This window comes from Dermacentor andersoni, chromosome 10, assembly GCF_023375885.2.
Source record: "Dermacentor andersoni chromosome 10, qqDerAnde1_hic_scaffold, whole genome shotgun sequence".
NCBI lineage: Eukaryota > Metazoa > Arthropoda > Arachnida > Ixodida > Ixodidae > Dermacentor > Dermacentor andersoni.
Genome location: NC_092823.1, coordinates 137,475,723 through 137,547,811, shown reverse-complemented (window position 1 = coordinate 137,547,811; position 72,089 = coordinate 137,475,723). Strand labels below are relative to the sequence as shown.

General features: G+C 47.0%; 1 protein-coding gene and 1 long non-coding RNA gene across 2 annotated transcripts; both read left to right on the top strand.

The window, feature by feature from the left end:
• Window positions 1-13,750: 13,750 nt before the first annotated feature.
• On the top strand, window positions 13,751-15,667 carry LOC126545187 (endochitinase-like). The gene has a single exon (XM_050192943.3). It carries the CDS (start codon window positions 14,024-14,026, stop codon window positions 15,470-15,472), a length of 1,449 nt encoding a protein of 482 aa, XP_050048900.2. The 5' UTR covers window positions 13,751-14,023; the 3' UTR covers window positions 15,473-15,667.
• A 4,090-nt stretch (window positions 15,668-19,757) lies between these two features.
• LOC129388133 (uncharacterized) lies at window positions 19,758-49,502 on the top strand. The gene is made up of 3 exons (XR_008615164.2): window positions 19,758-19,867; window positions 21,915-22,091; window positions 49,085-49,502. It is a non-coding gene; the product is annotated as an uncharacterized lncRNA (long non-coding RNA).
• The last annotated feature ends 22,587 nt before the right edge of the window (window positions 49,503-72,089 follow it).

The following is a 72,089-nucleotide window of genomic DNA, read 5'->3' as shown; positions in this document are numbered from 1 at the left end:
TTGTAACCGCGCAAACGACAACGGACGAAGAAGGAACGCGCGCCTGTCCAGTGTGTTTCCCTCTTCGTCCGTTGTCGTTTGCGCGGTTACAATATGCCACTGATGTATGAGGGCTCGCGCAACACAGACAGATAAGCAGCCAGTGATTTTATAAGGATAATCGCTTCTCGGCCTTTTGGCTAAGATCAAAGTGTTTATATGGATGATGAAGGGTTATATGGGTCTCATCACGGTTGGTAGTGCTTCGACTCAGGTGGATAAGGTGCTGAAGAGTGATGAGGGCTTGTTATGGTCGAATCAATTCTGATAATGTTAATAAGCACTCATAACGATTGATAAGGGTTGGATCGATTGCGTTAAGTTTGATACCGTCCAATAAGGGTTAATAAGGGTCGTATCTAGCCGACAGAGAGAGAGAGATAGAAGAAAGGGGAAAGGCAGGGAGGTTAACCAGAGGGGAAGATCCGGTTTGCTACCCTACGCTGGGGAAAGAGGGGAGGGGGAGGTAGAATGATAACAAAGTAGAGATAAAGAAAGAAAGGAGCACAGACATACAATCACAGTTGGTCACTGTCACCGCACACTGTCACCGTACAGTAGCACTTGCAGCACTATGAACATCTGTTCATGCTACAACCGCTTGTCCAATTCTGTAGCCCTTAAAAACTGCAACAGACAAGGTTGATAACAACTGATAAGGGCTGATAAGCATTATACCGGTCGGATAAGATTTCATAACATTTATTTATTATTTCAAATATCTACAACGCTCGAAGGCACTATTGCAGGGGGGAGTACACAGTATTACATATCCTCGGCTAAATTACATAACTGATCAAACAAAACTAACACAACAATAGAAAGGTTAACGCCGCTATAAATTCAACAGCAATGCTCTAAATGATGCTTCAGTGCGACAATCAGCAATTTCCTGCGGTAGCTGATTCCACTGTGATATTGTGTGAGGGAGAAACGAGTGCTGGAAGTCGTATGTTCTACAAATAATTACTCTTATTCTTAAAGAGTAGTCACTTCTGTGAGATAAGAAATGAGGAGGTAGAAGGTAAGTTTCTTTATCTATTTTAACCATACCGAAATAAAATTTAAAAAGCATTTCTAATCTCACGTTTTGTCTGCGTGCGCTTAATAATTTCCAGCCAAGGATATTCTTAAGAGCAGAAATATTAGAAGTAAAGTCATAATTACTACAGACAAAACAGGCTGCGCGGTTTTGTACATGCTCGAGCATACTAGACAGAGTTTTGGTTTGCGGGTCCCAGGCCATGCAGGCATACTCTAATATGGGTCTAACGTTCGAAAAGTAAAGTAGTTCTTTAATTTCGGGAGGAGGTGACCGGAAGTTGCGTTTAACAAAATTTAGCATTTTACAGGTTTTGGCTGTAATATATTCAACGTGCTTAGTCCAAATTATATTCGATGAGGAATAAACATCAAGATACATATACTCAGCTACTCGCGATAGCTGGACATTGTCTAATGTATAATGAAGCAGGTATGGATCGTAAAGGCGACGTATTGGCACTTACTGCAGTTCAACGACATTTGCCACTTAACACACCCGTGCGTTATACATTCCAAATTCCATTGGAAGTACTCGTGGTGAGTGCAAAACCTAACGCTGTGATAAATCACACAATCATTCGCATACAGATGCACTTTGCCTGACACAACCAGAGCAATATCATTGACGTATACCGGAAACAGCAATGGCCCCAAAACAGATCCCTGGGAAACTCCCGAAATAACAGCAACATAATTAGATTATGAGCCATTAATTACAGCACGTTGCATGCGTTCTTGTAGATAACACTTAATACAAACAAGCAATGAAGGAGACATACTGAGGGATGGTAGCTTATGTAACAGCAAAACATGGGAAACAGAATCAAAGGCCTTTTTTGGTATGTAGATATATAGTCAGTCTGCACACCGAGATAGAATAAATGAAAAAGATCGTGATGAATTCTAGGAGATGTGTCGAACAAGAAGGACCAGACCTAAAACCATGCTGATATTCGCTAAAAAATGTTTTTTAGGTGTTTTATTACACGCCTGTACAGTATGTGCTCCAGTGTTTTACTACACACACTCGTCAGAGAAATTGGCCTGTAGTTGGAGACAATATCTTTGGGGCCACTTTTATGTATTGGTACCACGCTTGCAACATTCCACTCCTTAGGTAAACAAGAAGTACTTAACGATTTCTCAAACATTATAACCAGGTAGTGGGTGATTATTTCCGAACAAGCCTTTAAACATAAGAAGGCATAACATCAGGACCACTTGCAGAAGAAGCATTTGTATTGTCAAGTAACTTAAGTATACCACCATGTGTCACGACCAGTTCCGGCATAGGTTCGAACACATTGTCAGGAATACGCGGTAATTCATTATGACAGGGAGTTGTGAAAGAAGACCGGAAATAAAGATTGAAGCACGACGCTTTATCGAAGTCATCAGTGAGAAGTACACAGCCGTTTTTTAAGCTCGGGATGCCAATTGATGCTTTTCGAATTGTTTTAAAACACTTCCACATTTTTCGGGTCATTTTGTAACATTGGGCCCAATGCTAAAAATAATTTTTCCTTAGCAACCTTGTTTTTTTACTTTTATATTTTTTCCGAGGGACTTTAGCATTGCAAATTCACAAGGGTTACGCTGCTTTCTAAAAGCATTCAGAAGATGGTGCCTCTTATTAATTAGTCGCTTGACCTCCCGAGCAACCCAAGACTGATCACTACGTTTTTTTTTTTTTTGCAGACAAATGTTTACATGGAATATGTGTGTCATAATGACACTGGCCACATGGAAATGAGCAAGTGGCACAATGCTTACGCATACTTAGAAAACTCCCAATGGAGTTTGTGCGTGAATTTTCGAATAGTGAATCTGTGTGCCTGAAACAATACCAAATTGCTCTACGGTACCTACAGTTTGTTCAATGCTTGGTTTATCTTTGCAGAAAAAAGCAATATGGTCTGCATATACTAGATCTTGTACTTCCAGTTCTACCATGCTGTAGCCATAAATGCTGTGAGATTGAAGAATGTTCAAGCATAGCGGCTCTAAGTAAATAGAAAACAGGAGAGGCGGCACAAGACAACCTTGCTCGACAGAGGATTGGACAGATCTAGCCTCCTGAGATAGCAATTACGAATCAAGCGGGTAGAACAATGTTTGTAACAACGTTGCTCTCCTTTTAAGAAAGTAGAAGCGACATTAGCTTGTTGTCGATGAGAAAACAGAAATGCACGGGGAACACGATAAAATGCTTTTGCTAGGTCAGCTTCAAGTAATGTGAGTTGCTCATAAGGCTTTCAGCCATAATCAGGAATAGTAGAAGCGATATGGATGTTCTTTGTACAGAGCGGCCCCTTAGTCCACACGCTTGCTGAGGTTCAATTAAGATTCACATTACAAATTGCAATATATCAGATCAAATTTTGGCAAAAACTTTATAGTCAACATTCCATAACGTTATGGGCCTGTAGCTCACAGCATGGCGCAATTTTGTCGGTCGGTACTTTTTGGAATCAGAATCGTGTCACTTCTTGTAAAGTACTGTGGAAGGTCTCGGTTTCGGAGCTCTCTGTGAAAATTCTCCTTAGAATGGGGCAAGGACGATTCTTCAGTGCTTTATGCGCCAGACGGAAAGTTGACTATTACGCAGGTTGTGGATCGGCTGTTGTTGCCCTGTCACTATAGTATTATGGCTATAGTGACGGACCCCCTCACTATAGTCACACGTAGCGACTGCAGATAGAAAGGAAGATAAATAGACTGACCAAGAGGGAATGGGCGCCATTGATAAATGATAATTTGTCCATATGTGAACATTATACGAGTTCTATTGTCATGTGAATGCATGCGGTTTTCTGTCCTGGTTTGGAAAAACCAACATTTCAAAGAGAAGCAAGAGCGTTGCAGCGTGGGACTTTCTAGAGGCATACTTTCAGGAAGAGGACGTACAAAGACGCTCCACAATTTTATCAGTGACACTTTCAGAACACCGTACGCAAGTGAGACCAGCTCATGGGACCCCATACTGCAATATTAGATTGATGCCTTCTCCCTTCAGTGGCTTGTAATTGCTAAATACACATCCTCTCTTCCTCTCTCGTCCGTGCGAGAATGTCTCCATGGTGGGAATGTTTGTTTGTCAAGGACAAACCTCACTTATTGCAGAATTCCTTATGATAGCAGCAGGAATGTCATCAGCAATTTCTAGAGCCTTCCGCATTCCCACATGAAATCACGAACACTTAAGGTTATCTCCCTTGCGCATACACAAGATATAAATCGTAGAGCTGATTGCGAGTGGTCTAGGTAGTAGCATTGCCATCGCCACTGCATGAAGGCGATGATGTCTGTCATGGCGTACCCTGCTCTCGCCTTGGTTAAAGGGACTGTGCTTCTATCAGTTACAGCAGGTTAACCTGCGGCATACATACCATTGTTACGTCTCAACACCACAAAGGCGTTAATACCACTCTTCCATCAGCGCCTATCCAGAGGTCAACGCAGCATGGACACCGACTCTTGACAGGTCCACAAAAGGCCAGCAACCCTACCATTGCCTGACAGCCTCAGCTAAAGATGAAGGCCGGGGGTGCGCAATACAATGCTACCGAACAATGAAGGCGACCTGGGATCCGCAGTTAATTGTCCTGCCGCGTATTCCAAACCATCGGGCTTCGGAGGCGGGGTTACTGCGCAGTGTTGAGAGCGTGGGCGTGGTATCGCAACGGATCCGACGATTGTGATTTGCTACTGGGCCGTCTTGAGATTCCCTAGTCGACTCACCTAGGGAAGACGACGGTAGTAAAACTCCGAGACTATTCGACCAGTGGGACGGAGGTTCCTGATGGGAACTCGGACGTTTAACTTGCTCCTGCATTAAGTGGGCTTCCGTAACTGGAGCCGTGTAACTAAGCTAATAAAGGCTTTTCATTCATTCCTACAACCTGACGTAGCAGTCGATGGGTTTGGTGGATTCCTTGCCCAAACGCCACCCTAAGCCACAACACCATGTTTCAATTTTTCTTTACACAGGGTTGGAGTGGCCTCTCGTGTTGCAGTTTGTGAGGAGAATAGTGTCATTTCTTTAATTATGGGGATTTACGTGCCAAATTATGAAGTACGCCGTAGTGGAGGACTCCGGAAATTTCGACCACCTGTGGTTCTTTAACGTGCACCTAAATCTAAGTACACGAAATGCGAAATGCGGCCGCCGTGGCCGGGATTCGATCCTGCGACCTTGTGCTCAGCAGCCTAACACCATAGCCACTGAGCAACCAAGGCGGGTGAGAATAGTGTCACAGACAGTTTTTTTAATCATCATGCAAACGTTATTCTTGTTTACAGAAAAGAACTCTCGAGAAGCCGCTTCGGCAATGTGGACTCCAATTAACCATTCCCCTTTTTTGGTATTTTTGGGCGCCTCGACTCATGGGTACCATGACAGGACAGTTTGCTTCAAATTAAATGCGGCGTCGTACTTATATTGTCAACGTATATCGTTTCCTTGCAATTAAATTATTTTTGAGGCTTAGCATACTTCATTTAAATCGTCTATTTCATTATTGTTTACTTTCCATATGTATTCAGTTTAATTATATTCAACCATTACTCAAATTTCGTTTCAATTCTTGCAAATTTCATTCTTCCATATATCTATTCACCGAATGCTTGGCCAATTAGCCCAATTGGGGCGCTTGTCATTGATACAGTGGCATTACAACGGCTACGATAGATATTGCTGCTAGTACTACTACTGTTCCTCATATTTCCAACTATTAAACTAGGTTTAGCACTCACACCTTCAAAAATTTTGAATTCTTGTGCCTCTCAATTAGGCACAAGCTAGGGTTCGATTATTAGTGCCATGCACAAGTTCATTGAAGCATCAGTAAGGTTACGCTGCTAGCGTATTTGATTTTATTGCATTGGGACACAATTTTTTTTCTGTAGTATCTCAGTTTGTTTTATTTTTATTTATTTAGTTAATGTATAGGCGCTCTAAAAATTTGTGTTAGCAGTTAATTGTCAAGTGATTCGTTTTAAATGTGTTCCTGTAACCTTTTCGGTATGTTGTTGGGTGTACGTTTCAATCTATCCAGTGGGGCCAATCGCCCTCGAGGGTATGAGCCATGTTTTGTGGCAACAACAGCAGCAACAACTACTACTACTGCCATAGAGTTTCTCATTATATTACCTAGAGGGAAATCTGGCGCTGCTGCTCTGTGGTATGCATGGGAATGCCGGTATATTGTGACTCCGGATTGGCATCGTTCTCGGAGAGCCAGGCAAGCACCGTTCCGTCTGTCACAATGACTCATTTTCTAATAAAACTGCACATAAAAAGCTGCTTTAGCTTTGTTATTACACAAAAACATGTTTTGTTCAACTATGAGAACTTGTTATTGCATGTACAATTATATGATACCTAAAAAGTATCAGCGGTCGGCTAAAGTTGGAGGACAGACGACTAGATTCGCGCTGGCTTTGAAACAGTTTGTCGTCTATTCATGCTTTTCTTCGCTTTGGCATGCATTGTAGGTGAGTAAAAATACAATTTGCGCGAATGGAAACATTTTATGAAGATTTTACTTTAAGGACCCATTATTTGTGTAGCCATATCCACGTTTTGGACGAAGCCTCTTACAACACCAGCCAACGCAAACATCGCAGACACATATACCGTCATTCCCATGACGGCACCGCGCCCCTTAAGAAACTCCCATAGACGGTGGCGCCAGATTTCCCTCTAAGTGTTATAGTGAGAAACTCTACGACTACTGCTGAGTACAATGACAACAAGGTGAAAGCAGGAGGCAACGTTTCGACAAGTGGACTTGTCTTCTTCAAGGCGACATATGCTTTCCTTGCAACAGTGTATATATGTGGGGTTCTTCTAAAGGGGAGAGGGCGTAAGGAGGGTGGGTGCGGCAAGGGGCGAAGGTATGTTAGCGGCGATGGTGCCGAATTGAGAATGAAGGAGTGCTGTGCACAAGGCCAGGGACACGGCCGTCTGTCAGCCGGCGTGTCAACGACGTGCACAGCAGCCCTCCATTACCTGTTTCGCTGGTGGTCGTGGGCTATCGTGTCTCTGACAGAGATAATAGAAGGAGCGGTAAAAACAGGTGCTCTTGAAAAAAAAAATACTGAAATGGAATAAATAAATAAATAAAATAAATAAAACGAAAAAAACGCTAAGAAACCAAATTAAGTGTTGTTGTCTGTAGCTTGGAGTTGAGCATAGCGAATAGATTCTAAAGCTCCCTTTGAAACATTTATGCCTATTGGTTGCAATGTCTTGAACTTATGGATAAGGTATAATTCTCTGTATTTTTTTTCTCGTTCAAAACGGAAATTCGACTGTAACATGTAGAGCTTAAGTTCGCCAAAGTTATGACCTGGTTCGTTGAAATACTCGGCGACTGCTTTGGGAAACCTTTTAGCTTTGTCCGCGCGATGTCCGTTTAATCTGACGTTCATTGATTGTCCCGTTTCACCGATATATTGTTTCTTACAGAAGGAACATTCAAGCATATAAATCACATCCGAACTTGTACATGTGAAGCTAGATTTGACTTCGTGTGTATAACTATTTGCGGTGTTTTTAATTTTAGTGCCACTTTGAAGGTGCCTGCAGGTTTTGCACCTGCGGCGACAACATGCTCTTATTACGGGTAGTACTACTGCTGCTACTTATACTATTACTACCACTTCTACTACGACTACCTCTTCTACTACTACTATCACGCATGAATGGGTGTTTTTTTAATTCGTGCATCTTTTTAGAATATTATTTTCTTTCGGGGACTTTTCATTGGGCTTGAGGCACAGGTCATTTTAGAATACCCCTGTGAAGTAAGTGGCATACCACACTAATTTCCTAAAAAATAATGGGGTTTTACGTGCCAAAAGTACTTTCTGATTATGAGGCACGCCGTAGTGGAGGACTCTCGAAATTTCGACCATCTGAGGTTATTTAATGTGCACCTAAATCTAAGTACACTGATGTTTTCGCATTTCGCCCCCATCGAAATGCGGCAGCCGTGGCCGGGATTCAATCCCGCGACCTCGTGCTCAGCAGCCCAAGACCATAGCCACTGTGCAACCAAAGCGGGTGCTAATTTTCTAAAATAATATTGGATCCTTTATGAAATTACTGATCGTATTTGAAATTACTTTAATATGACCAAATTTGTTCTCATTTTTGTGAACCAGACGTTTTCCCTAATAATTGAAGTCTCTAAAGCTAGCTCATTTTAGTTTTCTTCGTACAATGTCCACGTTTTGTCTGTTTTTACTTTCTCACTTACATTTATTTTCTCCTCCTTTCTCTAACCGCCGGCTGCGTAACCAATTACCATTGAAGGGTAAGCGCCCTGGTTTAAGGAGCACTCAAGCAGGCGCGCAAGCAACGGGGTTCGCCCTTCAGGGAAAGCGAAGAAGAAGAAGACAGCGTTTCTCGCTTGCGAAGCTGAGCGTTTTTTGAATTCACACGAGAACCAGGTTAGTCTATACGAATCCTTCGCTGCTCTTTTAGCAGAAATCTAAAGAGTTGTTAACGGTAGAGCTGACTATTTAGTGAGGTAACTATAGCTTGAGGGCACAATTCTGCCAGGACAGCTACGAGCACACAACTGAGCCAGTCTCGATTAACAAGGGCAGAAGGCGGCCACTTTTCGTTAACGCCATTATGAAACTTTTCTCCAGGATGCAGGCAGCACTGCAAGGGCTGGCTCTTCTTTATTTAAAGGAACTAGTACACAACTACGCAGTGGTTTCTCTTGTGCTTGTTCTCCCTATCTATATACAAGATTGTGCTTCATTCACAGATATCAGTCGAGTGCTGATCCCTAGCTCTCCAGGTATGTTTATAAATATGTGCTAGCGTTCTTTAACCCCTCATCCCGCTTTCGTTGTCGGCCCTTGTCCGCCGATGCAAAGGGCAACGGAGTTGGCGGGCGCGGACGTGCCGCCGCTATGGTTGTGATCGAGTAGCATCGGCCGACATGACACTCCCCGGGGTAAGTCTTGCACACATACACGAGTACCCAAGAATGTGGACGTGGAAAGAGCCACCACAGTCGCACAATTTGTAGTGCGTAGACGCACGCGTAATGTGGAGGTTGTGGGTTCGGCTCCCACCGGCGACAAGTCGTTAATAACAGCCCCTATGCGTTCCTTGGCTTCATTATCTGTTCGCTTCAAAGTTTTACTATCAGACTAAGTATGCCTGATGTATTTCAAACGTTTTCTTCGATATAGCATTACATTTTTAACGTAATTATATCGCGAAAACAAGGCCGTGCTTCAATGATACAGCAGGACAGCTCAATAATGATGTCAGCAAAAGTTATGGTAGCCACTTGACTGAGTACTGCATAAGAAGAAAACTAACAAAAAATTGTCTAATTCACTTTTAATAACGGTTGGTGATGAGTACGTTAGGTTCCCGTCTTTGGCATTACATGATGAAGTGATCACTTATATTGCAAAGTACTGGCAGAAGAACGTATACGCTCGAATTTTGCGATCATGTGCGCGCTTGATGGGCGGTGTGCATTCAATAGCGGGTCGTTCGAAAGGAACACTTTTTAGAAGCTCAGCGCCAGCCCTGGCATCTGTCCCTTTCTCGACTTTTGCGCTGCTGCAACGCTGTCTGCAAGACGAATCGAACTCGCCGAGATCGCGGCACTTAACCAGCATAGGACGCTTGCTCTCCAACTCAGTGCGTCAGCGAGGGATGCAAGTCGGCCGTGCAGCCAGGCCTCGCGCCACTCGTCGCACCAAGGGTGCCGCCGCCGCGGCTCTTCGCGAGGAGCAGCCGTCTCTGCGCACGAGGCTGGTGTACACGCTGGCGTTCCTGGTGAACTCGGTCGTTCTAGCCGTGCTGCTGTGGACGCTGGCCACGCGCCAGCAGCCGCCCGCCCATGAGGAACCCACGGAGAAGGTTAGAGGTGCCTTCGATTAGGAAGACGATCTGAGAAGCGTAGTCCAGGTAACAAAGCTCGCTGTAGGGCGATTTGGTGCTTCTGTGCCGTGGTAGAGCCGGGCACAGAATGCGGAAGCAAACAAATGCACAGGCACGGACATAGACATCAGGCCCCACGATTGCGCGACCAGTCTAATCGGCACACATGAGCGCTCGGAGCGCAAACGCACTGAGCTTCATATCGCGCGCTTACGATGATGAACGAAGCGAGCGGGAGAAGGCGAAGCAGCTGTGGGCAGAGCTCGTCATTGGCAGAAGTTAATTTAACCGTTCACGAGATGTCTTTTATCATTTGAGTACTTTTCTGCACGCACTCAACAGACAATTTCCATATATTGTGTGTAAAGCCTAGACAGCCTGATGACTAACGTCGCGTGTTACCACATGTCGACAGGATATCGATGTATAATGTGGGGAAGAGAGACTAATTTTCGATCGAACAATGCCCACTAGAATGCCGGTGGTCTATCTGCGGAAACAAACAGAACAGAGAGTAATACGGATGAGAATTAGACTATAAAATGTCTGTATAGATTGTACTACTAATAAGCGTATTCTATAGCACGCGAGAACTTGTCACCTGTCCATCTGACACCAGACGGGTCTTCAATGTCAACATACCTATAGCGGTAGTGAGGGAAAAGCTCTGCGCTCCACTGGCAAGAATGCGTTTGAAATGGCGTGTTTCCGCATTCACGCCCACGCTCCTTCCTCGCGGTCCAAGGCACTGGACAGCTCGGGCCGCTCGGGACCATCGGGCGACGACGACGGTCGCAGCAGGCGCGCCGCCGCTCATCCGCCGGCCACGGAGCCCTTTGTGGACGAGGAGGGAGAGCCGCCTCTGGGGTCAGTAGTCGTACTTGGGTTCAGTACCGGCACGCGCGCGCGCGCACGAGGCCACAAAGCTATGAAGGGATCTTTTCTGTTGATGTCTTTCGTGTTGTTTGTGATGTCATATGTAGTACTTGACGTATAGAGGTGTTTCCAGCAGGCCAAGACATGAAATTTACAGATGTTTCGCACAACCTACATTCATGAGTAAAGACAACAAGGCATAGAATAGTACTACCGATCATCAAAATTTGGTATAGTATGACGCAGGCAATGTGTTGAAAATTTGGAGGAAACAAAAAGCCACTAGTCTTCATTTGCACTTCAATAGTAATTTATCAGGCCTTCTGCTTCCGCCTCGGCACAGGTATATGTTTTGTTTAAAGCAGTACGTAGTACCACTACGATGGTTAGTATCTCCTCGAGTGAGTCCTGTGGCAATCGGTTCACTGGTATAGAGGGCGCAGAATTTCAAAGCTTCGTTGGCTTGCTTAAACCAGAATGTATAGTTCCCAGCTTTGTACTGATTCGTCCACAGAATGTAGCTAAACCCATTTAAGAGGGGATGTTCATATAGGCACACACGATACATCACCAATTTTGGGATATCCTCAACTTCTTCTAACCTTTTCTTGCTTAATTCACAGGCGCTTAGTAATTCCTTTCCAAATGATCCATATGAAGGTTCATTTAAAGACATCGAGAATTACTATAATTGATAGTTTTGTCAGTAGGCAAGAGGAGCATCCTCCAGAATGCTTGGTTAATTTTTTTACTTCCTCCTCGTTCTTCCTTTTGCAATCCCGTGCCTTCCTGTGCCTTTCATATTTCAAGCTTTTGTATCTACTTGCCTTTTTAGTTCGGTACAGAAACATGAAAAGGATAACTAATGCTATTAGAGCAATGAAATTTCTGCTAACTATTGTTCGCAATCTGCGCTTCTAATTGAACTAAAATAGTAGCATTTACAATGCAGTTTACTTCAAAATAAAATATTCAACACTAGCTTCCCATTATGAGTGCAATTTCCCTTTAACTTTTTTTTTTTATTTTAGAGAAAGTTGTATAAGTAACAGCTAATGCATTAAGCACGCTACAGTACATCAGCAAAAAGTTTTAGTCAACAGCTTGTTAGTTACAGAGACAATGTTGCTTTAGTGAGTAAGAATTTTACTTAAATTGTTTTAGGTTTTCACTCTTGAATCGTTGAGTCTAAAATACGCCACCTAATCATTTATAGCATCACGTGTCCGGCACTGCTTCGCTACAGTCTTCCTTGCAGTTAATGTAGCTTTTTTTTTTTTATCGCTTTTGATTACCTGAGTGCTACACCAGCGTTCATCATAGGGCTCGCCTTTGCGAGCGGGGGCTGACCACGTTGACCACCTGCTTGTACAAAATGCGAGCTTTTTCTTCTGTTTGGATGTAAGCCAGGTATCCCTGTCTTCTCAGTGTACTACGTGAAAATAACTGAGTTAATCTTCAAAAATGTTACGAACCTGACTTACCATAAACAATGTCAAACGCTGGTTTACAATCCAGCACTCTACCACGAAGGGTCAGCAGTGTCATCGGTGATGAATATTCGAAACTCTGAAAAGCTAAATATCATTTAAGAAGTCACATCTTTTGAATTGTAAAAACAAACATAAACAACCTTTCGCGAGTTTCTAGCACTGTTGAAAGAGGAGTTGTGTGAAATTGTTCTCAAGCCATGGCCATATTTAAAAGCGGCAGGTAATTTAGGCGCCAGTTTGAGCCACTTCTGCTTCTCGTATTGGCGTGCCATTTCGAGAGTATATTTGCAATGAAATGAAGTATTTTTGGTATCGCCAATCTTTCTTGCTTAGCTGGAGGCCCTGAGCTATATAACGCGCGTTTCTAAACACCGAACACGTTGTCCCGACTAGTCTGTTCGTGTCATACCTTCGCGTGCACACATATCATAACAAGGCCCGCACACATTCCCTGCAGAGCGAGGTTGTGTTCTTGTTACAAGCAGTGTTTGATTGTTGATTGTCTACAGTTATTAAAAATTTGAGACATTGGGCATAGACTTATTATGAACTCCGTAGCGTCTGTAGCAGTCATGTATATGAGAAATAGTCGTAATTTATAATAATTAATTAATTTGACTCATTATATCTTGTTAACGTCGTTGGATTCGGTGATGGTGTGTTTAACATCGCCTACAGAATGGTCTGCTTAAAGATGGACAAGTACAACGCTAAGGTCAGCTGCTCACGGGTGTAAAACATTCAAATACTAAACGAAGTTCGGGGTAAACAATCAATAAGGCGAAGTTCGCCCGTGAAGCAAGAAAAAGAAAACCAGCGATATTAAACGTCTGCAAGTGTTGTTTTGCTGTAAGTTTGTCAATGTGATCCTTCAGTTCATCAAATATTGGCCCATTTCCAACAATTTTACTTAAGAAGTCACCCGATAGTCACTATATATGAAACATTTATTTCAATCCAACTTATTATGCCGCCATCCGGTAAAGTAGTCACCCATTAAGACGACTGCTGCTATCACGCTCATTTTAATGGCCATGCAACATTTGACGCCGAGTCAAGGTTTCCTCTAACCGTTGAAATTATTCTTTTCTAAATTTCACTTTTACCCCATCATCGAATTTGATCGTTGCTATATGTCATTGCAATTGACCCTCAAGCGGCGATGGCGGGCATTTGCGTCCGTCATGTTTTTTTCGCTAAATACAACGCAGACACACAATAGGTGAACATGCAGCATGCAAAATCAGATTGGTTTATCATATGAAGAGTCTAACGTGTTTATTGGTTGGCAGAGGGCAGTAAAAGATAATGTGACATTAACGAACAGAGTGTTTGCGAAAAGTTCACTATATTCCCTCCGCTCTTTTGGCCGATACATTATGTGTACACGCGCCTTGCTCAGAACCAATTAATTTTTTTTTACTCAGTGCTTTATTTTTTTGGGTTCTATGCGTTTGTGTTGGATAAGTCGCATAAAAAACGACTAAAATCATATGGATTCCTTCATCACCATGTTCAGCAGAGTACGCGTATATTCGTGGCAACTACATGAAACTAAGAGCTGTGTCGGTGGTTTTGTTTCAGTCAAGATCCCAAGGTCACCGAGCACCCAATTCACAGAGCCAGAACTCCTCACAGATATAGAAACATGTCCTACACTCGCGAAGAAGATGCAAACCAGATGACAACTGCTTCCTTAGAAACCTCGACAGAGCAGACACCAGATGACCCGACTTTAGATTCAACGCTTCCAATAGCCAAGGAGACAGCAGGGCACACAAGCACGAATTATATTTCCGAGGACGCAACCACTAGTAATACAAGTAGCGCAGTTCAAGTTACGACGAGCGCTGCAATGACAAATTTGAGCATGGAGGCCACCGACCAAACAACGTCATACACGGGAACTACTACGGAAGAGACATTCAGCTTTGATGTTGACAGCAGTCCGTCATACAACGTCGTCTGCTACTTCAACCACACAAGTTACAAGCGAGACGAACCTATGTCGTTTCGTACAGGGCACATTCCCGTACCTTATTGCAGCCACATAATCTACGCCTCGGTCGGAGTCGGCGAAGATTTCAAGCTCGTGGCGAAAGATCCCGTATTTGACGTCGAGCGAGGTGGCTTTACTAAGTTTGCGAGGCAGAAGAGCCGCTACCGACACGTGACCGTGATGGTGGCGATCGGCGAAGACATTGGCGACTCGAATGCCTTTCGCCACATGTCGAAGCACAAGCCGGACGTCGTTACGTTTGCGCGGCACGTCGCGTCATGGCTCCGCCAGCATGACTATGACGGCGTCGTCCTCCAGTGGAAGATGCCCGTGGAGCGCCAAGACGAGACGAGCAGCAGTGCGTCGTGGTTCAGGAAGAAGCTGCTTGTCGTCGCTGCAGCCCTTCGTGACTCCTTGGGCGCCAAGGCGGAGCTGTTCGTCGCCGTTCCCAACAACGAAGAGCTTCGCCAGGCGTACTTCAACGTCGCCGAACTGGCCCGTCATGTCGACCGGTTCCTCGCCGTCAGCAACTGGGTCTTGCGCGACGTAGACGGCACAAAATACCGAAGTGACGCCGACAGAATAGCGAAGGTGACGTCATTTCCCGACCCGCTCACTGACGTCCTGCAGACGCGCCACTCTCTGGTCGGAGCGGGCAACGTGCAGTTGTTCCGCAAGTTCTGCTTCGTCCTTTCGGTCGGCGCCAGGAGCTACACGCTGCTCAGGTCGGGCAACCACGTCATCCACGCTGCCGTGTCGGGGCCCGGGAAACCCGGACCGTACACTCGCCAGCCCGGTGTGTTGGCCTACTACGAGTTCTGCAACCAGACGTGGCTCACCACGGAGAAAGGCACGTTCGCCTCGTACGTGGCTCGCGACGACCAGTGGGTGGGCTACCTGGACGTGAGCAACGTTCAGCGCCTGCTGCGCATGGCGCTCTACAAGCACCGAGCAGCCTGTCTTGGCATCTGGGACGTGTCGCTGGACGACTTTCGCGGAGTCTGTGGCGATGCGTTTCCCTACGTCAAGGCCATCTCGGGGTGGCACGACCGAGAGTGGAAGCGTCGTCGTCGAGAATTTGGCTCCCGCCCTAACTAATGATGCCCAGGTACATGCGTCTCACGTTTATTGCCGAGCAAGGGTACAAGAAAGATAAAGTGCTCGAAAATTGCAGCTTGAGAGAAACATTAAGCTCGCTGGCACCTGATAAATACACGGTAATGGGGAAATCGTTGTCTCAGAAAGGCACTACACCGAATCTGATAGTGTTTGTCGCAATAAAAAAAGTCACACTTCTGGCAGTGCATCAAGCGTGTTTCTGATTTATTCGGTCCGCCTTTCTTTCTTTCAGAAATCGTTGCATATTGAAAAATTCAAACAAAACAAACTCGTATATCAAGCTTACAAGTACGTGAATCAGCAATAAAAGACAATATCACAATTATGTAAACTACACCTAATAACTTGTCTAAATTGGGAAGGAGGAATGAACGTTTATTGTAGGAAGCAGCGAGAAAGTGCTCTTTCTTCGCGCTAGTTGGGCGGCTCTCTTAGTCCAGAAAGCCGTTGGCTAATGCCACAGCCCGGGCCCCGTCCACCAGACTTTGCTGATCTTCCAGGCTCTGTGCCTTTAACATTGCCTCCCACGTTTCTTCGATCACTTGTAGCGGTTCTGAGGCATCATCTTGACTGTTTTTCTCGCGGTGTGGGCACACCAACACAATGTGTTGGAGTGTGTCTGGTACATCACAATATCGGCGTAGGTATGAGAAGTTGGTGGGGTGCATTCGGTGCATGATAATTCCATGTACATACGTATTCGTTTGTAGTCTGCGGAGGACGGTGGCTTCTTCCTTGTTTAATTTTGGATGTGGTAGATGATATTGTCTTCTTTCCAGTCAGTAATGTTGCAATATTACGGCGTAGTTGATGGGAATGTCCACCACCCTCGTCACTTTCCGGAGACCATGCTGCAGGAAATCCCGACTGGTATGCTCTCGGGCAACAGCATGTGCTGCTTCGTTTCCTGCCAGGTGTTCGTGACCTGGGGTCCATGCGACGTAGGCTTGGGGTAGTTCTTGGCGTCTTGTTATTGCTTTCAGAATCTTCACTGCTGCGGCAGAAATTTAGCCTTTTCGTAGGTTTCTACATGCCGTTTGCGAGTCGCTCAAGATGATTGCTGTGTCTTTGCATATGGCGATGCCGAGGACGATGGCCACTTCCTCCGCCGTTTCTGGATTTATGGCCGGTATGGTGGCAGCGATTAGCTTCTTCCCTCGGTTGTTGATCACGGTAATTGCGTATGCTCTTCTACCTGGGTATTTTGCCGCATCTGTATATCTCGTGTTGGGGTTCTTTGAGTATTTCTTGCTAAGCGCTTTAACTCTCGCTTGTCTTCTGTCGTTGTGGTATGTTGCGTGCATGTAGCGAGGTATTGGAACAACTGAGATAGAGTCACGAAGAAGTGGTGGCAATCGGGCTTTCGCGTTTAAGTCTGCTGTAAAGTTTTCGCTGTATGCGAGTTTGCGAAGTACTGCTCTGCCTGTTTGAGTCAGCTTAAGGTGTTCCAGTTGGCTGGCTCTGTGCGCTTCGCTTATTTCTTCCCAGGTGTTATGGACGCCAAGTTTGAGGAGTGTCGTGGTTGAGGTCGTACTGGCGAGCCCTAGTGCGCTCTTGATTGCTTTTCTGATGATGACGTTGAGTTTTTCAATTTCAGCTTTCTAGAGGAGTATATAGGGGGTGCCATGTGTGATCCTGCTTATAAGGAGTGCTTGGATTAATTGGACGGTTTCCTGCTCTTTAAGTCCTCCTCTTTGGGTGGTTATACGACGAATGAGATGGGTTACTTGTGTTAAGGTCTTCTGAAGCTTCGGAAGTGTAGCTGCGCCAGAACCATTTTTATGTATTGTGAGGCCAAAGACGCGGAGAGAGCCAGCTTGAGGGATATGGATTCCATTGAGTCTGACGTTGGCCTCTGGAGCGACGTAGGCTGGTGATTTTCCCCGGGTCCTTGCCTTGAGTATAAGTAGCTATGATTTTTTCGGGGGCACACTGGAGACCGCATTTTTAGAATTACTGTTCTATCTGATCGATTGCCTCTTGAAGGGTAGTTTGCTGTTGGCCGGTTGTGGATGCCTTTGTCCATAACGTTATATCGTCGGCGTATATTGCATGGCTTAAATCTTCGATGCCATCGAGTTGTTGTGGGAGCTTAATCATGGCGAGATCGAACAGCAAAGGTGGAATGACTGACCCTTGTGGAGTTCCTTTGCTGGGCATATCGAACTTATCGCTTCGGATGTTGCCGATACCCACCGTAGCTATGCTATCTTTGAGAAAGTCGTGTACGTATTGGTAGGTCGGGATTCCGCAGTTTGTGTCTTGGAGATTTTGGAGGATCGATTCATGCTTTACATTATCGAAGGCTCCTTTTACATCTATTGTTAAAATAGACAACTTTTTGTGGCGTTCTAAGTAGTCCAAGAGGTCTTCCTTGAGCTATAGTAGTATATATTGTGCTGAGAGCAGCTGTCAGAAGCCAAATATTGTGGAGAGCGCGAGTCCTGAGTCTTCGAGGTATGTGGTGAGGCGATCGTGAACCATGTGTTCGAAAAGCTTTCCAGCGCAGGAAGTGGGGGAGATGGGCCGTAGGTTGCTTATTTGTAGTGGCTTGTGTTTTGGGATCATAATGACTTCTGCGTGCTTCCATTCTGCAGTGAGCACGCCTTATTCCCATAAGTTATACAAGTAGTCGAGGAGTCCATTTAGGACCTTGTTTGGGAGGTTTCGTAGGATCTTGTTGGTCACCTTGTCATTTCCTGGCGATGTGTTACGGGTCAATTTGGCAAGGGCTGCATGGAGTTCAGGAAGCGTGAAAGGGCGGTCGAGGGTGAGATTTGGTTCGCCTTTGTACGGTCGCGGAACGGTAACCTTGGGGGCATTGTATCCGACAAGCTTACGCTTGATTTCTTGCAGAATTTGTTTCTTAGTTCCTGGATGGGAGTTAATGATTTTCTTGAGGTCGTGTCTTTGCTGGGTCTTAGTTCTGGTGGTAGCTAGAAGCGCTCGCAGCTATGGCACAGCTTATGCCAGTTCTGCCTGCTGAGCTCATCTCCAGTTCTGCTCCAGTTATGCCAGTTCTGCTTGCTTTATTATGTGAGCGATCCGTCTCTGCAGTTTGCGGTTAAGTTTCATCTTTTTCCACCGCCTCAGTAGTCCTCTTCTGGCATACGAAAGATGTAGGAGGTGAGAGTCTACGGCCGGCGTGTCCATCGTGAGCTGGATGACTTTAGTGTGCTTCTCCGCCGTCTTGTCCACTTCAGTAAGCCGCTCTTCAATATTTTCGATGTTTTCTTCTATGTGATGTTCTCGTAAGGCCTTCCAATCCGTCAGCCTTGCCGTTCCGGTTCTGCTGGGCTTCTTATGGTGCAGGATTTCAAGCTGGAGGATGTGGTGGTCGCTGCCGAGATTTTCTTCCAGTCAGGTCCATTCCGCCTTGGATATTCCTATTGTAAAGGTGAGGTCGGGATTTGTATCCCTGGACACACTATTGCCTATTCGAGTCGTTAGTTTAGGACCATTCCAGAGGGTGATGTGATTCTGTTGCGCCGAATCGTGCACTCGCGCTCCTTTCTTGGTCGTGTGCTGGTAACCCCATGCTGTGGGGGGGGGGGGGGGAGGGGGGCATTAAAATCGCCCATTATTACGAGTTTATGGCCATTAGATAGTCCTCTGGCTTGCGTGATGAAGTTTACAAAGTCGGATAACGGATCCCTGGGTGGACCATATAAGCATAGTACGTATAATCTTCGGTGTGTCTTATTTTCAGGTAGCACTTCCACTAGGGTGTGTTCTACGGTTGTTCCGTTGTGGGCAGTCGCGTTCGTATACGTTCTCGAGTAGAGAACTGCATAAGTCATTACACTGTGACCATATTTACTGATGTTTTTGTGACAGTTCTACAATAATTTTGAATGCGCCATTCTCAAATACAATCTCACAGATTACCCATTGCAACGGTTGCAAATGGCGAAAAAATGCCACAAAGATGCCGCGACAGAAATGCCCCAACAAGATTTTCTTGCTACAGCAAATTAGTTTGCAGCTTAGTCGGGAGAATACTGAGAATTGCGCTATAGGGTAACTGCAGTGTAATTTTAAGACAGTGGTTGCAAATGAAATCTTTTCAGGCGTCTTCTAGGATGCTTGTTTCGTGTGCCACTCGTGGACTCTGACAGCAGCGGCGACGGCAGTGAGGACGGCTACTAATCAGCTATGCTGCGAGTTCGCAGTGTGCGGTGCTTGCTGGCTTCCACTGACGTGGACAACTCCGAGCGCGCCATCTACCCGTGCCTGTTGCAAGCTTATTCCTGCGGTTGCTGCTATCGCCTATATCTCGAGGGGTGGTACCTTCTGTTTCGCTGTCTTTTTTTCTTTCTAGCAGCAGCGGCGACGGTGGCGGGACAACTAATCAGCTCTTCTGCAATTTTGGAGGTTAGTTTGAATATCTCATTTACGTAAGAGTGCGCACTAGCTGGGGTCGTTGCTGTTGCTGCCGAGATGGCTGTTTTGCAGTGTTGCAAGTGCCCTGTACTGTTGGGTTGTTACTCGTGGTTTGGACTCTGCAGGCAAAATCATTTCAAATTAAAATTATGGGCTTTTACGTGCCAAAACCAGGATCTGATTATGAGCTACACCGAAGTGGGGGACACCGGAATAATTTTAACCACCTGGCGTTCTTTATTGTGCACCTAAATCTATGTACACGGGTGTTTTTGCATCTCGTCCCTATCGAAATGTGGGCGCCGTGGTGGGGATTTCATTCGCGACCTGGTGCTTAGCAGCGCAACACCAAAGCAGTCACTAAGCAACCACGGCGGGTAAATTTTGTTTGTTGCGTTTTTTCTTCGGGCTACTCGAGTAGCTTGAGCAATGTTTCAAGGGTCCTTGCAGAAAAGCAGCCCACCAGCATCGATCAAATGTGTAGCAGAAGTTTTGAATGAATTAATATCGGGGCTTGGTACATTCGGGACTGATCTTAGGAGTGACATCACTAAGTTTGGTACTGCGGGAACCGGAATACACAACGAACTCGCAGGCATCCGAAATTCAATTGGTTTCATGAATGAAGGAGTAAGAACTTTCAGAAAAGTTGTCGAGGTATTCCGTCAAGCATTAACATGTATGAAATCTGAAAATTAGTGACGTCGCAAAGAGAATGAACAGCTATGGAGAGAACTGAAAGTCTAAGAGAGAAATTGTGAAACTCAAACAATAATCCACAAACATGAACATCGAATTAAAGGGGTTGCCCAAGTTCGAAATGAAGGCCTAAAGAAAAGAGCAGAGGACAATGCTTGGGTACTGAAGTCAACGCTCATGGCATCGACATCGTACATCGCGGGCCATCGGAAGTCAAAAACAAGCCCAATATCGTAGCGAAACTTCTCACGCGAAATACCCGAGACAAGTTCCTGGCAGCAGTAATCAAAGTTGAGCACAAATGAAGTAGGTGTTAGAATAGATGAGCCAGTGGACAGTCGGCCGCAAAAGTTTGCGGACCACGTGAGCGCATGCCAAACTGCTTGCCGCGTCACATTGTGCGCCGCCTATAGCTGTGAGCATCCTGCCGTTGACCGCAGCGCAAGGCCGGAAATGGGTCTTCTTATTTGCTGGCACGTCATTTTTCAACTGGCGCGCAGCGCGGTGTTAGTTCGTTGTTTTCACGCAAAGCACTCGGCTGCTGTAAGGCCGTCACTCTTCTAGTTTGATAGCAGCAATCACAGCAATACGGCGTGCCGCGAGCGGTGCGCCGGTGGGTAGTTCTCAGGTTGTGCGACGATACTTATTTGTTACACAACGTTTACTACTACTGCGTGTTTTGTCGGCCTCTTGGCTTCAAAGAGCGTTGGCCCTCTGCCCACGGAAAGAGAAAAGCTAAAGCTACGTTTTACCGTTATCAAAAAGAAAAAAAAATAAGGATGGATGCAGGCACAAAATTTCCCTTACGCAAGGTAGAAGCATCACCGTACAAGTAGCGTGACGTGTCGCAGAGTGGCATGAGGCCACACAATATTGGCCCACGTATTGATGCGAATAGACCTGCTAGTCGCATGGATTAGTAAGAAGGGAATATGGCACCTCGAGTTTCCTTAGACGAACGAATACAGATTTGTCTTTATTGATAAAAGGCGTACCTCAGTGGCAAACTTGCCGCCGAACCAATGGGAGTCGAACTGCTGTGGACCGGATAATCTAAGCATTCCGAGAAGACGGTAGCTTCACAGATGCGGAGTGCAGTGGGCGTCCAAGGGCCACGACTGGGGACGAGGACCGCCCGATTACAGCCGCAGCCGTGGTTGATCTCTTTCAAAGCGCGAAGGGTATCCGTGAAGTGCTCTCGCTGACGGTATCGTCCGACACAATAAGAAGGCGGACTGCACTTGGGCTACACTATTTCATAGCTGCTCAGAAGCCCAGACTTTGAAACAGGCAACTGCTAGGAAGGCGTATGTTCGCTACTGCTGTTATTTATTTACAGATACTGCAGACTCTTTCCACGCCCAAGCAAGAGTGGGTACATCAGTGAGTTTGAAAACAGCACAAAGCATAAAAATCGGACAGCAGAAGAATGCGGCGGCGGCGTCTCCAAGGACAAATCGATTTTTTCCACTCGCTGAGACTAGCAACAGCGTGTTTGGCGTCCAAGGAACTGCGGGTAAGTTGATAATTTATGAATAATTTATGCATACGTATAATTGCGGAACACCCGAAAGGCTAGCATCGCAAATAAATTTCTCCTGAATCTGCCTTCTGTAGTTTACTGGGTTTTTCTGTAGTTGTAGCAATTTTACAACATTCCTATAACTGTTCTGTCATAGTTCTGATTTTGCGAAGCTGCCATTGTGACTTTCTACGGCGATATAATGATGTGCGCACTGATTTCATTGCACGTTCTGTTGTAGCTGTAGCCATATGCAGTTCGTACACAAGACGAATCCCTAACTTATTGGACACGTTACTCTAATATAATTTTATGCCTTTTCCTGCTGATTTATGGCTGAATACACGCACAGTGTTCCCTCCAGTGGACCATGTTTCTGAAGCGAGTTAAGATGGCGTTGGTCCCCTTATGCGTCTGGAAGGGCCCTTTTAAGGCGTCGCGGTACTGCGAAGTCATCATCAGACACTTGATTCCATACGAACCACAGTTGCTCCCTTTTCCATCATGACTGCAGCCCGGTACATGAAGCACGTGTTGTCAGCGCATTGCTCCAAGAACTCGCTGCGCGCCAGCTTGAGTGGCCTCTGTGTGACCCCGACTAGAACCCTATAGAAAATGTGTAGGGCACGCTGAAACAACACCTATCGACAGTAGTCAACAACGGCCGCACTGCGGATGCGTTGGCAGGCGATCGCACAAGATTGGGAGACCCTGCGTCCTCGACAGGATATTATGAACTCTCTCTGCGATTCGATGCCAACACGCATTAATCAGTTGGTCGAAGACGGTGGACATCTCACATCATACTTGAATTTTCTACATGCCCCGTGGCATATTTGTATAGGTGCTATGAATAAATTTTTACAGAGAGTCATTGCACCCGATTATTCCTCTCTCTCTCTCTTTTAAACGGCAACCACTGTGGTAGAGCGGTGACTTGGGCCTTTCGCTGCTAAACCCGTGGACATGCCATCAAATCACAGCCGCCGCTATCGCATTGCGATAGGGACGATATGCAGAAATACCCGCGTGGTGTCAATTTCTCCGGAATCCCCCACGACGGCGTGCTACATAGTAACGTGGTTTTGGGCCTAGAATTTATTTTTCGCTAACAGTGCCGCAGCACTGATGCTAGCGCTGTATGCAAAACACCAAAATGCGATCAAAACAAATGGTCAAAGCAGTAAACAACTGCCAATAAAAGAATAGCCATCGTCGCAACCCGTAAATCAAACTGATGCCTGCCGAAAGGCACGCAGTTGATAGCAGGTATATCAACTGTTATCACGCAGGTATATTGATATACTGATCACGAGACAGAAGCTCGTAGCCATGGCTGCCGAAGAGCACGTGGCGTTGAAAAGAGAAATAAAACATTTGTGCCGAGTGCGAAAATAGAGAGGCCATCGGGTAAGGGGGGAATTGGGTGTAGCGCTTCTGTCGATTGCAGCTGACGGCCACGCGATCGCGTGATCAGTAAGCTTTTGCGGTCGACTGTATGTAAAAGAACACCTTTGCCTTGAAAATAAAGTTATCCTGTGCAAAACCCGACAGGCAAGGCGAGAGAAATATGTGGGAATTCGTGTAGGTGTCGTAGGGTAAAATACTAATGGGATAAACAAAAAAAGATATCCGGTCCTGCACGTCATTGGTGTTGCTGGCTAGCAGGAAGTTATTTAGGCACATAAAGGCGTCGCAATAGAATTTCCTTTTTTGACACTATGTTTGACTTCTTCAAATATAAGAACAAAAAAGCATACCCATAAATTTTATTGACAATACACGTCCGAAGGAACACATGCTTAACATAAATGCTACGTGTATTGTGATTTGTGCGTTTCTCCTGATCTTACCGATTGTTCTTTTTCTTTTTACGTTTTCTTGCGTCTATTTACTGTTATCTTTTATGGTTCGAATGTGCTGTTATAAACCCTGTCCGTGTTTAGGTTGCTGTGTTCAAAGGTTGCATGATATTTTGCTTGTTTGTGCATACTGTGCTATCTCATTTATAAGCGCTGTGTGCCGAAGTCGGAGTGGTGTTAAACAGTTACTCTGTACACCGCGTGCTTTCTATATGCATGTAGGCTTTAATATTGTTTGCTTTTACTGGTCAATGCTAACGAACTTTTGCTGAAACAAGTTTGTTTCGCACTTTTCGTAAGCTACCTCTATTAATGTCAACATGAATGCGATGTATGTAAGCCAGACAACAGTAAATTCACTTTCAGTAGACCACTGCAATCAACCTTTAATATTTCTACACATAAACATGCAATCAGCCTGCCTGACTGCATAAAGGACCTGCTTGGTCTCATTGAAAAATTAATTTCAGGTTTTCAGTTATTATGGTAACGGAAACTTGCTGGTGTACTAATGCAGATCTTATACACATTGAGGAATATAATTTAATTAGTGTTAACAGGGAGAAAAGAGAAGGTAGTGTCTGCCTATACGTTAAGAATGGGATTAGTTACGAGTGTCTTGCCGATGGGTCACTCTGTTCAATGGACATCGAAATACTTTCCTTAAGGTGCACGAAGTCTGTGTTTGGTGTAGTGCAGAGGCCACCCGACGGAAATATCGATACTTTCTTGAGATTTCTAGAAAACTACTTCGCATTTATTAGCCATCTAGAGTGCGCATTAGTCAAGGGTGCTCACATAAATGTCGATATATTAGAGAACACAAGCAAGCCCTCCAAGTTCTATGCATTTTTCTTTTTGCTCCAAAATTTCATGTCTAATGCAATTTCAACTCCGATCAGAATTACGTCAAATGCAACGCTCATAGACTTTTTTTGAAGAAATCTGACAAGATACACTCTGGTGATCACTGGCACGGCAATCAGTGATCACCTACCCATACACCTTCTTTTGGCTAGGCATCTCAAAGAAAAGGACAAAGCTTCGCCGCAGAACAAATTTCAACAAACTAATTCCCATTCACTTTTATCTTTCCGAGAGCAAAGTTTCTCAATAAACTGGGAGGATGTATTGTCCTTATTCTCGCCTGATCTAGCATAAAACCGTTTTGTAGAGATCGGGTGCTTAGCACATCAGGAAGAGTTTCCTTATAAGAACTTTTAATAAAACCTAATCATGCCCGTAAGCTACGGATGAATGCTTTCATACTCAAACTGATAAAAGAAAAAAAAGGCTTTATAATGTCTTTCTTATAGGACGCGCCTCAGTTGCCTTCAGGACGTTCAAGAAGTATCGAAATAATTTGAACAAAACTCATAGGCAAGCGAAACATATTTATTATTTCGGAATGTTTGATGGTGTGATAAACGTGAAAGAAATCTGGAACAAGCCTAGTGCTCTATATCTGCCAAGCAACCAGAAAACAATATTGATGACCTCGTAATAGGCAATCAAGTGTGCAAAAATGAAGAATTGGCTAACAAACTCAATAAGCCTTTTACTGCACTAGTTGAGAGCACAAGTGATGACGAGACTCTCGACTACCTGCCATGCAGAATTCACTATTTGCTGTGCCAACAAATGAACACGAGATAATAAACATGCTTAGACTATTTAAGGTAAGCAAGAGTAAGGACATAGGTGGTTTAAAACTACAGCCCATTATTTTTGCTATCGACATGCTCATTTTGTACCAAACACATATATTTCCTTAAGTGTATGGAGACTTTACTTCCAAAGCCTATGAAGACTACCAAGATAACCGTAATATACGAGGGAGGTGAGAAATATTATTTGAGTAACTATAGGCCAATTTCAATACTGTCGATATTCTCAAAAGGACTGCAGCAGATTTGATTCACTAAAAACACTCTGTTATAACGCCATCGCAGTAGTGGTGTGGACCTGGTCTTTCAACACAATGCGCGTTACTTTATTAAAAAGAGCAAATCCTCATTCAATCGACGCCAGCTACAATGAACCGGACACCACGGACTATGCCTGCCGTTTACGCACGTTCATTACGTCACGTGCTGGCTATATAAGTGACGACGATTTCATGTCCAATTCAGTGAACAAGGAACCCGTACGCGGTTCCGAAACGTCAGATTATCCATCAGACTTGGTCAGTGACCGTAATCCCTTCATTTCCATGCCTGACCAGACGTCGTCAAACTCTTAATTATGTGTGTGTGTGTGTGTGCGTGTGCGTGTGCGTGTGCGTGTGCGCGTCCGCGCGCGCGTGTGTGTGTGTGTGTGTGTGTGTGTGTGTGTGTGTGTGTGTGTGTGTGTGTGTGTGTGTGTGTGTGTGTGTGTGTGTGTGTGTGTGTGTGTGTGTGTGTGTGTGTGTGTGTGTGTGTGTGTGTGTGTGTGTGTGTGTGTGTGTGGTGTGTGGTGTGTGTGTGTGTGTGTGTGGCGAAGCTGTCACAGGGAGTTCTGGAATGAACTTTCTGTGCGGCAGCGTGCTAGGTGTCAAGCGTCAGCCGCCGAACAAGGAGGCAACAAAATCTGCTTAGGAACCACAAAGCGGTCATTTGAGAGGCTTCGCTTACATATGCAAATAGGACCAATAAAAGCACTAACATCGAATATGGCAAATTAATTGCGCAGTCGACAGTGAAGCATTTACAAAGGCACGGATATATTTCGCGCAGTGACAAGAAATCTCGGGAAGTTCTGTACGGGAGGAAAACTGCCTCGTATACAGCTTCGCTGTGTTTGATGTACCATGCAGTCTCTCAATTTGGCGTACATCTGCAAAAGTGTTTTTAGCGTGTGGTCGAAGTTGTTTTTATAATTACCACTTTAGTTTTACCAAAATGCTTTATCACACCAGAAAAAAGAAGAAAATTATATTTGTTTAATTTTTGATACCTCAAATACCCCAAATTAGGGGTTTTGTCGGGTGGTAAAAAGAGAGCACGCACGAAGGAATCCAGCATCGATGTCTCACAACTTGACGGACTTAGCCTTTTTATATTTGCGGTATACTTTCAATACCATATTTCCTCGTGTAAGCACTCCCCCCCCCCCCCCTCCACTTTGGAGTGTGTGTTGTTTAGCGGCGTAAAGGCCAGGTATGGCCAAAGAGCGGCCACTTTGGAGTGTGAGAATTTGGAAGACGTTTCACTAATCATCACGCAGATACCCGCGGCATGGTTAGCTTCGGCAAGCCGCTACTAGAGGACATTATTCCTCACACCGCAAATTTCGTGGCAGACTCTAACGAAGCGGCGCTGGTAAGGCCTTGCTGGAGTGTGAGGGGCGGCAAGTCGATGGAGGAAGTTCACCCTTGAAATATATTGGTATGCCAGTGCACTACGTCGATGATTGAACGTGAGATCACGTGCACGGACTTTTTGGCGTCCACATCTGTGCTGCGGAGTGCGGGTCCGCGCGGTGTTCAGTCGACAACGGCCGCAAACGCCGAGCAAGTTCGTGTGTGTGCGCACATATACCGCGGACGGACCAGCGTAAGCCCACGTGTGGGAATGAAGCCCGCAAAGCTCCCCGCTGATTTGGCGCGTGTCAGGGCATAAACTGACTACGCGCCCTGGCCGCAATATACGGCGGACCGTGGATCACGTTCGGCTCCGCGATGGGTGAACGCGAGACGCACCTGCAGCCATCACAAAATTTTAAGCAGTTTTTAATAATGAAGCGCGACACTGAGCAACATTATGTAAACGATTTTTCCGCTGTGCTAGCGCCCTGAAAACAAATAAATCAATCTTACCATCAAAATTTGATTTTTCGGACTGGTCACATATTTGCACATTTTTACGGCATTCTCTGTATCCACAAAATTGTTCGGTGACTGCAAATGAGTTCTTAGTAGACTGCCAGTGGTTGCGTTACGTTGCGCAGCAGTTTGAGCGCACTCTGCGGTTTCAGTGAGCAGCCATTATTCCTGCGTCCTGTAAGGTCCGCATCGAGCGAGTCATTCGAAAAAAAAAAATGTGTGTGTCTTACAAGAGTAAAAACGGTACACGGAACATCAGATATGAGTGTATACTAATTGCAAACTTGCGGTGATAATGCGACACGTTTTATAATTTTGCACTTATGTCAGCTAATTTTCACACGTACTTCGGGCACGTTTGATGCAAATTCCTGCAATGCAGAGTAATTTAGATCTCCTTGCTCGTGTATCATTTTCGCCTCAGGCTTCGTCTTGCCGCGCATCTCTGTGTCTGCGCCATTGAATGCAGCGCTAATAGCTGCCGACGATCAGCTCGCGTAGTACTTCCGTTTTCCTCGGATGTGGTTTGACACAGTGGTGGTTGCTAATATTGGCAGCAATCATCGGCTTTTCCAGGCTGTCGTATGCTGCCTCGCGGCGATTTCCAGTGCCAACGTTATCTGTTGGCTGCGCGGCGGCTTTATCTTTGCGAGACATCTCTACATATAGGCCTTCCTTTTTCTCTCTTCTTGTCTTTTTGTTAGCCGACGCTTCTTTTATTATTCTTTTCAAGTCGGTCTACTTGCGCTAGTGGCTCCCCCTGCATGCCGGCCTGCTGGCGAGATAGCTGCAACCCTTGGTGGAGTAAATTTCTCTCTGATGTGGGCCTGGCTGGAACTCGTTTGAATTCATGTAAGGAAGGCAATAATCATTGGAGCTACATAATTTGCTGCACGATGAGAGCTGCGTTGTTTTCCTTCAAGCGCGTTGATACGTATATAGGTATAGCTGTGTCTGATGGTTCTTCTTGCTTTACGTGTGAAACTCTGGCACTTTATACAACCATAGTATTTGTACTCAATCGCAACGCGTATAGTATCAAGCATCTATCTTTCAACCAGGAAGTCACCGTTTACTATAAGGGCTCAGGAGTAGAAGTTCGTGACGTAGTATAGCAGCCTTAACGCGTGGTGGTAAGAGTGGAAAAAACTTTCAAGATAAAGCCCTTCGACAGACCCTTTCGACTACACAGTAAAGGTCACAGTATTCCCACAAAAACAGAGTATATGACACTGCCACGTTAAAATCACTCGTAAATACGCGCAAATGAGCGGACAAAAATATGTAGGCGGGAAGCAGTGCTTGAGAAAACCAAAGGAAGCTGGGAATGTTCTATTGAAGCTGGCAGTGGGTGAGGCTGTGAGTATAGACCTATAAGCCTGGCCATAAAAGCGAATGGCACCGAGATAGCTCGGGCTCCTTTTAGTCCCTAGTCCGGCGTGTAACGTGTGAAGGACGTGCACCGGACACAGAGGAAGTGGGAGCGGGTCACGCCCACCACACGAGAATATGGCCGGAATAGGCGCTACCTTGTTTGCGGCAGCTGCAGAGTTGAGACTGTAAGAAGCAAAATGCAATGTTCATCTCCCATAAACCCTGGGAGGGTAGCGCTTTCTTCGAGATATCGGTCTACAAACGTGCCATAAAGCACATTGGCATTCATATAATTTCAAATTAAGTTATTTCAATATTACAATCTCAAGAATGTAGCTATTGATGGCCGCGCACTAAATGTTCTAACTCTCCCAAAAGCATCAGCCTACATTTCGGGACGATATTAACATGCCACGAATATTTTAGCAGATTTTGCATATATCTTGTAGCAGAATCGAGGACATACACCTCTGAAATAATGCTATATTTGGATGGTTGGTCGTTCCTTAGCGAAACGGCCCAATCCACTCTGCAGTATCGGCCACGAATCGGTTTGTAGTAGAAATAAAATGATAAATATTTTGTCAAAATTAAATTTTGTTGCAATATAAAAAAAATGACATTGTTCCGAATGTTCCAGGCCTAACACAAACGAGCGACGTTGATCGGTGATGGGTTTCTATTCAACGCGATATTTCTGAACTTTGTCTTGTAGCCCCCCATCTTTCAACCTCCGCAAATGGTTTGAGACCCGTCATTCGAAGCACACTTTCTAAGCCTCTGCAGCGCTTTCCAGAGAAGTCATTTGACCTAGGTGGGCCAATATTGTAAAGGGCTATAGGCTTATCTATTTGATTTTCTGGGAAGGCCAACTTGCGCATGTGCATTCGCGTGAATCGGCGTCGGCACGTGCATGCGGACTGACGTGCTCGCCGAACCAGCGCTTTCGAGAGGAGTGAGTGTACCTGGCTGCACCGGCCGCATGCACTCGCATCGCAGGTGGCCGTTGTCGGCGTCTACAAGAAGAAGACGAGGTACAGCGACGCTCGAGAGAGAAGAAGAAGGCCTTCCTGATCTCCCGTTCAGAACGCGGCAGTGCTTTTTATTTACCCCCAGGGCGCAAGTTCGCCCACAATAAATAGTTGTATCTGGATTCCCTTAACTGTCCGTTACAATTCTGGTGGAGGCACTGGGTAATGATTTCCAGCCCAATTCGAGTTGGAGAAAGCAGCCCGGAACCACGCCATCTCAGACCCAACGAGCTTACGCCTGTCCACCAGCGCACGAGCCGTCGCCTACGTGGTGAGCCGCCCGAGTTTCGTCTTTTGCCGGAGCAGACTATAATAGCAGCAGCAGACAATACTGAAATGACATCTCAGACAGCCTCAACCCGTATCGTTGTTAATCAGCCGCGAACGCCCGAGCCTTTTCACGGCGACACCTTCGAAGACGCCGAGGACTGGTTGGAAGGCTTCGAGCCCGTCGCTGACTACAATGGATGGGACGAAAACCGGAAGCTCCGCAACGTTTACTTCGCGTTGCAAGACTGTGCGCGAACGTGGTTTGAAAACCACGAAGCCGTCCTACGGTCGTGGGATGACTTCCGACGGGAGCTGTTGGCCACGTATCCGAGCACAGACCGCCGGGAAAGAGCTGAAGCCGCTTTGCAAGCAAAAAGCCAGCGAAACAACGAAACCGTGGCAATGTATCTCGAAGATATGTCCCGCTTATTCCGCCGGGCCGACCCGAGCATGAGCGAGGACAAGAAGCTTCGGCACCTAATGCGCGGTGTGAAGCAGGAGCTTTTTGCTGGTTTGGTTCGCAGCCCTCCACGCACCGGCGCCGAATTCCGCTCCGAGGGGACAACTGTGGAGAGGACTCTTCAACAGCGTGCGAGACTCTACAACCGCGATATGAACGTCGCCTCTATGGATAAGATGTCGGCAATGTTCGGGAGCAGCGTCGAGATCTTACGAGAACTAATAAGATCTGTGGTTCGAGAAGAGCTCCAGAGGCAACAGCTGAAGAACGGCCCCACAGTGGTCTCTTCGTTAGCAGAAGTGGTTCGCGAAGAAGTGAGACAAGCAGTCCGCGAACAGCACCCGCCAGCACAGCCGCAAGCGTCGTCACCGCTACGGCCGACGGTATCCTACGCCGAGGTACTCAGAGGATCTCCAGGACGTACTTTTGTCGCGGCAACTGCGCATGTACCCGAACCTCTGTTCTTGCCGTCTCCGCCGGAGACGAGATTCCGCAAGGCTGACATATGGCGCACTCCTGATAAACTCCCGCTGTGCTACCACTGCGGCGAAGCTTGTCATCTCTACAGGATGTGCGAAAACCACAGTGCGGGACTTCGGGGGTTTTCCGTAAACGCTCCTTGCCTAAGAAATGGTAAATGCCCTTTCGAGATCCAGGAGTATTTTTCAACGCGCCAAAGCCCGCAGACTTCACAGCAACACCAACCTCGGTCAACAGTGCCGCTGAGGTATCGATCACCGAGCCCGCGTCCATCCTCAAGCTCCCCAAGGCGACGCCCCCAAACCCCACGTCGGGAAAACTAATACCGGCGACCTGTGGAGGTGAGGCCACTGTCGAGGCAAGAACGGAGCCTCCAGCGCTGATTCTGAAATATAACGATGGACGCGAGAGCAGTTGCGAAAAGAGTGACGTAGCTTCCGATTTATGTGTGTTTATAGACGGCTGCGAAATTACACCTTTAGTAGACACAGGCGCAGACCATTCCTTTATGAGCAAAGTACTTGCCATAAGACTGAAAGAAGTGCTGACTCCTTGGAGAGGAGCGCAAATTCGAACCGCCGGTGGACACCTTATCAACCCGGTGGGCAGGTGCACTTCTAGAATCGGAATACGCGGCTTTACGTACGTCGCCAGTTTCATTGTCCTGTCAGAATGCTCAAGGGATTTAATTATTGGAACGGACTTTTTGCAGGCGAGCGGTGCAGTTATCAACTTGCAGGAATCCTGTGTGTCGTTCTCAACGAAGCACGCCATCGCGACGTTCGAGTGTGAAGAACAATTCGATGCGCTTCAGATTATAGACGACGACGTTACGATACCCCCAAGATCTAGCATAGCTGTCGCCGTAAGAGGCACCGTATTCAGCGACTATGAAGGAATAGCAGACAGTAACACTGGGCTCTTACTTGAAAAAAGGGATCTGTATGGCAAGGGGCCCTGTTCGGCTGCGTGACGGGTGTTCAAATGTCTTCCTGACTAATGTTGGAAATGAAGTTCAGCATGTTGCGAAGGGAACCGTCATTGCCCGCTTTAACGATTATGAACTGATTACGGATTTGAGCTCTTCCGATGCTGCACTACTAGAGTCTGACAACGGAGGCTCCATACTCGCATCCGTCAACATCGAAGCAGCACTATCACCGAGCCAGAAGCAGCAAATAGAGAACCTTGTACGAGAATTCGCCTCGTGTTTCTCAACGACATCGAAAGTCCAGAGAACATCCATCGCCAAACACCGTACCATTGTCGACGAAGCTGTGAGGCCTATTTGCCAGCATCCCTACCGAGTGTCACCGAAGGAGAGAGAGATCATCAGCGAACAAGTCGAAGAAATGCTTAGAGACGACGTAATTCAACTATCGACCAGCCCATGGGCTTCGTCTGTGGTGCTGGTAAAGAAAAAGGATCAGACCTTGCGCTTCTGCGATGATTATCGGAAGCTAAACGTCGTCACAAAGCGGGATGTCTATCCATTCCGAGGATCGATGACACCCTCGATAAACTACGGGATGCGAAATTCTTTTCCTCTCTCGACCTCAAAGGCGGATACTAGCAAATAGAAGTGGACGAACGGGATCGTGAGAAGACAGCATTCGTGACACCAGACGGACTATACGAATTCAAGGTACTTCCGTTCGGCCTCTGTTCCGCACCTGCCAGCTTTCAGCGGATGATGGACACTGTGCTCTCCGGGTTAAAGTGGCAGTCCTGTCTGGTTATCTTGACGATGTCGTGATTTTTTCTACCACCTTTGCTCAGCATGTGGAATGACTAAGGACTGTGATCAAAGCTATTAGTTCAGCAGGGCTGACGATAAAGCCACAAAAATGTCACCTCGGCTTCCATGAGCTCCTTTTCCTCGGCCATGTGATTAGCTCCGAAGGCATCCGTCCTGACCCTGAGAAGACCGCAGCAGTAGAAAAGTTTTCTAGACCAACCGACAAAAAGGCCGTTAGGCGATTCCTATAACTTAGTGCCTATTACAGGCGTTTCGTCAAAAAATTTTCGAAGATTTCCGAGCCGTTAACGCGATTAACGAAATAAGATATGCCTTTCGTATGGCACAGTGAACAAGAAGATGCATTCAATGAGCTGCGACGGCCACTTCAAAACCACCCGCTCCTTGCGCACTTTGATGAGGAAGCGGAAACAGACATCCACACAGACGCCAGCAATTTAGGACTCGCTGCCGCCCTCGTTCAATGGCAAAACGGAGAGGAAAGAGTGATTGCATACGCTAGCCGCACTCTTTCGATGGCTGAAACGAACTATTCAGCCACAGAAAAAGAATGCCTCGCAGTAATATGGGCCATAGGAAAATTCCGACCATACTTATACGGTAGACCGTTCCGAGCAATCAGTGACCATCACTCATTGTGCTGGCTTGCAAACCTGAAAGATCCTTCTGGACGACTTGCTAGATGGAGTCTCAGGCTGCAGGAATACGACATAACGGTAGTGTACAAGTCAGATCGCAAGCACAGTGGCGCTGATTGTTTATCACTTGCTCCGGTCGGATCTGCTCCTGTGAAAGATGGACACGAATTTCCGTTTCTTGGAGCCGTGACCACATCTGAGATGGCCAAACACCAGCAGTCTGACGCCGAGTTGCTTCTACTCATCAGGCACCTCAAGGGACACCCCGTCCATGTTCCGCGAGTTTTCTGCCGGGGATTGTCATCGTATCTGATGAGAAATGGCGTCCTGTAGAAAAGAAATTTTGAACACATCGCAGAGAAATTCCTACTCGTCGTTCCTTCAGCTTTGCGATCGGAAATCTTAGAAGCCTGTCACGATGACCCATCAGCAGGACACCTCGGAGTGAGCAGAACGTTCGCCCGGATTCATGCTAAGTACTACGGGCCAAAGCTATTGAATTAAGTACAGCATAATGTACGAACATGTAGGGATTGCCAAAGACGCAAAACGCCTCCGTTGAAACCCGCAGTCTTCCTTCAACCAATAGAACCCCCAGGAGCCCCGTTCGAACAAGTAGGAATGAACTTGCTTGGTCCCTTTCCGACATCGTCATCAGGGAAACGATGGATTGTAGTAGCGACGGATTACCTAACCCGATATGCCGAGACATCCTCTCTAATCAGTGCAACGGCCGTTAAAGTGGCTGAATTCTTTGTCACCAAGATAGTATTACGACACGGTGGCCCTACTATTATTATCACGGACCGAGGAACTTCGTTCACAGCCGATTTGACGCAACCCATCAGGAAATTGACTCATACCAGCCACAGGAAAACAACTGCCTATCACCCTCAAACAAATGGGTTAACCGAGCGATTAAACAGGCCGCTGACCGATATTGTCAGTTTACGTAGACTTAGAGCACCATACATGGGACAAGATCCTACCCTATGCGACATTCGCCTACAATACCGCATTGCAAGAAACCACTCAAGTAACGCCATTCCAACTTGTTTTTGGTCGAACAGTTACCACACCCTTGGATGCAATGCTGCCTGTCAGCGACAGTACAGAACAGAACCCTGACATCAGTGACTTTACACAGAGGGCCGAAGAAGCACGTCAGCTGGCGCGACATCGCATTCAACAAAGGCAGCGCATCGACGGGGACCGTTACAACCTGCGGCGAAGGGAAGTCGAGTATGCACCAGGCGACAGAGTATGGGTGTGGACCCCCGTGCGGACGCGCAGCCTGGCCGAAAAGCTTTTGCGCCGTTATTTCGGGCCCTTACCGAGTACTTCGCCGCATCAGTCCCCTGAACTACGAAGTTACGCCAGAAGGACAAGTGAGCTCATCACGATACCGGCGTCGCACAGAAACTGTACATGTGGTCAGACTGAAGCCATAATATGACAGGCAGTGATTATTCGACCAAACATCTTTTCTGTGCCATATACCACTTTAGTATGGACAACTGCTTGTGAACTATTTCGTCGCTTTACGCATCGGTATGATGCGTTTTGGAGGGGGGATAATGATACAAGGCAGAAACATTTAAACAACGCGTGCAGGTTCGTGCGCCCCCTCAAGACAACGGCGTATTGGAGGAAAAGACGACGAAATAATGGCACGTGTTTTCGCCGCACGCACTCGCATCGCAGGGGGCCGCTGTCGGCGTCTACAAGAAGAAGACGAGGTGAAGCGACGCTCGAGAGAGAAGAAGGCCTTCCTGATCTCCCGTTTAGAACGCGGCAGTGCTTTTTATTTAGCCCCAGGGCACAAGTTCGCCCACAATAAATAGTTGTATCTGGATTCTCTTAACTGTCCGTTACAATATATATATATTATTACGATATGATCGGTAAATACCCGAGACGAGCCGCCGTGAGAACGACGACGAAGTGGGTCTGTGCCCTTGGCGCGAGTGAATGTCGGCCTGGCGCTCTGGCTCCATTCTAGTGTAAATAGTCTGTAAATAGCCTCTTTTATCTGTGTCTTTCTACACGTAACAATATATATATATATATATATATATATATATATATATATATATATATATATATATATATAGGTGGGATAGCAAGCGACCAACAGTTACCAGAAGACCCGGGTACCATTCTTCCTTTGCGGAAATCGTAAGACTTGCGACGTTCTTGCGAGTGCAAATACCAAAGGGCAAACTAATAAATGCAATAAAAAGCCAGTAGATCACAGTTGAATGTTACCTTTCGGTTCAAATAATGCATGGCATGATAGAAAGCATTACCTTCTTTATTTCCCACGTATGAAAACGCAAGCGAAATTGCGGGAGTACTTTCAGCAGCGGCGCGCTTTGGTTCGGTAGCTATCACTTCGTGGCCAAGGAAAGTGTCCGCAATTATAGCGTTCCATGGTGGCCTGCTGTGTGCACGAACGGGTCTCAGCGGTACGGAGAAAAAAAGAACGTGAAGCTAAAGATGTGTGCAGCTGAATAAAGCCACCCGAAAAGTGCGAGCACAACGCTAATCATTGCCATCACTGCCGATGCTTCGCCCTTCGGGCTATACTGCCAGCTGTTCTTTTTTAATTCGAGTGAGGAGGCTGTTAGTGGCAGGCTACCCCAAGGCTTTGGCCACTGAAGTGACCGAATCTGCGCACAAACGTTTGAAAATCAAAAACGGAAGCGATTGCGAAGTGCGGGACAAAGAAACAAGAACCTGATGCTTATGCCGCATGTGCATAGTATTTCACACAAATTGAAAAAGGTTGCGGCCAAAAACGACGTCAGTTTGGTTTGTTCTGCGCATTGTCAGCGTGCAAAACTTCGCGTGAGGATTTCGCAGCACAATCCGCGAAGGAGTGCGTGTAATACCGAGCATGTTAAGAAGTTTTTCACGTGCGACATAATTGTAGTGTATAGTATCCCGTTAAAATGTGGCAAAATTTACATACGGCGAACCGGTCGCTGTGTGAATGATCGGATTCGCGAGCATCATAATCTGGTAACCACAGGCATGGGAGGTAATCTTCCGCTACATTGTAGGGAACGCGGTTGTACTCCCATCTTCGACAACGTATCAGTCGTGGGAAAGGCTAAGACTCAACCGGAAAGAAAGTTGATTGAAGCTTATCACATCTATAAACTTGGCCCCTAAAATTGTGTAAATCTGCTATCGGTGTTCCTAAGAAAGAGCTTCAATTTCTTGATCAATGTAGCCGTGTATAGTTGAAGTGATTATCGTGTATATGATATGTTGTGGCTGGCGCACGTTCAGTACGGATTTGGGGGAGGGCGTCGTTTCCATGAATAAACTCGAGCTGTTAGTCCAGCCACCTTCCTGTCGCTTTGCCTGTCTGCCACTCAATTTTTTTCCCCTTTTCAAGTTTGCTAGTATTTTCCTAGCATAACCATCTACTAACTAGCCCAACAAGCGTCTCTAATGAAAATAAACATGTACTTCAATCTAAAATCATACCTTTGTTGTAGGGACCAATATGTAAGAGAAATACATTTCCTTTAATCATTGCACTGCTGGAGGCATAGAGTTTCTCACTATATTACTCAGAGAAAAACCTGGCGCTGCTGCGCTGTGGTATGCATGGGAATGCAAGTATATGGCGGCTTCGGATTGGCATCGTTCTCGGAGAGAGCTGTTATATTATTACACGACATGTTTTGTTTAAATATGAGAACTTGTTATTGCGGGTACAATTATAGGAAACGTAAAGGTATCAGCGGGCCGCTAAAGTTGGAGGACAGACAAAATTCGCGCTCGCTTTGGAACAGTTTCTCGTCTGTTCTTGCTTTTCTTCGCTTGGTTATGCATTGTAGGTGAGTAAACTTCACAGGAAGATGTAATATGCGCCAATGAAAACTTTTTATGAAGATTTTACTTTAAGAACGCGTTATTTGTGTAGCCATACCCACGTTTCAGACGAAGCCTCTTACCACACCAGCCAACACAAGCCTCGCAGACACATACATAGAACGTCGTTCCCATGACAGCACAGCGCCCTTAGGAAACTCCCATGGACGGTGGTGCCAGATTTCCCTCTAGGTGGTATAGTGAGAAACTCTATGGCTGGAGGCGTGCGGTCATAGTTGAGCTAGCCAGCTTTTTTTTATTTATTCTATTCGTTTAATGCATAGTCAGCCATGGCTCTTGTTGGTTGCAAGTGATTATTTTCCGGCACGAACATATTTTAGAGCGCAGCTCTTTGGCGTCCGTTCCTGGGTTTCGCGTCGTCGTCGGCGTTGTCGTCGGCCTCGTAACCAGCTCCGCCCCCCTTTCATCCCCCCAGCGCTAGCAGCGACCGACTGATACCGCTGGATGCCGCTGACGCCGCCAGAGAGTCAAGATAACGTGACTGCATAGAACACCGTCGCCGCCATGCAGAAAGAGGAGGAAAGGGTCCCCCCCCCCTGTTCTTGTGTGGCGGATAGGGTGCTCTTCAGTTGCCGACGCGCCGGTTATTTCACGTAGGCCCCGGCACGTCGACGAATACGTGACCACCTTCCCACGGCTAGACCTGGTTCTTAGCGCTGCGGAAGCGAGGGTGTCATATTGTTTGTGTCGGCATCGGCGGCGTTGTCCCTGAAACCAACTCCGCAGCTGGGGTTGACTCACTATCGGCGTCAGCGGCATCAGTCAGTCGCTGCTATCTCTTCCCTCCTCCCTTTATCGTGTTGTCCGCTTGCTGCGCGCGCTTCTGCCCCCATCGTTTGCCGCTGGGTGTACACGCCGCCCCCCTCCCCCCTCTTCCTGCGAGTCTCCGGTTGTCAAAGCGCCGGCTCGAACTTAATTCCTTTCTTCGCTCCTCCTCCAGTGCAACCCCTGTGCGGTGGCAATCAGAGAGCCAGATCGGTGGCGGCGGATCTGTATATGTGCACCGCCCGAGCCGAAATTGCCGCTGCCGTTCACCCTGTGCGGTGGCAATCAGAGAGCCAGATCGGTGGCGGCGGATCTGTATATGTGCACCGCCCGAGCCGAAATTGCCGCTGCCGTTCGCCACTGCGAAATTATCTGCCAGTTCTTTCTGAGCCATGAGCGAGACGACCGATGGAAGTCCTCCGTCTGCTGCTGCTGCTGCTGCTGCTAAACGAGCTGCCAGAGCAGAGGCCCAGCGCCGTCGCCGTCAGAATCCAGAGGTGCGTGCCGCCGAAGCAGAAGCTTACCGTCGCCGCCGTCGAGATGATCCAGGAGTACGCGTCGCCGAAGCAGAGGCTAAGCGCCGCCGCCGAGAAGACCCTGCCGTTCGCGCCGCCGAAGCGGAGGCTCATCGCCGCCGTCGAGAGCAACAAGCGAGGCTGAAGCAGAAGCTCATCGCCGCCGCCGAGAAGACCCTGCCGTTCGCACCGCCGAAGCGGAGGCTCATCGCCGCCGTCGAGAGCAACCAGCAGTAAGCGAGGCTGAAGCAGAAGCTCATCGCCGTCGCAGAGAAGACTCTACCGTTCGCGCGGCCGAGGCCGAGGCCAAACGCAAACAAAGGCTTGCAAACAGTCAGGGTGCAACAAATGCTTTCCGGCGACAGTTTACCATCTGTGATAAATTCTGTGATAGCGCATACATGTGTTGCTCGATTTCTTTGCCTCAATCTATCGAAAAGGTGAAACAGCTTATTTGCTGCGCTCAAATTTCGCATTAGGAAGTAACGTAATCGTCGGTAATTTTTTTTCAGTTTTTCTTTTCAACTTATATTTAGTCTTCTGCAGCGAGAACTATGCTACCCGCACCTTCGGGCACTGAATATGGAACTTTGCTTTCGGCAGCAAGGCGTCACCCGTCGCGTCGGGCGTGCTAGTTGCTTGCCTCCGTGCGTGTCTGTGCGAGTGTGCACCTGAGCGCGCGTTAACATCACCTTTGTGCGTACCCGCGTAGGTATAGTTGCAACCCACTTTCGCTCTTCTGCAAACATTCGGATCGCACAGGAGGACCGCGATTTTTGCTTTCCTCATTTAGAACGTATAGGTCCATCGCCATCGGCGCACCCGTTGGCTCGAGTTACTCGGCGTGCAGCTTGAATTGATTGATTGATTGAAAACTTTATTATTTCACCGAGCTGGGGTGTCCGCCTCTTAATCTACACGTAGGTAGGGGGGGGAGAACGAAGCAGTCCCCGCGCGTTGAGGACGGTTAGTCCTCACGGCCTCAACGGCCAGGCGGATTGCTCGACGCTGGTCGTCTTCAGCCTCGCTCGGGAGCAAGGCCTCCCAGGCTTCTCTACTGTCAATGTTTTCCTTGGCCCCTGGAGAGCTAGCACACTCCCATATTATATGGTGTGGCGCACCTTTTTGCTTACAAATTTTGCAGAGGGCGTCCTTATAGTCCCTCGTCTGTGTTAAGTAGATCCAATGTGGAGCTTGAAAGCCTCGCCTTTCGTCACCGCCATCCTCACTTCTTTTAAGATGTATCTATATGTTGTTTCAGCCGAAAGCAAGATACATCAACCACCGCTTGCTTTCTTCTGCTCACATGCTGTGAAGATATGAACGTTGCGAAAGTGTAATGAAGAAAAATTAATTGAAATTACCTTCGCGAAAGCCTTACTCGCCGATGGGTTCGATGTCATACTTTGTTCATTACGTTTAAGCATCTTCGTTTCCCTTAGTTTTTTTTTCTTTTATTATCACATCAAACCAGAGTTTATTTCAAATATATTTTTTGACGGATCTTGTTTGCTGGTCAATCTAAATCGTGCTTACGCGATTACACTCCAGGCGCATTTTTTCCGTTGTCGTTGTGTTCCGCATAAAGTCCAAGGACGAAACACCGTCGCCGCTCGTCGTATGCTGTGTGCGCGAGTGAAAGCACGCGGGGGAAGCCAACAATTGCGGCTCAAAGTGGCGCGCGGGAAGGAAGGCAGCGGAGAGCAAACGCGCCGTCTTCCGCCGCGCGAAAGGTCTTGGCGGGCGATGAGGGGGGGGGGGGGGGGGGGGGAGTTGTGCTACAGCAGCGTCTGTGCATTTCGCGACCGCGCGCAAGAGGAACTGACCATCGCGGCTCAATCTCGCGCGCCATAAATGGAGGAAAGCGGGGAGGCAGCGCGGGAGTCAGGGGGGCGGCTTCGACTCCGCCAACGAGTGAGTACTTTCCGCTACCGCGCGCGGTCGCACACGCCGTGTCTCGAAAGGCATCAGCAGACGGCTCGTACCTTAGTGTGCGCTGCGTTCTCGTCGCTCTTGCATTGAAAAAATAGACCCGTACGAAGGTCACTGCGCTCGCTGCCGCTGCCGCGCTTGCTCGCACCATCGTTTTGACAGCGAGTGTCCGCCCTCATCGAGTGTGGTGTGGTTTGTTCACGATTTCTTGTGCGCGTTGACAGCATGCATGTTAATTCGGTTGGTAAGCGAATTTTTCCGAGTTTATACGACCAATAAAACTACTACTTCGTATAGATGTCCACTAATTTGCTATCGCAATCGATGATTTGCCTGTGGAAGAAACTGCGGCTCCTTACTTTTTGTGTACCATGCTGATTCTCACTAGATTTTCTTGCTCATTTCCTGGCAGCACCGTCGGCTTGTATATATTTATTTATTTATTTATTTATTTATTTATTTATTTATTCCATTGTTTCTCTGGAAAGCGTAGAACAAGGAGGGGCCGAGCCAGCAGTGGTAAGCAAGCGGGGTTCCTTAATTGCTTCCTTAATTGCGATATGTATTTTCCGCGCTAGAACTATGTCGTGGTTTAGTCGTAATCGTGGCGTCCCATTGGAAGTTCAAATCATGTGCGGCTTCCTTCAACCATCAACTGGGCATGCGAGGAGGATTGGAGCTATTCTTTCCGCTGAATCATGGCGCCAAGTTAGGTTCTACCAGGAGTGTCTAAAGATTCGTTGCGCGGCCCTGGGAGACGAACGCCATTGGAACCGCCCCTACGCCGATTGGAATAGGTTAGCCGTGCAACACGCGGACTTCCTGTGGAGGATGAAACTTCCGGAGCTTCAACAAAGTAAGAGGAAACACCTTTCTAATAATTCCCCGTCAGATAACGTACTGGTTCTTGGAGACGCCATCGCAAGTAATACCCATAGAAAAATCCTTCCTTTAGGTCCTAAGCACTGTTTTAAGCCTAACGTAAGACGACATCGTGTGATACCCATAGAAAAACCCTTGCTTCAGGTCCTAAGCACCGTTTTAAGCCTAACATAAAACCCGTTCACGTTTTAAGCATATACCGCGCTGCATAACCAGGTTCGTTACGGAAGAAGAACGCTTGCGGTGTATTTCAGATTGCATTGCTAGCATTAAACAATCAATTTTTCATTTTAGGACGTCTAACCCTGTCCGACCGTTAGTTAATTACCTTGTGGAGCATAAACTTAGAGCAGTAATATCTGACAAGGAAGGTTATTTCGTAATTATGCCAGATGACATGTTTTCAGAAAAAGCGATTTCAGCCATAGAAAAGAATTTACAGCCAGTAAAACTTAAGCCTTCGGCCGTTAAGCAACGTGCGGGTGACCTCCTGTAAAGGCATAATCTTGATAGGGTTGTCTCTAATGTCAAGAAAGCAAAATCCCTCACCTTAGAACTGTTTTTCTCGGCGAAGACCCGTAAACAAGAAATTCCTTTGCGTGCAGAGAAAGGGACGTGGCATGTCTGTGTCGCTTGTTACCTACAGAACTGCTTAGCTTCACTAGTTTTTTAGACTCCTTTTGCTTGCGTAATTCTCAGGCATTAGTTCAGTATTTAAGAGAGGAAAATCATGGGTGATTGTACATCTTTTGGTATGGATATCGAAGACCTGTATTATTCCTTGCCGCATGACGGGTTGCTAAATTCCGTAAATGAGTGCATTAAAGAACAAGTGCTAGAGTCGGCTTTTATTGACACATGCAGTGTTTCCACGGGAGCTTTTCTAGAAATTCTTTCAATGTACTTGAAGTCGACGCTGATTTGGTGGAGAGAGGGCGTTTTTCTGCAGAAATCAGGCATTTGTATTGGCTCAAAGGTTGGCCCTATTCTTAGCAATATTTACCTGAGTAAGGTTGACAGCTGCTTAGAGAAAACCTTAGGTGATAGTGTTATCAAGATAGTTACGTTGGTGATTACCTGATTTTCTGCACTGGGGAAGAATTTGATTCCGCTGCTACCTCAGCAAGTGAGCAATTTAAACTTTATGGAGGAGGAATAGTTTACCAAGGAATTTCCTCAGCGACGCGTATTTCAGTTTCTTGACATTTCATTGGTCTTCGAACAAAATCACGCTTCTTAGCAGTACTCCCCAAGATCTTTGAAGCCGTTGCTAAACTTTCAATCCAAGTATTCCAAAGTAGTAAAAAACGGAACTGCCATGTCGTGCCTTAAGTCTTCTCTCACCAGATCCTGCATGCACAAAATGAGCGCCAGTTTTAATGCGCTTAGTATAGCTTTCGTTGATTACGAGAAAGCATTTGATTCAGTCGAAACCTCAGCAGTCATGGAGGCATTGCGGGATCAGGGTGTAGACGTGCCGTATGTAAAAATACTGAAACATATCTATAGCGGCTCCACAGCCACCGTAGTCCTCCATAAAGAAAGCAACAAAATTCCAATCAAGAAAGGCGTCAGGCAGGGAGATATGATCTCTCCGATGCTATTCACAGCGTGTTTACAGGAGGTATTCAGAGACCTGGATTGGGAAGAATTGGGGATAAGAGTTAATGGAGAATACCTTAGTAAATTGCGATTCGCTGATGATATTGCCTTGCTTAGTAACTCAGGGGACAAACTGCAATGCATGCTCACTGACCTGGAGAGGCAAAGCCGAAGGGTGGGTCTAAAAATTAATCTGCAGAAAACTAAAGTAATGTTTAACAGTCTCGGAAGGGAGCAGCAGTTTACAATAGGTAGTGAGGCACTGGAAGTGGTAAGGGAATACATCTACTTAGGACAGGTAGTGACTGCGGATCCGGATCATGAGACTGAAATAAACAGAAGAATAAGAATGGGCTGGGGTGCGTTTGGCAGGCATTCTCAGATCATGAACAGCAGGTTGCCATTATCCCTCAAGAGAAAAGTGTATAACAGCTGTGTCTTACCAGTACTCATCTACGGGACAGAAACCTGGAGGCTTACGAAAAGGGTTCTACTTAAATTGAGGACGACGCAACGAGCTATGGAAAGAAGAATGATAGGTGTAACGTTAAGGGATAAGAAAAGAGCAAATTGGGTGAGGGAACAAACGCAGGTTAATGACATCTTAGTTGAAATCAAGAAAAAGAAATGGGCATGGGCAGGACACGTAATGAGGAGGGAAGATTAGCGATGGTCATTAAGAGTTATGGAATGGATTCCAAGGGAAGGAAAGCGTAGCAGAGGGCGGCAGAAAGTTAGGTGGGCGGATGAGATCAAGAAGTTTGCAGGGACAACATGGCCACAATTAGTACATGACCGGGGTAGTTGGAGAAGTATGGGAGAGGTCTTTGCCCTGAAGTGGGCATAACCAGGCTGATGATGATGATGATGATGATGATGATGATGATTTAATGCGCAGGTCCGGCGCGCCATTAGAAGCAGGTTATCCTAGTGTAGCAGTGGCCACTGTGGCTGAGCGCCTCAAGAAGTTGGTTTCGAGGGGGACGGACGTGATTACAGAAAGCAGTAATAGCAAAAAAAGAGTAGTGGTTATTCCGTACATTCATTCAGTGTGGCACAGGCCTAAAAAGTTGCCAGTAGATATGATGTTAAATGTTGCTTTCACTGCTGCCAGTAAGCTAGGTCATATATACGCTGCCGTGCAGAGGAAAAAGGAGCAGGTAAAAGGCAATGAACGAACAGATATTTGTCCAGTGAAGCACAATAAGAACAGGTTTCAACTGTTGTTCAACTGTTTCAACTGAACAACAACTATCGTATGGGTGTGGTTTATAATATTCCCCTTAGCTGTGGACAGTTCTACGTAGAGTAAACGGGGCGGTGTATCAATCAGAGGCTAATGGAATATAAAAGGTCGTTAACCAGTGGATCACCTTCTAATCTTTCCCTACATTGCCAAGATTGTAACTGCACGCCGGAGTTAGATGAATGCACGATTTTGTACAGGCATAAGAATGAATATACGCGTCTTATGGTAAAGGCATGGTATATCTATAAGGGTGGAAGTGCGTGGGTGAGTCAGCCCTCGATTACTTTACATAAGGAAGAGATTAAGTGCCTTAACAGTTATCTCTCACGTAGACCGACAGATGTACCCGACTGACACGTTGTGATAGCATTCCTGAGCTTGCGCAGATGACTTTCGTGTCTTCTTTTTTTCGCCTCAGTGCTTCCTTCAGTTGATAGTCGGCGTTCATGTTGTCCACTTCTCTACTCTTGTATTCTGTCTGCCCGCCTCACCTCTTTTTTGCATAATGAACAAAGCATAATAGTTCTTGACGACTGTACACGACAAAAAATGTTGACTTCCAACAATTTGGCTGCTGTACAGCTTTGTTTCTTAGTCCCGTACAAGCAAAAAAATATACAAGAAAGCATTAGAAGGTGGCGCAGTAGGAAGAATCTGTCCCTGTGCTTTTGCTGTAGCTCTTGTAGGCCATATTTCACACTGAACAGCTGCTTCTAATTTTTTGTTGTTGTTGTGATCCGCTCCATATCTAATACCCGTCCGATAGAGTCATTACGGAAATAAAGTGAGGTGAAGTAAAATCCTTGACTTGTAAACGAAGGATCTTCAATTGGATTTTTGGTGGAGCATGTTTTTCTTTTTGCGTCATATTATAACGTGTCTTATAGCCATATCATGACCAGCGAATGAACACGAATGCTGCATTTCGTAGATCACTATACATGTTAGGAGCAAAATATGTCGGTGAATTGTAAACTCTGGCAAGCGCCTGCCAGTTGGCGGACATAACGTAGTTTCATGCATTTCAAAAGCAGAAATAAATTGCGGTTCTTGAGCATTAGCAACAAAATTAAACATTTAGACCACGGAAATAAACACTACGATTTTATTGATGAGGCATTGAAGGGAGCATGGGTCCTTTATGTCATTACTGATTTAAGGTAATTCATTAAATGGGGCGCTCCGATGTGAGTTGGTGGCAGAACCACTGAAGATTGCAATGTGCACAGCGCGTCTGACAAAGAAATGACGACGAGAAGCGCTCGTCCTCGTCTTTCCGACTTCGTCAGACGCGCCATGCGCGTCGTAATCGAATAGCAACTACGTATAGCCCAGTCTCGCATTTTGCTTCAACTGATGATTGAGGACAGATATACGTGACGTTGCTCTTCATTTTATATACATATACCGCGGCTCATAAAGATTATCTGGTGACTACTAACTCATTAAACGCTCAATGCAGACAGTAAGGTCCATTTAGTAAAATATTATTAAAGCACAACCACACTGGTAAATACGCAGATGTGGTCACTGCCTGTAGAAGGCAGGCCAGTGTATTCGCAACGGACGTGCGAACGTATTCTCTCCTCAAGGGCAGATTAATTCTTCGCTATCCTTAAGATGACGTGCAGTTGAAGAAAGAAAGATATCGAAGCATCGATGAGAGCGTTATTACTTTCGCCCGACCTTCTTTCCTGTTCCATCGCAATTTTTTTCGCACACAGTGCCAGAACGCAAAAAAAAAAATATCTGTGCGTTAGATAGAGATAAACGAACACGCGTAATGAAACAAAAAAAAGCGCCGGTGATCAGAGGAACGGGCACTTCTTGTCGGCACCCAGCAGGTCGATGGTGCGGCACGAGAAGGCCTCGGAGAACTCGCGCATGTTGAGCACCGGCATGTGGCAGCGAAAGCGGGGCCACAGGTCGCCCACCTCCTCCCGGCTCGTGCACGTGAGCAGGCAGAGCCGCATGAAGAACACGCGGTCGTGCAGCTGTCGCTCGCGGCCACGCGAGATGCGGGCCCGGTACTTGAGCCGGTACCTGCACGTAGGCGGCGCGACGCTCGCAGTGCCGCTCGAAACAGCGCGCGCAAAGTCGATGACCACCGGGATGCGCGTGTAAGCGCGGGAAAGGCTTCGCGCCATGAGAAATGACCGTGCACGGGTGTGTTCTGCCACTGAAAGCCAGGTGGTGGAATATAAATATCGTATATCATGGGTAAAATCAGTTGCAGAAGGCTGTGATACGCGTTCGTACACTTCAAAGAAGCTTGGGAAGCTTCAAAAGATGCACGTGACAACGATTAGCGATATTACGATGTCTGGGACCATGCTAAGACGACGCGAGTTAAGAGAAAGCTTTAGCTCCGGGCCGACGCCGACGTTGCCTATTCAAATACATGTGATACGCGGAAATGCTTTTCTGTGGTAACCCTTTGGCCGATTTTAATGATATTTGCCGAAATTGACAGAAAATGTCTGATCCTAGTAGCTGCAAGAACAGAATTTCAATTAAGCGCTTGAATTTTTTTTTTTTTTTTGCTAGCATTTCAAACAATTGGTATATTAAACTACAATTGGAGCACGAAGTGTACAAATCCCTGCCACAGCACGAGAAACAGATATCGCAGTTCTGTAAACTGCATCCCGTAGGTCATCTCAAGCAGAAAACTTAATTAATTTAGACCTCACAACAAAATTATTACAATATTTACTAGAGCTTTGAAGCAGTCCTACCCACAATATAGCGGTATAAGAGAGAGCGGCATATATTGTATCAGTTCTGTCCGCTCGATATATACTATATAAGCACAATTTCAGTAATTGTGATATTGGTTTTCATTAGAGTCGCCGAGTTGTAAACTTGACAGTTGTAAGTTCCTGGAAATCGTGCATTTTTCAAGAATGTTTATAAAACAACTGACAACATAAATAAATTCAATGCCGAATAAGGTCACTATATTTTCGCTCTTTCTTTTAAATGCAACAATTTTCGCCCAAAGCAGGCAGTAGTTGTGGAGAAAAACGATTTCTCCATTCCCGTGTATATTTAATAGGAGCTCCCGAGCTAAAGCTTTCTCTTAAATTCGCAGTAGCAGATTTTTACAAGCTTCTAGCAATCCGGGTTTTCCAGGTTTCTGTTACGCTTCAATAAACTGGCATTATTTGCACAGTGGATCTGCGTCTCTTACACGTGTCTTTTTTTTTCATTAAAAGCGGTATCGCATAAAGTCTAAGTTGATCAATCTGCCCATGAGGCAGCTGGTTTTCAATGATGACGCGAATGATGTAGAGTTACACCCAAGCAAGGAACGAGGCATGCAGCAGGTGCCTCCTGGGCTGTGCGCATAGTTTCCCACTTGCGCACTGTCGTTGTAAAAACTGCATAGGGTGCTGTTTATGTAGGAAGCCCGAAATATCCCGCTGGTTGTGATCGCACCGAGAACAAAAAAAGACACACACGGTGTTGGTGGTGCCTAGCATTTCTACACACACAAAAAAAAATCTTGTTGTTTGTCACTGGCTGGCCGAATTTCGATAATGTTGTCAGGCAGACAGAAAGTACGCGGCAAAACTATTTTGACGATCAATTCACAAAGCTTGGGCTAACGCAGGCCGAAGTGGAGGACACTACAAATCATTCTTCAGTTGGCAACCGTCGGCAAGATCCTCGAGTGTCGTGTTTTGGTTCATTATCGCGACTCTTCATTGCCTGCGCTCGCTAACCGCTTCAGAATACGAACTGCTTTTCGAGCCCCGAATTACATGGTGTGCAAATATAAACCTCTTGCCTAGGTCTCGAATATAGTGTAACATTTCTTGCGCTGGAGTCCGACAAAATAGCGTCTGGTCTGGAAAAATCATGAGAACAATTCTCCAGTTTTTGATAATTCATTCACCATGGTCCGCGTTCATTCTTCATAATTTATAGTCATCGGACCGGCGAGACTCTGTCTTACGCGCAGAATAGTACAGATAGCGGGCTATTTAGCCTTGTTTGAGGTTCCGAATAGTGCTGCAAGATTGCGCAACCTGTCCGTTTAAGGCAAGCAGTTGTGTGTATGAGGGCACTGGCAAGGCGACTTCACGACGACGACGATGTCATGACAACTGATCTACTCTGATAAATAAATGTGATAACCTGTCGCGTGACAACCTGGGTGGATTCGGGAACCTACCATAGAGTGCCTGGTAACAAGAAAACAATCTTCCGCGTTAAAAATTACGGCAGATCTAAGGCGGTTGCTGGAAGGAACTATAGGAGAAGCTTTCGAAAAAAAAAAAACCGTTTCAATTAAATGATTTGCAAAGAGACATGATACGTGGAATCTTATTTTATGCCCATGTACGGACAAGAAATTGCTCCAGTTGTTCCCCATCGCAAGAGCTTTGTGTCCCTTGGCTTTTTCGGATAACACAAGCGCAACTGTACATGTTCTGCTGCGTGCTTTGCAGCACAGCGATTACGTGTGTGCCCAGCAAGACGGCCAAACGCAAGGACTCCCGCCATGCAATCAACGTGACTCACAGGAGCGCGGATTACGTCGTCTTCCGCAACGGCCTACTTCTCGTACCACAATCACCAGAGTGGGTCCATTTTGCTTATACATTGAATACCGGTCGACCCACTATAATCAGCAATAAACCGACCGTGACTATACGCAATTAACTCCGGTAAGATGAGATACGGAGCTCCGGTTTTAATAAAGGGATTACTCGCTCTCGTAGTCGTTTAGAGTCCTTGCAGTGATGCCATTTAAGTGTCGTTTGTTGTTCCATTCTGCAATTGCGTAGAGAACAGGAACAGTCACCAGCACGGGGAAGTACAGAAAGCTACATAGATGTACTTTTTATATGCCTGCCATACTGTGGGTCGGCTCGTTGTGAACGGTTTGTACAATAAAATACATTATCGAGCGAAAGGAATTGCTACATATCGGCCCGGCAGCGCACTACTTGGCCACATGCAGCCACGATGCGTAAATGCATCACAGGTTGGAGGGGTTTTTCTGCTTCGGCGCCGCTTTTTGATCTTTTCCTGCTATACAGTAATACAATGGCGCTAAAGACCGTAAACAAAGAGCTTTTCATTGTGTCGTTTCCTGATGGATGGTGTCGTTCCTAGGTGTCGGTTCTAGAAGACATGCAATGCACGGCTCATGAGAGACACTGTGGAAAGCATCACATTAATTTAGACCAGCCAGCATTATTGAAGTTGTACCCACACCACCGTCCAAGAGCATTTTCGCATTTCACCCCCATTGGAATGCGACCGCCGCAAGCAAGATCGAACCCACGACCTTGTGCTCAGCAGCGCAACACCATAGCCAATGAGTCACCGCAGTGGGTATCATGGGCGACACTGCGGCTCTTCGAGCTATGGTTGCTCGCCGGAAACATGAACTGTGCTGACAAGTCTGTCCTCATTGCATCGACTTAGCAAGGCCTGGCGCATCGCTGTCGGCACATCGCGCTGGGGCCTACTGCAACGCGACATCGACTGAAGCACTATGTCCCTTGTTTAAAAATATCGAGGAAGTCTTCGTGTCTACAGAGAGAGCGGACAAAAGAAGACGAAATGGTACGTACAGCTAAAAAGCAATGTTAACGCTGATAGCATGTTATCGTGTTTCCCACTTAGTGGAGCTGAATGGAGTGTGATAAATGCCACGCGCCGCAGCAGCCTCTTACCGATCGAATGCGATACGCGCCGCCCGTGTCCAGAGAAACACCTGGTCCCTCTGCCCGTCCAAGAAGGAGGCTGTGGAGTTGCTCAGGTGTCGGTATTGCTCCTCGTAGCAGCGAGTCGCCTCGTTGTAGTTCTTCAGAGTCTGGTCCGTCCACCAGAGCTCCTCAATGCCCGCTGCCGACAGACGCGCCCCCGTGTGGCCGATGGCGTCGCTCAGAGCCATAGCTACCAGCACTCCGAGAGTGCCGTAGTTGAAAGGCTCGCCAGCCTCCGGATAGAAGAGCGGTGGCCCTGACAGCAACGTTGGCAGAAACAGCTCGGCGCCACTCCGAAGGGTCCACAGCTTCAGGTATGCTACGTCACCCGCCAGCTGGAGTCTGTCGATAGCCACAGGTGGAGCTTTTAGTTTACGCCATGCTGTTCAACCCGCACGGCCCCTTCTCAACCATGTGAGGTTTAAGAAACAAAGAAGAGGAATGTGCCATCCGTTCCTGTTATTAGTGTGCGCTGTTCATTTTCGTGCACGATACAGTTCTCCACAACAATGTAAAGCAGCCCGAAATAGACGATAACCGTTTGTTAAAATATATCGACTCCATTTATTTTGCCCTGCTTGACATGCAACGATCTAGATCTGCATCAACTACTCTAACCAGGCTTTTCTAGTTATTGTTGTCCAGATGTCTACTTTTCTAACGCCGGTCGCCTTCCTGAAGTTCTTCGGATACATTAAATATTGTTCTAAGCCTTGTTCCCTCTATAGTAAAGAGCTCAAAAAGTCTAGTGAGTGTAGGTAGTAGATTTTCAATTTAGACGGTCAAATCTTTTATTGATAATGTTGCAAGAATTTCGTAATGCGTGAAAATTTTAAAAAGAAATCTCAAGGGCCGCATTTTCAACTCCGTAATGAATAACGCTGTCACGATTCTGTAAACTGCACCTATTCAGATATTTAAAGCGCACAAAGCTCTAATATTGTCGAATTTAAATATTCCACTAATTTGTGATGAGGGCTTTTCAGACCTATTCTTACAATTTTACATATCACCTCACACATCAAGTTTGCCGTTTTAGGCGCTTCAGCAGATGCAGTTTATACAACAGCGATACGCACTTTTACGCATTTGTAAACCTCTTGCTTCAACTTTTCAACAGATTTTCGCCAAGATGCGTGAGGTCCATCTTCAACGCAGTACTACTTCTTGCAGTTGTTAAAATTTAACTTTCTCTATCAAATGGAAATTCATTCAAATTGAACTAGCGCTTTTTTCATGAGAGCATTCCTGCGTATCTTATGCATATGAATAAAGAAATTGAAGTTGGCCAGGAGTTCCCTTCATATCCGAGATCATTTAAGTACGCTGACATCTAGGTGGTCCGGACTGAAGCTGGCCGCTGATTAATCCGCTAAATAATAATGTTTTACGCTCTAGCTCTCTGAACAGTACGTGTATATTACGACCACCATATCACAATGCCACTGCGGTAGCCAAGACCACTGCGCAAAGTATCGCAGCATCTCGAAACCCGGACGCCACTAATTTCAAGATAGTTGCCAATGACTTTGCGTGTGCTCAGCACTTCTCCCTCACCAAGTAACTGCCGTTTTTCGCACACAAATAAATAAGCGCGCTGTTCTCATTTCCGCTATGTAACTTCCAGACGTTTGTTTTCCAGAAATACCCACACTGGCTTGATTTACAAGAACAGGCACCTTCACACTTAAGGAGAACATTCTCGCTGCCTAAGAAAACAAACTCGCTATTTCGACGAAAGTGTAAAGCAGTGGCGGCTTGTGCTGTCAGTCATCATCTTCAGCATAACTTTTGTCAACGAAACGCTCAATGAAGGCGCCTCCCAGCAATCTCCAATTACCTCTATCTTACGTTAGCCCACTACACCAGAATCAAGGTAAATAGTGATGATATTAGAACAATGTGTTCAACTACTCCTTAAAGTGGCCAATTACTGTTCCGACAAATGGTTGTATTTCCGTCACGAAGTGCATGGACCTTCCCGGTGTGTTTGCACCTGGGCTGGTAATACAGGCCTGTTCGCTCCTTACACCTTTGTCTCGTTGTCATCTTCGGATACTCCTTTAAGCCGGAAAAATGGTGTGTATTGAACGGGGCTCGAACCGATTATTTTAAGCCACAAATCTGGCACACTTGCTGTATTCAACGCCGATATGTGACACCACGCTGCATGCAGTAATATTTTTTCGTTAAGCTCAGTCCTCACCACCGTGGTTTCCATTGGCAAGCTTCTTGCTACACCTTGCACACACACAAAAGTGTTCCCAAAAGATGAATAGAGCACTGAATCAATATGGTAGCTTGCAATATGTACTTGCAGTGTAATAGTTTCGTTGTTCTACTAAGAATACTTGTCAATCGCTGATGTTCCGTGATCATGAAATTCGGTGTCCAGCTGAGGTTTGATTTTCGCAAGTGGCTCTTCAGTTTCCTTACGCGCGCTGTTCTCAAATTTTGAAATGAATGATTTGTCACTGTAATACCTTAAACTTTTCGGTTATTAATGTAAAAGTCTTATGCCCAATTAAGCGAAGTCGGTGGGAACGACAGATGGTACCAAAATGGTCGACGGCGCAAAGAGTAAAGGCACGTCAAGAACTTCTCGGATTGACGGCGAATTGCTCGAGGAGGTTCCTGTAAACAAAGTAAATTAATGACTTCGAAAAGAAAATTTGGTACATTTCTGTTCGGGTAGGAAGACGAGCACGCTACCCCGACGCCACGGTGGTTCCGCGGTTCTGGCTAACTAAAGATGTGCCTAATGCGTGCGTCATTGCACAAGTCACATCGCAGCCATCTGGCTGACCAAAGGGGTGGCTTAAGGCGCGCTTCATTGGCCGCATGACGGGGCAGCCAATGGGGAGGAGGTGGCGCCACGTCATGAGTGTATAAAATGAGAGCGTTCATGACGTCCCAAGGTCTACAAACGGTATGTTTTCGCATTTCCACACGTAAGCATTCACAAGTGTCTCTGCCGAATATTTTAACTTTCTTTCGTGTAGTATGACATAAAAACTTGTATGCGTATCCTTACTCTTCGCACTGTCTTTAGGCCAACGTTTAACAAATAATTATCGGCGTTCGAAAGGACTCAAAGGCGGAACAACAATGTCCGCTAGGCTGCAGCCAAAGATAAAATACTGGCCCCCGTAACAATATAACTCGCGTGTTTCACCTCCGGACACACTCAAATGCCACACGGAAAAGGCGTGTTTCAATCTGAGCGCATGACGTGCGCGTCGGCTGTATCCTGCTTCGAGGCTGCTTACTTGCCGTAGAAGCCGTATTCTTCGTTGCCAACCTCCCTGCGCATCTGCGTGTCAAGTTGGGCCGCCTCGATGTAGCTGTTGACGAAGTCCGCGGGCGGCCTGCTCAGCTTCGAGTAGTTCATCTGGCGGCTCTGGGCCACCGACGCGTCCGAGATGTTCGGGTTGATTGTGATCAGGCGCACGTTTCTCACCTGTAAACGTGTCCGTCTGTGACTGATCATGCAAATGTAGGACTAAACATTGCATATTCAACTTGCCAGACTCACAGTCTGAACCATCACTGTTTTGTAGTATTTCTCGGTGCAAAAGTATGTAAGGACATCTAAGATTAAGACAACTTCCAGACATTATGTCATCACTAAAGCATCACCTTAACAGCCATATGAAAACGATTATTGCTGCCCTGGATTGCATTTTCTGTTCGTCGCCGTGATATGGATGCAGAACAATAGCGTTGTGTACTAAATATACACATTAGCTGAATTATCTGATTCTACAGTTCCCGCGCCATCCATTATTTCTCGTGGGTGACTTCAATATTCCTAAATTTAACTGGTCTAGACCTGTCCCGATTGTATCTGAAACATTACCTGGCGTTTCATCTTTTGCTGCCTTGTGCTTAGACTTTAACTTCACTCAGATCGTTTCCCAACCTACTAGGATTGGTCCTACATCGGCTAACATTCTTGATCTCATCTTAACAACAGCACCTGGACTTGTACACTCGATTTCATACATGCCTGGTATAAGTGACCACAGCCTTATTCATTTCGTTATAACAACTTGCAACACGTGCCAGCCGTCGACAACAAAAACATTTAGAAATTACAAAAAAGGAGAGTATGTCTCAATTAATAAAGAGCTTGAACTATTCTTGGATGGCTGCATTCCAACATTTTTCGATCGTACAGTGGAAGAAAACTGGATTTTCTTTACATATAAAGTTGCAAGTCTCATCAACAAACACATGCCGTTACAAAATATTTCAGGTAAACAACGGGCACCTTGGTTTAACACAACATTAAAGAGGCTACTGTACAAAAAAAGCGTCTTTTTCGTTTAGCGAAGTCTGCAAACAGTCTTGCTCGCTGGCGTGTATATCGTCATAGTCTGTACTCCTATCGCATTGCTATCAAACATGCAAAATATTTTTTTCTGCAGAGCACACTTCCTTTTCTTCTTTCCACCAACCCTTCCAAGTTCTGCAACTTTGTTAAACCTGCACAAAGCCGTGCCATTTTTCTTGTTGACTCTGCCGGGCACGTGCTGCGCAATGAGGAATGTTGTACTGTCCTGAATGACGTCTTCGCGGGTGTGTTAGGAAGTCAACTGCCGTTGTCCCACCGCAGCTGCATAATCGCGATTTCTTTCCCATAGATGCAATTCTAGTCGACATTGAAGGAACAGCTAAATTAATTGAGAAACTAAAGATTTCGTCTTCATGTGGTGATGATGAAATTAATTCGAAGTTTCTGAAGAACACGAAAGTTTACTCTTCAGTTTTTCTGTAATACCTCTTTACACAGTCTATTGAATCTAGTACGCTGCCATCAGATTCGAAAGTCGGGAAAGTGGTGCCAATCTTTAAATCCGGGAACACGCATTCTCCTCTCAATTATCGATCAATTTCTTTAACCAGTATTCCGTGCAAACCTTTAGAACATATAATTTAGTCTCATATCTTGAATCAAATGACTTTTTTACCTCCTGCCAACATGAATTCCGGAAAAACTATTCCTGTGAAACACAGCTTCTGTTATTTACTAATCACATCGCAGCAGCTCTAGACCAAGGCTCCTTTCTTCATGGTGTTTTTCTTCACTTTTATAAGGCTTTCGACAAAGTACCTCATGAACTACTCCTACTAAAAATCAGCACTTTGAAAATTGACCCAAACATCCTCAAATGGATCGAATGCTTTTTATCTAACCAAACCCAATATGTTATCGCTAACAAACACGCTTCCTCTCCTTGTCCTGTTAAATCTGGTGTCCCTCGAGGTTCCGTTTTAGGTCCACTACTATTCCTGATCTCCATAAATGATCTTCCAGATAACATTGACTCTAATATAAAGCTATTTGCAGACGACTGCGTTATATATCGCGAAATAAATAACCCTAATGATACACTTGCCCTTCAATCTGACCTAAATAAAGCATCTCAATGGTACAATAAATGGTTAATGACCCTTAACATCAGTAAATGCAAGTAAATGACATTTTCGCGAAGCACTAATGCCTCAATGTCTTCAGAATACAGAATTAATGGCATCGGACTAGAGCGCGTGTCTGCATACAAGTATCTCGGTGTCTACATATCTGATGACTTGTCATGGCATGCTCACATTGACTACATCATAGGTAATGCAAATCGCACTGTCGGTTATTTCCGACGCAATTTTTTCCAAGCTTCACAAAGCCTAAAATTAATGCTTTATCAAACTTTCGTTCGTCCGAAACTCGAATACGCGTGTGCAGTTCGGGATCCGGCACACCACACTCTCATTCAATGCATATAATCCCTTCAGAATCGATCGGAACGTTTTATTATGTCGAAAGTATTCACGTACCGCTAGTGGCTCGCAGATGAAATCGTCACTTAACCTTCCTAACCTTCAAACTCGGCGCAACATCTCGCGCCCTTGTTTATTCCGCAAAGTGTTCCATCACCGTTCATTGAATCAGCAACTCATATCGCAGCCAGTGTACTTATCCTCCCGTATAGATCACAGCAATGAGGTAGCTCTTCCTCTTTGTCGCACTGACATGTTCCTGCATTCTTTTATGCCGGAAACCTGTTCCGAGTGGAACCACCCTCCCACTTATATCGCCACCTTAGCCGATGCATCATCATTCAAGACCGCTGCGACAGATCATCATTTAAAATGACTCGAATTTTGCTGTTTTTTTCCTGTTATTTTGCTGCTCTTACTGTCGGTTTATCTTATCCTTGTCCATATAGGCTTGAATGCTTTTTTGTTTGTAAACCATGTACCCACCCACTCTGTAATGCCGATTGGGCCCTGAGGGTATGATAATAAATAAATAAATAAATAAATAAATAAATAAATAAATAAATACTCGAAAGTACCGTGCTCTACTGCTCCCGAATAACCGCTTTTTTTTTCAGTCAACATGGTCTACGCACCATACAATTTTCTTGTGTCAACTTATACAACAAACCTATTAAATTCAATTCAGTTTTACTTTTAGCATAGCGCCTTTATCTTCAAGCTGAATCCAAATATATTATTTCGTACAGCAGCTTTTCACGACTTTGCGACTTCTCATGGATGTCATGACATCTGACAACATAAGTTATGAGAACGGTGGCTTTCTAAACTATGAAAAAAAATATACACGAAAAAAGAACGTACCAGTCGGTTCTTTGAAATTTGATCACGTGGTGCGACTAAGCAGCGAAGTGAATGAAAGTTGACTGCTCAGGACACTTGAGATAATTAAGCGTGCCTATGGCGCAAGTACCAGCAATATTCGGCCGCTTCTTGGCGAGTTTAGTGATTTGCATTTCACGAGGTGGCGCAAACACTGCTGCACAGCGGATGCTCTTAACCTCTGCTGCGTCGCTTGAAAACGAAACCGCGTTGGCACCCAACTACGACTGTACACTGTCATTCCGTTTGCTGGAGGCAGGCAAACCGCCTGGTGTGTCAAACGGCGCGCTGTACACGCTGCCATTGCATAAAATGTGGCCCCTAATCTTGTCTCAACGAACGGTTGCGGGAACATGCGTACAACGGTAAAACCAACAATGGGAGCAGCCTCGCCATCCACTGCGCCAATCGTGGGTGCAAGCCAGTACTTCAAGACACTAAGATACTGCGCCGATATCGGAAGAATCAAGCACGTGAAATTTTTGAAACGTTCACGATGATGCGCGAAGTGCCGTTATGCGTCAGCATCCCTTCAGTCGCCCTCACCGACAAAGAACAGATATCTGCTTGGCTGCTCATTTTTTATGTTAGTTTTTACCTTTGGACCCCTCAGTAGCTATGGCGTTGGGCTGCTGAGCACGAGGTCGCGGGATCGAATCCTGGCCACGGCGGCCGCATTTCGATGGGGGCGAAATGCAAAAACACCCGTGTACTTAGATTTAGGTGCACTATAAGGAACCCCAGGAGGTCGAAATTTCCGGAGTCCTCCACTACGGCGTGCCTCATAATCAGAGAGTGGTTTTGGCACGTAAAACCCCATAATTTAATTTTTAACCTTTTGACCCATGCGTGACTGGTATGTTAATCCCTGCCCCCTTTTTGTTTCCCTCTCCCCTCCCTTTCCAAGCTATATATTTGCGCACGCACAATAAAGCAATGGCAGTCAGCGCTTCTTCCTTCTGTCCGTGTTTGTAGCGATTATTTTTTACCATGGGGGGTACAAAACACTTTTTTTTAATCTGTGCCTGACGGAACTTTGCTACCTCCTATTCGCTGCATAGTTCTTTTGTTCGACTGTGCATTTGATGAAACCTTTCCTTTAATTCAGCGACAAAGCTACGCAACTAAGCAACCTTAAACGGAAACAAAGCTTTATGGTGTTGGTGTTCGCATTAATAGCGTAATGTCTCTGCAAGAGAAGACAGCCGTGAACGGTGTTTTCGACAAGCGAATAAAATTTGAGCGGGCGGCTTTATTTGTACCAAGGAGAAGAAACCCTTGCTTTATCAAGAGTGTTAGGGTCACAGTTTTCATATGAGCTCTTTAGGGAGAGCGTCCGAATTGAGTCACGTTACGAAAAGGTATCGTGAGCTTATGTACGCATAACGGCCGTGTCATGCCCTGATGCACATGGCAGGATGTGCAGAATAGAGTCCATGAAGGATGGAAAAACTAGGAGCGAGCGTGAATGAGAAAAACTGAGGCCACATAAAGCCGGACTAGCACGTGAACAGGCCGTGGTGGGCTTTAGAGCCTTCCACCGCTTATCTCAGCGCGTGTTCTTCCGAAAACGGGTGCGACAGCAACGCGTGAGTGCCGCACTTGCGCACTGCAACGAAGACGCGTGTGTTCACTAGAAACCGAGCAAGTTCATCGGCAGAAAATGTTCCAAAGCAATTGGCAAAGCAGTGACAGAATCAAAGTTCAGTGTCACGTGGTGAGTCTGTTGCTGGTGGCACGGGAGAGAGAAAAATCGGTGTAAGGGTGGCGTCGCGGAGAGTTCACTTGCGGAAGCTGGTTTTTTGACGTGAGGCTTCCTGTTAGTTCATTTGCTTCATCTTTTGTTTAATATTTGGGATGCGGGGTCTTGAACAGACACTTGGCACCCGATCCTTTCACGAGAACAGATGAGAGCAGCTTTGAATATACGCTTGCTGCCTCTATCGATATTCCTCTGTAGTCAAACGCGAAGAGTTCCTCACGCAATGCTAGAAGGTGGTTCAAGGAAGGGAGGGCATCGGACTGTGGATTTAGCAGAACGCTGAAATGTTTCCGTCAAATATAAAGCACGCAGCATGGGTCTTGACGCCAAACTGATGGGCGGACTGATGGGCGTGGGTTTTGCCAGCATTTCCTTGGAAGTGGGGTTGGGTGACAGATATCGCGAAAGTTATTTTTGCTTTTCTGCAGCGTCTACTCTCGGCCCTGGGATCAGAATAATGGTATTTTATTGTTCTACAAAAGCAAACTTCGTTCGTTACTGTGTTCTCTACGCATTTATACTGCCAGTCCTCGACCAAGTTACCCTGCCCATGGCAGGGTAACTATGTCCTTGGGCCATATAACGTAAAACTATTCCAATATGTTTCTATTCCAATCTCCTGACGTTAAATTTGCGTAACCACCGACGCAAGCACCGGGTGGTCACCCGCAAGGTTGTCTGAACACACCAATAAAACGCTCTCCTCGTTCATAGGAGGTCACTTTTGTTTGCTTGAAAAACGAATAACATTGCCTACACTGAGCGGCTTGTCGTATCTATTTGGCTGACAAGAGGCGAGGAGAACGCTCAAGTGGAGAGGGATTCAATGGGGCAGAGCCAGTGCACTCAAAATCGATAACGGTAGGAAGAGGGTGGTGCCGGCGTCTGCGATTGGTCGGCTTTCCCTTACTTAGCTTGCGGTGGCTGGTCGAAAATCGCGGCGGCATGCAACGGAAGCTTACGAATGACGCTAAAAGGGACACTCAGCAAAGAAGAGTTGGAAGAATGAGGTGGTAAACGTGCCGAAAGTTCTCGAAAACGTTACACGGCCACGCAAGAAGTTTTATTATGCGCAAATACACCCATGCTCTCCGGCAGGTGCGAGTAGCCAGCGCCTGAGCGATCGGCGGCAGCCATCTTTTATTCCTTTCGGAACGGGGCAGCCTGCGGCTATTCAGAAGAAAATTCAGTTTTGTTCGAGATATTAATGCATCTTTAATGCGTACATGTCATTTTGACGCGGTGAGTTTTCGCGGTTTTGTGACGTCGCGTGACAGACAGATGAAGTGGGGGTGGTCGAAAAAAGTTTTTGACCAATCGTGGAGGGCTGATAGCAGAATTGTAATAGAAAAGTTCGGAATAGTTTTACGTTATAGCGCCCCTTGTTTACTTTAGGCCAGCTACTAACTGTGACGTGGCAACAAATTATACTCAGTGACTTCGGCACCATTTCTTCAAGGGCACTATAGCGAGCTCTGGTACTGGTTTTGCACACGGAGACAATGCATATCCTGTTTTGAAAAGCCCTGAATATTGCCAACTTGGCGGTGATGTGCAGATGCATTGTCTCTGCGTGTGTTGAATGGAAGTATTCTGTTCACGATAAACAATAACTGATTCGTGCTGGTGTAACATTTGAGCTCTTACATTACTGGTGTTAGGGCATATAGAATCTACGCTGGTATATTAACAAACGCTGCGGCAAAAGGTCCAGAGCAGCGCGATTGAAGCCTTCGCGATGTTCGTCGTCTTCGGCCTCTACGCGCTGATCGCACCACGATAGAGGTCTCCGGCCCGGCATCCCTGTGTTGCTTAAGGCTGAGTGGGTGGATTTTGGTGGTAATACTTAAACCCAGAAATGTGTACGAGTTCAATAACTGCGGCAGCACCGACACGGATGGGGCACCCAGTGGAGAAACTTCACAGGTACGGCTCTCGACAGTGGCCAATGTAAAGGTGTAGCAGCTTTCCGCAGTGGCCCACGTGACAAAGGGCGCCATAGGAGTACGAGGAACGCAGGGTGGACGTGAGCGTCCAGGTAGCGGAGATCCTACAGCTATTTGAGCAGCCCGTGCATCCAAAAGACGATCACGAGCACATAGGAGGAGGTCCAGGGCACATGAGGTCGAAAGTAGTTGAAGGACAGGAGCGGGTCGCTGTCATACATGCGATAGAAGTGTGAATATCCGGCGGTGTCATGGCGTAAGAAGTTGAAATCAAAGGTGGCAGAAGTCAATGTAGAGTCGCAATTACGGTGGACTTCGGAGCATGCATATCGAGCATGTAGAAGCACTCGTTCAACGAGTGAAATAAGCCATCGTGAAGTGGTGGTGAGTGGAGCAGCTCCGGAGGAGATCGCCAACAGCTCTGGCAAGAAAGAAGCGGCCGGTACCTGTCAGGAGCTGGCGAGGAGCACCGTGATGACTGATAACGTCGTGACGAGGAAAATCGCTGTCGTCGGTGGCGGAGCTCATAGGGACCGGCTGTGCGGAAGTGTAGCAAGTAGCCGAGCCAGTGTTGATGACAATTCATTATTTGCCTGGGGGCGACATCGGCGATGGGTCGAGAAGGCACAGTCCTACGCGGAAAAATGTGTTGGCGGGGATGTCAACCGGGTGCAGGCAGCTAGATCGAAGCTGGGTAGATTGCTTGTGGTGTTGACGCTGCTCGCAGGGCCAGCAGTCTTTAGTTTCATGCTCGAGTCCTCGCTCTGGTCTGCACCAGGTCAGCGCTCAACTCCCCTCTAAATACCAATTACGACAGCTGAATAGCGAACGCCAGACAACCGGACTATGACGGTATGTAGTGTCAGCCACGTCTGTTGATACTGCCCTAGTCTCTGGTACGAAACTAAATTATACTAAACCTCACTGTTTACCACCACTTGAAGAATTAACTAGTCAGGTGTTAAATTTGCTCTAATCCACCAATTGCTGAAATTTCCACTCCGATGTATATATCTACCATTCCCCTCGCCTGTCCTGATCACCGCAGCATCAACGCTATTCACTGCTGTAGATCAATGACCGCACCTCGCAAAATTATGCAATGCAGCTCTGGGAGGTGACGCTGCACGGACGACTCAGATCGCAAATTTCCTCTTGACTTTCCTGCCATGTGCCACTGAATTTATGTCATCGTTGCTGGAGCACCTGTTACAGCTCTATTAGATACAATGAGGTGCCCAAGTATCCGTAATGAGCACCGGCACCGCGCTTGTGTGGCGCTTCACAACCGACGACTCACCTGCCGTCCGTGTTACCAACGGGAGTACAACTACCATAGTCCCAGCTACCATAGTCGGGATGTCTGCACTGCCCAAAAAAGAAGTGAGGCGTGCAGACAGGACACAAGAGTAGAGAAGTGGACAACACGAACGCCATTCGTGTTGTCCGGCATTCGTGTTGTCCACTTCTCTACCCTTGTGTCCTGTCTGCACGCCTCACTTCTTTTTTGCATAATGAATCCTTACCAACTAGCTCAGCTTTCTGTCGTTCTAAACACTGCCCACTTTATCATTTCCGGTCCCCCTATGTCATTTCTCTTCGTTGTCGTTGGCCACAGCCCTCACGGTATTGCCCTTGTCATTGGCTTTCTAGCACTGCACTCTGCGCTTATGGGTGGCTCGATGGGTTTTCTGCGTCTATCCTAGTGCACTACTGACGATGGCGCAGGCCACCGCATGACAATATATCAACCTTCCTGGTGTTAACAAAGCAAAACGTAGAATGGACACGAGACGAGAAGACGGCACCACAAGCGCAGTCTTTCAACAACGTTTATTCATGCTATTCTAGCAAAATATATAAGCCTGCATTGCAATAAAATATTCTACGCATGACAATATATCAACCTGTACTGAAATAAAAAAATTATAGACTGACAATTAGCATTTAACTTGCTTTATAATTTCTCCGTTGAACTGTGTCCGCGGTAATGGCTGCCAGAAAGAAACAAACACTGCAACGCCTTTTGTATGCCCAATGAGCAATGTTCTAATACCCCACCCCACTCGCTTGGCTAGAATATGTGGTTCAACGTCCTGCGGAGGTGCTGCTAGCTCAAGTCGAACCGCTTCCATTGCTTCTGAGCTCGCGCTACGGTGTGGCCAGGCCCTAGCTACTCCCAACGTCTTACTTTTAATTGGTTTGCATAGACAAACTACCCCGCTCTTTTGTCAGGGAATCCAAGCAACGGCTACACAGACACGCTGTTCTCTGACGCCATGCATGTTCTTTTATTTTTTTTGAAGCAATGCGTCAGTCGTCTATGTCAGAACGGCTGATTTGGCAAAGCGTGCTCTGGAACCGTGTCTCGAACCAGCAGTGCCCCCGGAAGTACTCACGCACGTCTGAGCTCAGAGTTACTCTGTACGCTCCCTGTCGGGTCATGCATGCTGTAAGTTCACCGCAACGCACCGCTTCCGCGATCTATTGACCAGTCTGGTGGATGCCTGCGCGCGCTATCGTCAGTAACCCTGCTTGTTCGCTGTGACAGTGCGTCCTTCGTTTAACCCACAGACGCACCTTCCTGATGGCTTCAAGACGGGAGGGCAGCTCGAGCCAATGGGCGCGGTTCATGTGGTCGACGACCCCGTCCAGGATATCGTCGAACAGCTTTCGGCTAGCCTCAACAGCCGTGTTGTTGATGGTCAGGTTGGCCACCAGGGAGGGCCACGTGTAGAACAGGAACTGGCGCGTCGTGTTCAGGCACATGATGACCACGTCGCGCGCATGCTGCTGCTCGTAGCGCCGGAAGAAGTCATAACGCAGCACCTCCATCACCACTTGCACGGTGATGTAGGCGGTTGCGTTGCGAAGGCCGCCACCCATCACGATTTCCATGACGGTCCTGCGAACGGCTATCACTCGTAAGTGGCGTACAGTATTTCGAATCATCTTGACAGGATATATTTTCTCAACGTTTTGTACAGACCCACACTAGACAAGCATCGATGAATGTAGGCGTGAACTTGCTGACGAACTTTATTGAAGGGAAAGGCGCGATCATATAAACAAGATAACGGAAAAGCAAGTAAAAATGTAAGATAATTACAAAAAAAGAAGCGAAATGACATGACAATCAGATCGTACGCACCTCAGCACTGTACAGGGTGACCCATCTCTCATGCACCGAGTTTTATAAAGAAACAAAAAAAAATGGATTATTCTACGTGAATGAGGGTCTTGTTGAGGGTCTTGTTGAAAAAGCGCAAGTAATTTTGTTTAGTCCCTGACATTCACTATTTCATTAAACGTAATTATCCACCTTTTTGTTTGTTCGATTGTCAATGTGTCAATTAGGCGGTGGTAGAGAACTGTAAGACACGTAAAGGTGAAGTATTTCCAGCAAGGCATTTTCCGGCAAATGGAGAACACCTGCGAAATATGAAAAATACCATCCCAATGCGCACCCGTGCGCCCGGAATAGCAGCGCTATCAAACGCTGTGCGTCGGAAAGCAAGCCTTTCGGGTGTTACAGGGCCGAACAGTGGTAATAACAGCACGCGTGCTCTTTCCATGACGCGCGAACAGCTCTCAGCGGTCGTTGCGTATCAAGATCAAGGAAATGCATTCCATGCGCACAGTTGCACAGTAGCATGGTATTTCTCATATTTCGCGGGCTTTATCTATTCGCCGGAAAAACCACAATGTCTACATTATTGAAGCACCTCATTTTGACGTGTGTTACTATTCGCTATAACGACCTAATTGGCATCTTGGCTGTTAGGAGAACAATTAAAAAGCTAGACAGTTATTAGTTTCAATTTCAATTACAATTGGATGGGGGCGTATTCAAACTTATTGGTGGTTTCTCGACACGACTAAACATGTACTTGGTCTTACTTACGTAAAATAATGTTTTTTGAACGTCGGTGCATGATAGGTGGGACAACCTCTACATATTGCACAACACGTGTGTATTGTTTCCATAGGATGAATACTTTTTTTCTGTAAGTGAATTGACGAAACACTTACACATAGCTAATGTGTTCAATTTTTTTTTTTTTTTTTGCAAAAGTACACAAAGATGGGACGAGCTTGAATGGTTTTGTAGCTAGTTTCGGTAGCTCAAAATTGAGGACAAAGAAGATAGAGCGGCAAGATATACGCTGTTTATGAATCCTTCAATTCCGTTCGCCTTCATAACGCCTCAAAAACTTTGCCTTCGTAGAACTCTGCCTGCATTGCACTGCGGCACTGTGCTGTCTTTACGACTTCCTTGGAAGCGAGGCTATCCAAAAACTCGAGTTCAGTCACTTCCATTCACTTAATTGTGACTCGCCTTTCTGAAGGATTGGAAAAGAGCATTAATTGCTTGAGGAAAAGTGGTTTAAAATAGTTAATAGCATGTATTGCACAAAAAGATGTGGTTGATCTTTCATTGGAATCAGTAGAACACGAAAGTGAAGCGTGTCTTCACAGAAGCTGTTGCATGTTCGCTTCGTGAATTCACGGTCCGCTGCCGCGAAAGGCGCACGATTTGCGGCTCGGCTAGCGGGATTTGCTTGGCGTGCGCCTTCCTGCTGTCGAGTCGCTTCGGCGAAGGTACGAGCATTTTCGGCCGGCTCCATAGTGTCTTGGGGAGCCAGTTGAGCTGCGGCGCGCTCAGCTGCAGGAATGCGAGTATCAGAGTTTTGGCAGCGTGCGCCGCTAACCCGCGAAGGCGTTGTGCTTCACGCTGGCGCATCTCTCGCAGGACCAAAGCGAGGCTCGCCCGTCGACGTCGTTGCCTCTCTGCGCTGCTTATCGCAGCTGTTTTCTTATGTGGTGACATCGTAAGCGAAGCATTGGCGGCGTGTAAGCATCGAAGTTGCACTCCGTAAGCGACTGGGAGTCAGACTAATCGGACGCGAAAGACAAACCATGTGCGAAAGCTGCGTCATCACCTCAGCAGGAGGCCTACACAGCCTACATCAGGCTGTACAGCGTTGGAGCCTCCGCTGCGTTGAGGCTACCAAAGCTTTCACAGTCGGCGCCCGAAAGTGTCACGATGCAGTACTCAGTTTCAACGCTCCTAGATGGCGGTGCCATCCCTGTCAAGAGAGCATGGATGGCACGGACGTGACGCGGTCGCGCCGACGTCACATCGTTTACAGGAAGTTGATGGTGGACCCCGGCATAAAACACCTTCGTGTTAAAATAACTCGTACGTAAGTTCCGTACATGGGTGTCTTGGTTGTCTCCTTACTGCGTCACTTGCACGCTGCAATTCTTTTCATTGCCTGAATGGGTATTGACCCTTTTCGCGGTGATCGCGCGTGCGCTGCCATGTTTGATCACGTGGTGACGGGTCCATTTCTTACCTCAACTGCCTCCGTTGCCTCCGCGTTTACGATGGGGTGTGTATGACGCCGATGCGACTTAGCAAACCTCTGTTTCGCGAGATATCGTATACGGTGACTGGGTGGACGACACGTCGTTTTGGTCACAGCTTTGAAAGCTGATCAAGCTATGTTCAAAAGGCGCGAGCAGCGTACATATGGTGCTTGTTTGAAAAGTTAGGCTAAATATGTATTCCAAGCTATCCAAACTTTCCTCGTGAATTGAATCAAGATTAGCGTTTTGCTCTTCGTTCTTATTTGGCAAATATATTGAAGCAGCGGCTTGTCACATTACTACCTCAGTAAATTCCCTTGGTGCGGTCACTATCTGATTATTTCTGCCTAATCGCTCGAGGGTGTGCTCAGTTCCGATGGATTTGATCTGTGTGCAAGGCATGAAACGTAGCCGTTTTGTACATTGTGTAATGGGTGTACTGAACAGTTCCGAGGGTAACGTCTGTTCGTAACCGAGAAGGCAGGTGACGCAGAGCAGGAACAGCTGGTTGCCCGAACGGCTTACACTCGTGCTAAGCACTGGCGATCAGGCTGGCCCACTGGTTGCACAGCAGCCATGGAAGAGACGATCTGGCTGGCCTTGTTCTTGTGCTCTTCTTCTTCATTGCAATTACCCCCGGTGCAAAAGCGGAGCCATCCTGGTGACTTACGACGTGGAGACGAGCGGGTCATGGAATTGTTTCAGGCGGCGAACGTGAACAACATCCCGTCCACAGCGGCGTTTGTCGGATGTCGATGTAAGCGGCTCTACGACATAGTTGACCGGAGAGGTGCGTTCGACGATGCGGTATGGTCCATCATACTGCGAGAGAAGTTTTGTCTAAAGTCCAGGCGTGGTAGAAGGCACGGACAACAAGACAAGTGTGCCGGTAGCGAAGTTCGGATTCGTAGCGTCGCCATCACGATTGGCTTTTTGTCGTTGTTGGTCGGCGGAGGTGAACTTTCGGGCTAATTGACGGCATTCCTCGGCGTATCGGGCGACGGCTGAAACGGGAGCACACTCTGACGCGTCTGTTGTATAAGGCAAAACCGTATCGATGGTATGGGAAAGACCGCGACCGTAGAGAAGAAAGTATGGAGTAAATCCTGTAGTACTTTGTGTAGCCGTATTATATGCGTACGTGACAAATGGGAGGATGATGTCCCAGTTTGTATGACCTGATGAAACGTACATGGCGAGCATATCACCAAGGGTGTGATTGAAACGCTCTGTAAGCCCGTTAGTTTGAGGATGGTACGCCGTGGTGGTCCGGTGAACTATGCGGCATTGAGCAAGCAGAGCTTCAACCACCTCAGCAGCTCCCGAGGCGGGCCATGACGAAGGATGAAACAATGGAGCAGAAAGGATGCAACGTCACTGGCGGTCGCTGCAGGTAGAGCAGCGGTTTCAGCATAGCGTGTAAGGTGATCAACTGCGACAATAATCCATCGTTTTCCAGCGGGTGTTAGCGGTAGCGGCCCGTACAGGTCAATTCCCACATGGTCGAAGGCTCGAGCAGGGCACGGAAGCGGCTGTAATAAATAAACCGTGGGCCAGATGAGGCGGAGATTTGCGGCGTTGGTATTGCGGGCACGAGTGGACAAACTTTTGAACAAAAGTAAACATTCCACGCCAGTATAGTAACGTTGCCGCAGGCGCTCATACGTCTTCAAATCGCCTGCGTGCGCACATTGTGAGTCAGTATGGAAAGACACGCACATGTCGGAACGCAAAGTCCTAGGGATAACCAGGAGCCACTTGCGACCATCGGGCTGGTAGTTGCGTCGATACAAGAGGTTATCCCGGACATCAAAATGGACAGCCTGGCGACGCAGGGAGCGGGAGATGGAAGATGCAGGCGAGCCAGAAAGGAGATCCAAAAGAGAGGCCACCCAAGGATCCTTGCGCTGTTCTGATGCGAAGGTGTCGATGTAGACCGAGGATACCACCTTAATTTAAGGTGGAGAGGGAGGCCGTGTCGGCTGGCAGTGGAGAGCGGGACAGAGCGTCAGCGCCAGTGTGCTTGCGACCTGAGCGGTATATGACGTGTATGTCGAATTCTTGAATGCGCAGAGCCCAGCGGGCAAGGCGTCCAGACGGGTCTTTTAAAGAGGATAACCAACAAAGGGCGTGATGGTCAGTAACCACATTGAAAGGCCTGCCGTATAAATAAGGGCGAAACTTCCCGAGTGCCCAAACGATGGCCAGGCATTCTTTTTCTGTGACGCTGTAATTGCGTACCGCTTTGGTCAGCGCACGACTGGCGTAAGCAACGACGTACTCGGAGTAGCCAGACTTGCGCTGCGCAAGGACAGCGTCAAGGCCAATACCACTGGCATCGGTATGCACTTCAGTTGGGGCGGTGGGGTCGTAGTGTCGAAGTATAGGTGGAGACGTCAAGAGACGGCGTAAGGTCACGAACGCGGTGTCACATGCAGGAGACCAGGAGGATAGGTCGTTGGCGCCACTTAAGAGCTGTGTCAGAGGTAATATTATCGAGGCAAAATTGCGAACAAAGCGTCTGAAGTAAGAACAGAGTTCTTTGAGTGTCTTAGTTTTCGGAAATTCTGCGAGAGCGCGAAGTTTTGATGGGTCGGGGCAAATGCCGCCTTGTGATACGACGTGACCTAGAATCATGAGCTTGCGCGCGGCGAACTGGCACATTTTTACGTTCAGTTGCAGGCCTGCGTTGGTCAAGGACGTCAACACTTGCCTAAGGCGAAGAAGACGCGTACTGAATTCAGGGGCGAACACAACGATGTCGTCGAGGTAGCACAAACACGTGCTCCATTTTAGGCCGCGCAAGATATTCTCCATCATTCGTTCAAACGTAGCAGGCGCATTTCATAGGCCAAATGGCATATCACATTAAATTCGTATAAACCATCTGGAGTAATGAATGCAGTTTTAGGGCGATCAACTGCTGACACCGGGACCTGCCAGTAGCCCGAGCGTAAATCCAATGAAGAGAAGAATTTAGCGCCTTGCAAGCTGTCCAAAGCGTCGTCAATGCGCGGTAGAGGGTAGACATCTTTTTGCGTTATCTTAAGACGGTGATAAGCGACGCAGAACCGAATGGAATCATCTTTTTTTGTGACGAGAACCACCGGTGATGCCCACGGGCTATTGGAAGGCCGAATGACGCCGCACTGAAGCATGTCGTCCACGTGCTCACTGATCATCTGTCGCCCCTTGGCGGATACGCGGTACGGGTGCTGCCGCAATGGCGCGTTGGAGCCAGTGTCGACGTGGTGGCTGACGGTTGACGAGCGACCCAGAGTAGGCTGAGCGACATCAAAAGAAGAGCGGAACTGGGCAAGCAGGTGAAGAAGCTGGGAGCGCTGCTCGGAAGTAAGGTCATCGGCAATGAAAGGTGTGAATAAGTGAGGTGATGGCGGAGCAGAAGTGGAAAGTGCACAGAAGTCCGTGAGCTCTGCATAAGAAGCATCCGGCACGTCGGTTATAAACATGTCATCAAGAGGCTGAACATGGCCAAGCGCTTCGCCGCAAAGAGCCATTAGGGCTGTAGGAAGCGGATTGCAGACAACGATGGCGCTGAAACCGGCTGAAATGTCAAGCGTGGCGAAAGGGAGAAGAACATCTTTGCGGGTCATGAACAGTTCTGAAGGAGTGAAGAAGACAGCGCCTTCAGAGACAGCGCCACAGAAGACGGGAACAACGGCAGACGAGTACGGTGGTATGGCGATGTATTCTCAAAGAACTAGCTTAACGGGAAGAGAAGTGGCGCCGACGAGGGGCACGTCACACAGAGGCGATAATTCGACTTCAGCACGTGCACAATTGATGACGCAGTTAGTTCGCGAAAGAAATTCCCACCCAAGTATCACGTCGTGAGAACATGACTTCAGAACCACAAACTCCACAATATAGAGAACGCCCTGAATAACAACTCTAGCTGTGCATGCTGCTGAAGGCTGAACTGGCTGGGCGCTTGCTGTGCGAAGAGAAAACCCAGAAAGTGGCGTCGTAACTTTTCATAAAGCGCGAGAGAGGCGTTCGTTTAGGACACGGCTGCTCCAGTATCAATTAGCGCAACGGTAGGGACGCCGTCAATAGTAAGGTCGACAACGTTCGAAGGCGACAATGGTGGACTTTTACAGATCGATGGCGACGCAGTTCCTGCCTCCTGAACTGCGGCGCTTAGTTTTCCTCTTGCGTGGGTGAAGGGCGCCGACGCATGGGGGACAACGAGCGGCGACGTGGGGAAGGTGAACGAAGTGTAAGGACCGGGCGCTCGGCTGGTGGCCTGTTCGACTGCCGACTAAAATAAGTGTCGTGGAAAGGTTGCACGTCCGCGTAGGGAGGTGACTGACTGCACAAACTCATCAGAGTGCAGCATGCGGCGGCGCCAGAGTCGTGCAACATGGCCGGGAATACCGCAGGCATAACATATGGGCCTGTTGTCTTGCGTGCGCCAAGAATTAGTAAAGGCAGGAGCAGGTCGATGAAAGGGATGATGAACGGGTGGTAGCTGCCGAGGATGTAGCGCAACGAGTGGTTGACGAGGAGGCTGCGCGGCGACGGATGCGTAAGTAAGTGGCGCGGTGACAGGGTACTGCTGATGCTGCATTGGTAGAGCCTCAGCAACTTGGTCTTCAATAACCCGCCGGAGCGTAGGAGCGAGCTGAGTAGGAGGCTGTTGCGGCAGCGGCTGCTGTTGGGGTAGCTCAGCGAGGGGTAGCAGAGAAAGCTGACGTGCAACTTCCTCCCGCACGAAAGCTTGGATTTGTGTGAGCAAGGGGGAGCGATCAGAGAAGGCTGTCATGGAAGAGAGGGCCTCGTCAGCCACTGAGGGGCGCCTGGTCAACTCGCGCTGCCTCCTCAACTCGTCGTAGCTGTGGCACAAGTTTATGAGCTCTGCTACGGTCCGCGGACTCTTGGCGATCAACATTTGGAAAATGGCATCGGCGATACCCTTCAAAATGTGCTTCAATTTGTCATTTTCGGGCATAGAAGCATCCACACGTTTGCATAGGTCGAGAACCTCTTCGATATAACAGGTGAATGTTTCACCGGGTTGTTGCGCTCACACTCGTAACCGCTGCTCGGCGCGCAACTTGTGGACGGCAGGGCGACCGAAAACTGCAGCGAAACTGGTCTTGAACGCGGGCTCAGGACTGAAAGTCGGCTTCGTGATTTTTAAACCACAGGTGAGCCACTCCAGCAAGGTAGAATATGACGGCATTTAACTTGGCGGTATCATCCCGTCGATTGTGCAAGCTCACCCGTTCGTACGTAGACAACCAGTCATTGACGTCCTGTTCATCCGTATCGCTGAAAACCGCTGGATGGCGCTGCGGGACAGTGCCAGAGAAGGCAACGGGGGGTGGCGGCGACGTCAGCTGGGGAGATTCAGGCATGACGGGAGGCAGAGTCTGAGACCGGAGTTCCAGTGTGTAGATGTTCTTGAATACCCCGCACCTTCCACCAATTGTAATGGGTGTACTGAACAGCTCCGAAGGTAACGTCTGTTCGTAACCGAGAAGGCAGGTGACGCAGAGCAGGAACAGCTGGTTGCCCGAACGGCTCACACTCGTGCTAAGCACTGGTGATCCGGCTGGCCAAACGGTTGCACAGCAGGCATGGAAGAGACGATCTGGCTGGTCTTGTTCTTGGGCTCGTCTTCATTAAAATTGTAACACCTTGTAGCAAAGATGTACTGTCGCCAGTAACTCGATTACTCTTGTGGACCATCACGAAACGTTCAGCTTCGGCCATTCGTGTGCTGTCTGTATAGTGCGTCATTTATTGTGCATATGTGGTGCGCATATACTCAAGTGTGCGCCCATTCACTCATTGGCACGTTGGTGATAGAATGGGCTTAAGATTTCCGTGCCAGTTGCAGCAGATGTGTGCAGATACTGTGCGCGAAACGTACTATGACAGGAAGTGGCGCTACTCCCTCTGTCATTGTTTAACGAGCGGTACTCACCCTTGCTGACGTTCCAGGGCTGAAGAACTTCGTTTGGAG

Coding starts and splice junctions, on each gene's coding strand:
- LOC126545187 (XM_050192943.3), top strand. CDS start 14,024: ATGTCCTACACTCGCGAAGAAGATGCAAACCAGATGACAACTGCTTCC.